The 71,941-nt window shown below is 37.1% G+C and overlaps 5 protein-coding genes and 2 non-coding genes across 7 annotated transcripts; 3 read left to right on the forward strand and 4 right to left on the reverse strand.

Moving 5' to 3' along the window:
• Positions 1-1,415: 1,415 nt before the first annotated feature.
• On the forward strand, positions 1,416-3,144 carry LOC140183077 (uncharacterized). The gene is made up of 2 exons (XM_072231088.1): positions 1,416-2,145; positions 2,609-3,144. The coding sequence occupies exons 1-2, from the start codon at positions 1,416-1,418 to the stop codon at positions 3,142-3,144; spliced, it is 1,266 nt and encodes a 421-aa protein (XP_072087189.1).
• A 2,787-nt stretch (positions 3,145-5,931) lies between these two features.
• LOC112785921 (uncharacterized) lies at positions 5,932-11,786 on the forward strand. Its single transcript, XM_025829345.2, is given in 9 exon segments — positions 5,932-6,211; positions 6,461-6,887; positions 9,798-9,855; positions 10,010-10,090; positions 10,191-10,226; positions 10,368-10,565; positions 10,567-10,608; positions 10,708-10,849; positions 10,918-11,786. Coding segments are annotated over 9 exon segments (1,755 nt in total). The 3' UTR covers positions 11,409-11,786.
• A 7,281-nt stretch (positions 11,787-19,067) lies between these two features.
• Positions 19,068-19,139, reverse strand: TRNAT-UGU (transfer RNA threonine (anticodon UGU)). Its single transcript has one exon. It is a non-coding gene; the product is annotated as a tRNA-Thr (tRNA).
• Positions 19,140-19,518: 379 nt separating this feature from the next.
• Positions 19,519-27,392, reverse strand: LOC112783166 (uncharacterized). Its single transcript, XM_025825973.2, has 18 exons — positions 27,082-27,392; positions 26,520-26,693; positions 25,927-26,108; positions 25,628-25,733; positions 25,080-25,156; positions 24,786-24,873; positions 24,279-24,465; positions 23,986-24,112; positions 22,768-22,848; positions 22,564-22,665; positions 22,313-22,408; positions 22,066-22,140; positions 21,667-21,786; positions 21,214-21,342; positions 20,738-20,815; positions 20,357-20,443; positions 19,962-20,048; positions 19,519-19,871 (listed from the first exon to the last, which is right to left on the reverse strand). Exons 1-18 carry the CDS (start codon positions 27,134-27,136, stop codon positions 19,821-19,823), a joined length of 1,902 nt encoding a protein of 633 aa, XP_025681758.1. The 5' UTR covers positions 27,137-27,392; the 3' UTR covers positions 19,519-19,820.
• Positions 27,393-43,487: 16,095 nt separating this feature from the next.
• LOC140183079 (uncharacterized) lies at positions 43,488-45,242 on the reverse strand. The gene is made up of 2 exons (XM_072231089.1): positions 44,513-45,242; positions 43,488-44,101 (listed from the first exon to the last, which is right to left on the reverse strand). The coding sequence occupies exons 1-2, from the start codon at positions 45,240-45,242 to the stop codon at positions 43,488-43,490; spliced, it is 1,344 nt and encodes a 447-aa protein (XP_072087190.1).
• A 5,140-nt stretch (positions 45,243-50,382) lies between these two features.
• Positions 50,383-53,424, reverse strand: LOC140183080 (uncharacterized). Its single transcript, XM_072231090.1, has 3 exons — positions 53,009-53,424; positions 52,402-52,672; positions 50,383-50,790 (listed from the first exon to the last, which is right to left on the reverse strand). Exons 1-3 carry the CDS (start codon positions 53,422-53,424, stop codon positions 50,383-50,385), a joined length of 1,095 nt encoding a protein of 364 aa, XP_072087191.1.
• Positions 53,425-55,758: 2,334 nt separating this feature from the next.
• On the forward strand, positions 55,759-55,866 carry LOC112787723 (small nucleolar RNA R71). Its single transcript, XR_003195119.1, has one exon. It is a non-coding gene; the product is annotated as a small nucleolar RNA R71 (small nucleolar RNA).
• The last annotated feature ends 16,075 nt before the right edge of the window (positions 55,867-71,941 follow it).

Here is a 71,941-nt window from a genome sequence, read left to right on the forward strand (position 1 = left end):
GACGAATACACTTCATCAACAAGAACCTCCCATATGACCTTAAAGAAGACCTTTCCCAATTTTTGAAACAAAACAGAGACTTGTTCGCTTTTACGCCAGCCGACATGCCGGGGATAGACCGCGACTTAATGTCCCACCGGCTAGCCGTAGACCCCAAGGACAAACCCGTGGCACAAAGGAGACGGAAAATGTCGTCAGACCGAGCGGCCGAGGTCAAAAGACAAGTACAAGCCCTACTCGAAGCAACCTTCATCCGAGAACTACCCTACACGACGTGGTTAGCAAACGTCGTACTGGTAAAAAAGTCCAACGGGAAGTGGCGAATGTGCGTCGACTACACGGACCTCAACAAAGCCTGTCCAAAAGACGCCTTTCCCCTACCAAACATCGACGGATTGGTGGACACCGCATCCGGACACCGATACCTCAGCTTCATGGACGCATACTCCGGCTATAATCAAATACCCATGCACCGACCCGACGAGGAAAAAACGGCATTCATCACCCCCGACAGAACGTACTGCTACACGGTCATGCCCTTCGGCTTGAAGAACGCCGGAGCCACCTACCAACGGCTCGTTAACAAAATATTCCAAGACCTATCCAGAACCAAACTAGAAGTCTACATAGACGACATGCTCGCCAAGACCGACTCCGGCGATCAACTCATCAGCGACCTCAAGGTCATAATGAACACACTACGAAAGCACCAAATGCGACTCAATCCGACAAAATGCGCTTTCGGAATGGAGGCAGGGAAGTTCCTCGGCTTCATGATCACACAACGCGGAGTTGAAGCCAACCCAGAAAAATTTCGTGCCGTCCTTGAAATGACAAGCCCAAAAAACATAAACGACATCCAAAAGCTCACCGGCCGACTAACAGCACTATCTCGCTTTCTCGGAGCATCGGCTCAAAAAGCAATCCCCTTCTTCAAACTGATGAAAAAATGAGCCCCCTTCAAATGGGAAGCAGAATGCGAAGAAGCTTTCCAACATTTCAAGAAAGTCCTAGCAGAACCACCAGTCCTCGCCAAACCCCAAACAGGGGAGACTCTCTACTTGTACCTCTCCATAACGGAAGAAGCACTCGCGGCGGCACTTATTCGCGAAAACGAAAAGAAAGAGCGAAAACCCATATACTTCATAAGCAAAGTCCTACAAGACACGGAAACCCGCTACTCGCGCCTAGAAAAGCTAGCCTTCGCCCTCCTCACGGCCTCCCAACGTCTACGGCAATATTTTTAGGCCCACCCCGTGGTAGTTCGAACCGACCAAGCAGTTAAATAGGTACTACAAAAACTCGACCTAGCGGGCAGAATGCTAGCATGGTCCATCGAACTATCCCAGTTCGATATCAACTTCGAACCCCGATACGTGATCAAAGCGCAGGCCATGGCCGACTTTATCGCCGAGATGACGCCGGGAAATTCCACCCCCGAATCATGGAAACTACACGTTGACGGCTCCTCGAACGTCACTTCCGGAGGCGCCGGAGTCATTCTCGAAAGTCAAAACGGAGGCGTGATCGAACAGTTAGTACGATACGAATTCTCAATCTCAAATAACCAAGCTGAATATGAGGCCCTCCTGGCGGGCTTAGCCCTAGCCAAAGAAGTCGGAGCAAAGGTCCTGGAAATAAACACGGATTCGCAAGTAGTCAGTTTCCAAATTAACGGAGACTACCAAACGCGAGATCCCCTGCTACAACAGTACCTTGCCAAAGTTAACAAATTAAAGGAAGAATTCAATCACGTAACCATACGGCACGTCCCCAGGGAACGTAATGCCAGAGCTGACCTCCTCTCTAAACTAGCCAGCACTAAACCAGGACACGGCAACAAATCTCTAATTCAGGAAGTCATCAAATCACCGTCCATATCCATGACGGCTAACGCCTATCTGACACTCTCCCACCAAGGATCATGGACCTACCCCATCCTGCAATATCTCCTCAAAGGAACACTGCCCGAAGACCCCAAAGAGGAAAAACGGACAAAAAGGGAAGCCGCCAACTATACAGTCGTCGCAGGACAACTATACAAACGCGGATTCTCGCAACTCCTACTCAAATGCGTCGAGCCCGGGGACACGGAGTACATACTCCGCGAAATCCATGAAGGTTGTTGTGGCCACCACGTCGGAGGTAAAACCCTTGCCCAAAAAATTATCCGAGTGGCTACTTCTGGCCCACGGTCATCCGAGACTCCATGCAACTAGTAAAAAACTGCAACAAATGCCAAAGACACGCCAATATCCACCAAGCCGCCCCACACCACCTCAGCATCATATCGGCAGAATGGCCATTCGCCACCTGGGGGATCGACCTTGTCGGACCTTTCCCCACGGCACCCGGCCAACTCCGATATCTCATCGTCGCCATAGACTACTACACTAAGTGGATCGAGGCCGAGCCCCTAGCCTCTATCACGGCAACCCAATGTCGAAAATTCCTCTGGCGACAGATCATCACCCGATTCGGGATCCCTGAGATCGTCATCTCGGACAACGGAACCCAATTCGCCGACAAAAAATTCAGAGAATTCCTAAAAGGACTATGCATATCCCACCATTTTAACTCAGTTGAACACCCCCAAACGAACGGACAGGTGGAATCCGCAAACAAAATAATAGTCAAAGGATTCAAGAAACGGCTCGACGAAGCCAAAGGACTATGGGCGGACGAACTCAGATCGGTCTTATGGTCGTACCGCACGACCCCCAGATAGCCACCGGGGAAACCCGCTTCCGATTAACATACGGCACGGAGGCTGTTATCCCAGTAGAGATCGGAGACCCCAGTCCACGGAGAACGATCGGGGGTAACGACAAAGAAGCAGAACGAGACCTCACAGACGAAGTAAGAAGCATAGCCCATTTCAGAGAGCTAGCTCTAAAACAGAGAATCAGCCTAAGATACAACCACGGAGTCATCCGGCGAGAATTCGCAACTGACGACCTCGTCCTACGACGAAACGACATCGGTCCCCCAACCCCAGGAGAGGGAAAACTCACCTCCAATTGGGAAGGACCATACAGAATCAAGGCTGCAATCGGAAAGGGAGCATACAAGCTCGAACGACTTAACGGCAACGAAGTCCCGAGGACATGGAACGCCGCCAACTTACGACGATACTACACTTAGACCGACCTCCCTAGGTCACCCCTTTTTTTTATTATTATTATGTCTTTTCTTTACTTATCTTCCCCTTTCACAACCTTAAATTTCAGAAATCGCCCAAGTGATAATCCCGGGTACTCTTTCCCACCAAAGACGGAGGGTTTTAACGAGGCCCAACCATCAATAAAATTCCATTAAGCTATATTTTTCTTTTCCTTTTCAAAAATGTCCCAAATACGGAACAAAAATACGGCCACCACTGGGGGACCGATCACCCCCCAATCCCGAAATACGGATATCCATGTAAAAACCGACCTCACGACGGTCCGCTCACCCCAAACAGGGAACAAATAAACAATAGAACAGCTTAAAATGGAATACAAAAAGAGGCCCGAACGGCCCAAAAACCATTAAACGAAGTTTAAACTACGAGTTCACGGTTACACGGCCCACGGCCAACCAAATACCCAAAGCAAAAACTAAAGTTCAAAGCAAAATTCAAAATACAAGATACAAAGCTACTCAAGGTCGACAATTCGGCCATCACGGACGGTCTTGAAAGCCCCCATTACAGACACGTCCACACCCGGAGCCAACACCAAGGCCTGAGCCTTCATCGTCTCCTCGGTAGCAGTGATCGCATCCTTAGCATCAGCCAACAACTCTGTCTTCTCCCTCTTCAGAGCTGCAACTTCAGCCTTTAAAACCTCCAGCTCGCTAAGAAACACGGCAGCCTGAGAACCCGCGTCGGAAGCCCGTTGCCGCTCCGCGCTCAGTTGGGAAAGAAGTGAAGTCTCTACCTCGGAAAGACGGAGGATCTCTGCCCCAGCCTCCTTGGAAGACTTCACTGCTTTCTCCCTCGTAGCCTCGGCAGCCTCGAGCTGCTCCTTCAATTTAGCCACCTCAGCGTGCGAATGATAAAGTTTTTGTTCCAACAAACCAACCTGAGCCATGACGGGTTCGGCCTTCCGAACAACAACAGCAGATCAGAGGAGGGCACGATACACCGACTTAGCCTGGAACGAAACATCACAATCATCAAAAAATGGCTTCGTCCCAGGAATCAAGTGCTGATCAATAAATCCAGAAGCATCAAAACGCCGATCCATTACACTGGGCAAAGCACTCTCCTCCTCAAAAGTCTCACTGCTAGGCTCCTCGGGCCTCTTCCTCTTCCGAGAAGCCTCGGCAGCCGAGACCACGACGACTTCAGGCGAGTTCACAGGACCAGGCAAAGCCCGAGCGTCGGCCCTCACCCCCGACGAAACCACCTCATGAGAAACAGCCTGAGAATCTACAGCGGGATTAGAAACAGGGGTAGCAGGAGACGACGATCCCTCCTCCCGACCCATCGCCGCCTTCAACCGCGCCAAAGAAGTCAAACCACCAGCCATCTCAACTGAAAGAAGCCAAAGAAAAATCAAGTTACAAAATCGGGAAGAACAAAAGCAAAAAACCAAAAAAGAGAGCCACACACCAATATACGTCCGACAAGCCTTGGGATCCCCCATGACGTCTCGAGGATTTAACGGGCGCTCGCCAAATAGATGCCACAGAACACTAGCAATGTCCTTATTCTCGGGAGACAGACCATCATAAGTGACCTTAGTCAAAACCGACGGGCCGGCACCGAAGTTCCAGTATGTTGGGAACCGGCCCTCGCCCTCCGACGTCAACCAAAACGGACGATGCCCCTGGACAGGGCGCACTTTAAAATACTCCCTCTTGAAACCATGAAAGGAATCCTCAAACAACCCAAAAATACGACGATGAGGCTGAGCACGGAATGACATAACCCCTTCTTATGCTTCCCTTCCTTAGTCGGAAGAGTGCATAAGAAAAGGAAGAGAAAAACAGGAACAGAAGCCGGAAGATCAAGATACCGGCACACCAATTCAAAAGACCACACGGCAGCCCAACTATTCGGGTGAAGATGAGACGGTGCCACGGAACACCGACTCAGCAAATCCTGAACAAACGGAGAAAAAGGGAACCGCACACCGAGCCGAGTGAACATCGACTCGTAAACCCACATCCAGTCCGGCACAGTGGGCGAATGGAGGTTCAAGTAACAAACGCGCTCGTCGGCATCCAAGAGGATGAGCTCATACCGCCTCTCCTCATCGCCACCACCACAAATCGCCCCCTGATCGCGGAGCCTCTGAAGATCATCCTCCGTCATCCGTGACGGAACGCCCCACACATCGCTAGTCACCCAAGTGTAACGAGCAGGGACGCCCCTGGAAGGGGCAATTGGGGCACCCACACCCTCATTTCTCCGCCGATGCATACCTAAAACAGGGAGGAGCACCACCATCAGCCTACTAACCCTACGCAGAAGCAAGACAGAAACCTACCACCACTACCAACCCAACACGGTGGTGCACCGCCACTACTAACCCAACACGGCGGTGCTCAGCTCCTTCAAGACTCGAATACCACCTCCCAAAACACAAAACGCAGTACAAAAATTGAAAGAGAAAGAAAACAGACAGAACAATGCATGGCAAAAACAGAACAACAGATGCACCACAAAACAAAAAACAAGAAAAGCGAAGCATGCCAACCTGGTAATGCAGAAAATAAGCCTAGGAAAGCTTGAGAAGAAAAAGCAGCAACAACACCAGAGAGCAGTACCACAGAAAGAAGAGGATATTTTTTTCAGAAGAGAGAACGAAAAGAAAATGAAATGAACGAGGGAACTAAAATAAAAAGCCAAAACGGTTTCAAAAGGAGGGCAGAAAGACACAAGTAACCCTAAGCAAGGTAAGGCGCGTAGGGGCAAAAGAGGAAAACGTCCCCTCACATTAAATGCCCCCCTCGAAAAAAGAAACTAATAAAGCACGCCTCGAAGAACGCAACGGACGCAGTGGACTCGAAAGAGTCACGTCAAACCAAAACGGTCAGACGAACCTTCAGCAAAACCGAGGCCGAGACACCGATCTCCCTCCAAAGAACCAAACGAACGCCCAAGAAAAACTAAAGACAGCCCGCGGTCAAAACCACACCTCCCAGCGACTGACCGACCTTGCTCGCTCTCCCGCTGCGGGGGCAACTATTACAGATCCGGCCCACGGATCCCGGACCCAAGGTTGAACCCGAACCCGGTTTCCCGGGTTCGACCCGCCTCCCTCTTCTAGAAGGCCCGAAACCGGCCCTCCAGAACTCTTAACCAACTTTCGAATTCAAACGTCTTCCCTTTCTTGATCAAACAAGATAAGATAAGATAACTCCCATCACCTATAAATAAAAGACCCAAGTCCCTACAGGTATTCATTCATTCCTCACACATTCTACCTCTTAGATCCATTCTGATTTGAGCATCGAAGTGTCTTTGCAGGTACCACCCCCTATTGCTCCAGTCAAACAGTCCGGCATCCGCCTCGACCTGCAAGTTCCCGATCCATCTCTCAACCCGTACCGGAGACATCCAGTACAGATTCTAACCCACCACTGTTCCTCTCAAGATCCCTCATAATCTGTTGGAAAAGTTTCAAACTTTTGAGCTTTGAAGCTGGGGTTTTCTCGTTCCGCTTGTTAGGTCATCTTCGAGATATGCGCGGAGCTGGCGGCGACGGCGGTGGTGGTGGTGTCGCTGTCAAAGATGGCAACACCTACTGGGGAAGGAAAGGGGGCACTGATTTCAGAGGAATCGTTGTGATCTTTGCTTGGGTTTCTGTTCCGCACAACTTGCTTCGGGAATTCGTTGATTTGTACTCTTCTTTGGGATGGAATTCCCTTGTTTGTTATGCTCATTATCTTTCTGCGTAAGTTTTTCTTTCTAATTTTTAGATTTGTTTGGGTTAATTTGTATTTCTTTTAGATCAATTTTTTCTGCATTAGCATGTAGTTGTTTGTTATTTAATAACTGATTTGATTATCAGATGGAGTTAATTGAATAAGAAGATGATGAAATTTGTGGGCTTAGTGTTAGATGAGAGGAATAGGTCGTATACCCAAATTAGTTTGAACTTAAAAATTAGGCTGTTGCATGGTATATCCTTGTCTTGGAGAGTAAAATTGTCAATTGTTAAATAGAATCTTTGCTTTTTGGAAGTCAGTTGGTTATTAATTCTAGCTAAAGTGGCAATCTCAATTCTAGCTAAAGTTTTTTGGCTTTAGAATCTTGGCATCACTTTGTTCTAGCCTTCTAGCTAATATTCCGGTTTTTGCTTCTCTTCTTTTGTGTGATTCTTTATATTCCTAATTTTCAGTGTTCAAGCAAACAAGCAACGACCTAGGGTGTGTTTGATAAACACGTTGGGAGGAGAGAAGTACGTTTGAGCTTCTTGAAAGTTTTATTTTTATGTTTGGCCATTTTTATTTTCCTGAACGCAGAATTGATTCTGCTTCTGAACGTTCAGGAGAAGCTAAAATTTGTAGCTTTTGCGTTTCACGTTCATGGTTGCTTATTGTCTTTGGAAAATTAGGTGAAAATTTTATTTCTTTTTTACCAATCCTACCCTTCATTTTCTTCTATAAAAAGGATACCACTAACTATTACCTTCATAATAATTCTTTATAGTTTTTCCTACTTCTTCATAGTTCTTAGTTACAATTTTTTTTCATTAAAATAGTTCAAATTTATTTTAATCACTAGCAAATTAAATATTTTAATTTTTTTATTATTTTTAATACTCATTTTCATATTTAAATTTTTATATTTTTATTGTATTTTTTACTTATATTTTTTTATTTATATGATAAATATTTTTATATTATTTGTATAGTGTTCTGATTTCTCATATTATGTTTTTATAAGTTTTTTTTATTATTTACTATACTATTTTTTATAGATATATTTTTTATTAAATCTTTTTTTAATTTTTGTTTGGCTTTGTTCATATAATTATTTATTTATTTTATTGTATTTCTTTTATTCATATGACAAATGTTGTTGACCTTTTTTTAAAGATATTTTTATTATTATTTTTTTCATATGAATTCCTTTTTTTCTATCATTTCCTGCATTATATTTATATTGTGTATGAAATTTTTTTATTTTTTATTTGATTTTATTCATACGAATTTTATTTACTTTTTATTGTATTGTTTTGTTCATATGATATATGTTGTTGATTTTATGGAATTTTTATTATTTCTTATCTGTATGATTTTTTTTCTATTTTTTGATGTACTCTATTTTTGTTTTGTATTAATTTTTTTATTTTTTATTATGACTTTATAAAATTTGTAATTATAATTATTATATACTACGTTTATTATCAAAATTTTGTATAATATAAATTATCTATGATCATATAAAAAAGGACAAAATAAATAAAAAATTAATTATAAGTAACAATAAAGCCATAAATAATGAAAATTTATAGTCTAAAATAATACTAAATTAAAGAGTACTAATAGTACTAGAAAAATTATAGAATATTTTTTTTATTTGATATTATAAAATTTATAGTACTCTCTTTCATTTTTTTATTGTATTTATTTTATTTATATGATAAATATTTTTTATATTATTTTTGTTAGTATTCTGATTTTGCATACATATAAAAAAATTATTTAAATTGATGTCTCTTTTAGTAATTTTTTATCTAAAAGTGATTTTGAGTAGTATAATCCAAACAATATTTGTTTTACTATAATCAATTTTGATATAAAGATTGTCAAATATAAATCACGTTAACCCAAACTTACTTTTCATCAAAATCAATTTTACAAAATCAATTTTATGCAAACTCCCGTTTGCAAACTGCAATCCAAACACACACCTACTTGTGGGTCTTTTTCTGGCCCGTTTAGTGAACTTTATCATGGGATGGCAGCTTTAGTGAGTTGGAACTTGCATTATCATGTTGGCCAAACCATGTTGAAACAAAATGGAACAGAAAAGTTTGGCTTGTATAAGCGCCTTTCATATAATTAGGTTTTCACCATGATATTGATGAAAAACATTAAGTTCGTAGATAGTTGATGGGAAGTAGATGTGGACCTGTTTTATCAAGTAAAATTAAAATAGATGAAAATTTACCGGTGATAGACTAGAAAAGTTACTCTTATTGTTTCATCAGATACATGTTACAGAGTTTACACATAAAATCAGGAATATGGGTGGGTTGTAGAGGTGTAATTTCTTGAGTCATTAAATTTTCTCCATAATTTTAGTTACGTATTATAAGACAGCAATAGTTTCAGCTGCAATTCTTTACAGATGTTTGTGCTCCGCTTTGTTGCATATGCAAATATTTGAGACCTGCCCACATGTACATGTCTCTATATCTTACATGGTTTGGGAAGCTTTTTCGTACAATGATATGGAACCCAGCTTTTTCAGACGCGGAAAAGATATGGAACCCAGCTTCACTTCCAGCTATACAGATGTGATTTAGAATGGAAATGTTGCTGTGAGTCTGTGACTGTAAAAAGAATATGTTGAAAGGAGATAAGAGCATAAAATATTAATAATATCTGGTACTCTACTACATATTAAGTAGGCTTGAGTTGTTAGATGTTGTATGATCCTAAATTACTTCTGGCAAAGCACTTTGAAACATGCTAAGTGATAACCAACTACATTACTGTTGAAAGCATACTATTTTGTATTCGCATTTTGTCTCTGATCATTGCCTTATTTGATCTATACTTATTTGGGTTTATTGGTTTGGTGCTTGATACCGACAGAAATGTTTATATTACAAATTTCTTCTCTCATGCAGATTCCATGATGAAAATGCCATGTCACTGGCATTTAGTGTTCTTGAGGAGCTTATTGAGGTCTGTGTTGGAAATTTGAAAACATGCAAATATCTATATATATCCTTTTAAGAAGCCGTGGTCACTAGGCAGTAGGCACCATCCTCTTTATATTTATATCTTGTCTATGTTCTACATTATTGGATTATGCTAGAAACAATTTTGCATTTTGCAGGAACTGTGGATTAGGCCATGTCCTGTTGTATTTGCTGCATTTTCTGCTGGGTCAAAAGCCTGTCTGTACAAGGTATTTCAGGTAAGTTTTAGTCATCTGATCTATCTTTGGCATATAGAGAATTAATGTATGTCCTATTAAAATAGAGATTCCCATTGTAACAGTTTTCATATAAATGCAGCTTATTGAAGGAGGATGTGAAGCTCGAATCCACATGGTAATCACCTTTTATTTTATTTTTATTTTAGGCTAACTATGAATTTTGCCTTTGTTCACTCCGTGCTTTCATCTTTGATTGATGAAATCTTTTAATGCCGATTGTTTTTAAACTTACTAATTATTAGTTTATTTTGTGAAGCATAACTATCAGTTGCTTAAGAGATGTGTTTCCGGGCACATCTACGATTCTGGCCCGCTAGATGTTACGAGTGATTTCGGCTTCCGCTTCTCAATACACCCTTCCATTGCAAAAGTGCCCGGACCATCAAAGCTTGCTACCTGGGTAGCGAAATCTCTTGTTTCTGGTTTAGATGCTCTATATATAACCAGGTTGGAAGTCCTAGTCTTCTGAACATTGGCAAGCTTTATATTCTTCTGTGGTAAGTGTTGTTAGAACCCCTAACTAAGTCGAGCAGCCGGTATCTTTAGATATTTCTATTTTAAAATAAATTGGCTTTAATTTTCACTTTTGTTTTTAGAATTTTGGTGCCCCGTTTCTCGTTGTATGTTCTGAGAATGATGACCATGTGCGGTACCAAAGCATCTACGACTTTGCCCAACGGCTGTGCAATCTTGGTGGAGAAGTCAACCTTTTAAATTTGAGTGGCTCGTCTCACGTAGGTTTGTCTGAGGCCCAATTTCCCCTATGCCGTTTCTAATTTGGACCTGTATGCTGTTACTTGTTTCAGGACACTACAAGCAGCATCTGATCCAATATAGGGCTGCTGTGAGCAATTTATTTGAGAAGGCTGCTTCAATATATTCGCAAAAACTGATCCTCGAACGAGAAAGAACTCATATGGAAGGTTCACAAGATGAGATATCCGAGTTAATCTGCGACCTTCAGAAGGTGGCTATCAATTCAAATAAGAGCCTTAGAAGAGTTGCAGTTGGGCCAAGCGACCATTTCTTTATGCCTAGTGCTGCCGGACATTACAATGATAGGGACTCTGGGACTGTGCAAGACGAACAGAAAGAAAAACCTGTTTTTCTGCCCAGCTCTCCATGCATCAGTGCTCATAGTGTCCTTGGTCAATTTCTTTTTGACGTTTGCGTTCCGAAGAATGTCGAAGGTTGGGATGTTAAATTTTCCGGAACTCCAAACGGAAGGTTGTGTTCTTCAGCTCCTAGGCATTCACCTTTCAGTGGTATTAAACGCATCCGTCGCTCAAGGTTATGAAGCTGTTTCTTGCGTCCGATTGAGGAAATACTGTTATATAAGCTTGACTGAACCATCACCAATTTTCCTAGACATAACTAGAAGATATTATGGATTTTCGCTACGACAAATGGATCATGCATTTTAAGGGACAATGGAAATTTAATGGTTGAAATGGCTTTGACTATTAATTCGTGGTTACCCTTAGAAACAGAAGGGTGTGTAACCTTGAAAGAAGAGGTTTTGATGGTTCAAATAGTTAGACTCACAAGGTAATTTCATGGGGGTAATCTCAAACTGTAATGTGGCATTTGTAGTTTGAGAAGTTGGTTCCCTATGATAAAAATTTCTGTACATAACTACATATTATTATTATTATTATTATTATTATTATTATTATTACTATTATTATTATTATTATTATTATTATTATTATTATTATTTATGTAATATATAGTTTTGAGGGAATATAAAGTTACGGTGTAACTTGCATGAGGCTTGGAACTTGCAAATTAACTTTGCCTAACAAGGAAAACACGAAGGTAAGTAAAAGGGATACGTGTAATTCCCCTTCTGATGTATTGTTTCTATTTGTTAATTTGGCATCCCCTAATCTTACCTTACATATGTTAAATATGTGTGGGTTTGGCAGTGATTGTTGAATTGAGATCAATTAATTGTTGAATTGATTCAGTTGCTACCCTTAATATTAATCTCTCTTGTAATGATAATTCAAGTTTTCATTTTAATTTTAATGGTTTTCCACCCTAATAGCTACTCTATTTTATTTGTCACTCATTTATTTTTACTAAGCTCTTGATCAATGTATGAATTCAGAAAAATAGAGTATATGGTGTCCATGATGATGATTATAATAGTTACAAAATGTTAACAATATTTAAAAAGGTGGTGATAAAATTAAATTAAAGTTGATTTTTTTTATATTTTCGTAATATTTTTTTTAATAATAAAATATTCTTAAATAATAAAAAATATTATTTTAATTTAATAACACTTTTTTTAAATATTATAATTATATAAATACAATGCCAAAGGAACATTATGAAAATGTATAAAAAGTGTTGCAATTTGCTGCTAATTTTTTTGGTAATAGATTGGAGGAGTGTGTTATGCATAGTTATAAAAAATTGGTCTGTTTTTATAGAATATGAAGATAATTTTTTTCTAAATTAAAAACTACAAATTGGAGGTTTAGATTTAGGTGGAAGTAGAAAACTGAAGGTTAAATTTTGGAAGGAAGTAAAAAATTGAGTATCAATTTTGGGTGGAGATAGAAAACTGAAAATCAATTGTTTGTTTAAAAAAATTTTTAATATTAAACCATAAATTTGACCTTTAAATTTATAAACTTTTTTTTAAAATAAAAATAAAAATTCCAAATCTAATTCTCAAATTTATAATATTTATATAAAATAAAAATACATTAAATTTTTATATTATCAAAAAACACTACTTATATTACAATACAAAAAGTCAAAAGTGTTGTGATAAAGATGGAATGAATGCCCATTTATCAATTGGGTGGCTGAGTTTTTCAAAACTTAACTTCTCAATACAAATTGAGAATTAATGAAGGTTGAATGTTTGAATTTTATATGTATAAATAGAAGGCATATCCTCACGTAACATATACAATAAGAACAATAAGAATATAACATTCTTCACTCTCTCTCTTTCGTACTATTCTCTCTCTTATATACTTTATTTTAATATTATTCAATACATAATTATATCTATTATATTGATATAGTAATTCTAGTGAATATTACTACTAGAGCTATCTAATTATATTTTTTTATTTTATATTTGTTACCTCTTTCTTATTTATTTATTTAGTTATTTTATAACACGTTATCAGCACGAGACTTTGATCAAATTTTAGAAAGACTTCAGGTAACAAATTTTTATTATGTCGAAGCTCTATCATCTTGATATATCTGAAAATAATTATTTATTATGGATATTAGATGTTAAAATCCATCTTGATTCAATGGATCTTGGAGATACCATTAAGGCTAAAAATAATGCATCCCAGAAGGATAAAGCCAAGGCCATGATTTTTCTTCGTCGTCAGTTTGAAGTATGATTGAAAAATGAATATCCCACATTAAAAGATCCTGCAGATCTGTGGAAAAGCCTTGAAGAAAGGTGCAATCATCAAAAGACGGTGATACTTCCTCAAGCCTGATATGTTAGGAAAAACTTTCTCGACATTCCATGCCTCGAATGTGCTCCTGCAGTAGCAATCGAGAAAAAGGATTTTAAAAATTTTTTTGAGCTAATTTCTTACCTTCTTGTTGCTAAGCGCAACAATGAGTTACTCTTAAAAGAATCATGAAGCGCGCCTAGTTGGCGCCGCCCCATTTCATGAAGTAAATACGACAAACTACCCCAAAAGAGGTAAATGGCAAGGTTTTAGTAACAAGAAAAATTATGGAAGGAAAAGGAATTATGTTCAAAAGAGAGGATCTCACCAGAAGTGGGATAAAGAAAGAAATAATGGACAAAGTAAATCAATTGAGGATAAATGCTTCCGTTGTGGTGGAAATGGCCATTGGTCACGTACCTGTCGTACCCCAAGGCACCTTGTTGATCTTTATTAAGTATCCTTGAAAAAGGATGACAAAGAAAAGGAAATAAATTTTGTTTCAAATTATGAAAATTCCACCACTCATTATGATGTATCTAATTTCTTTGAGGATCTTGAAGGAAATATTGGCCATTTGATCAATGATGGAATAGTTTAATATGTGTGTTTGTTAAGTATTCATGTGAATAATTTTACTGTGCATGTATTTTTACTCATTTTATTATTATTATTATTTGTTTTTGAAGAAAAATGGCAAGGACATATTCTGAAGATATTTGCATTGCGGATAGTGCAAGTTCGCACACTATTTTTAAAAGTGATATATATTTTACCCATCTGGTGCCAAAAGAAGAGTATGTTAATACTATTATTGGCTCGGACAATGTGATAGAAGGCTCCGGAAGAGCTATAATTTTGTTTTCTGGAGGAACAAAATTTGTAATAAATAATGCACTATTATCTACCAAGTCTCTGAGGAACTTGTTGAGTTTTAAAGATATTCTCCAAAATGAATATCATATTAAGACTATGAATGAGAGAAATCATGAGTACTTATGTATCACAACTCATGATTCAAATAAGAAAGTTATATTAGAAAAATTACCCTCACTTTCATCTGGGTTATATTATACCAAGATTAGTGCAATTGAATCACATGCCATTGTAAACCAGAAGTTTACTAGCCCAAATGAATTCATAACTTGGCATGATAGATTGGGTCATCTGGGAACAGCCATGATGAGGAGAATTATTGAAAACTCCCATGGACATTCACTAAAGAACCAGAAGATTCTTAAAACTAGTGAATTTTGTTGTGCTGCATGTTCTCAAGGGAAGTTAATTTTAAGGCCATCACTAGTAAAGATTGGATTTGAGTCCCCTGAATTCTTAAAAAGGATTCAAGGTGATATATGTGGACCTATTCATCTACCATGTGGATCTTTTAGATATTTTATGGTCCTAATAGACGCATCTTCGAGATGGTCACACGTGTTCTTATTATCTTCTCGCAACCTAGCGTTTGCGAGATTATTGGTTCAAATTATTCGATTAAAAGCACAATTTCCAGAAAATCCAATCAAAGCAATTCGTCTTGATAATGCTGGTGAATTTACTTCCCAAGCTTTTGATGCTTATTGTATAGCTAATGGAATAAGTGTTGAACATCCAGTAGCTTATGTTCACACACAAAATGGGTTAACAGAATCACTTATTAAACGCCTCCAATTAATTGCTAGACCCTTACTTATGAGAACAAATCTCCCAACCTCGGTTTGGGGCATGCTATTTTACATGTCGCAGCACTTATTCGTTTGAGGCCAACGAGTTACCATCAGTTTTCTCCTATGCAATTAGCCTTTGGCCAGCAGCCAAATGTTTCCCATTTAAGAATATTTGGGTGTGTGATATATGTTCTCATTGCACCACCTAATCGCACCAAAATGAGACTCCAAAGAAAATTGGGGATATATGTTGGATATGATTCTCCCTCTATAGTGAGGTATCTTGAGATACAAACCGGAGATGTATTTAAAGCCCGATTTGCGGATTGTCATTTTGATGAATCAAAATTTCCAACATTAGGGGGAGAGAATAAGCTTCCTGAAAAGGAACTTAATTGGAATGCATCATCTTTGATGCATTTAGACCCTCGATCAGGGCAATGTGAACTAGAAGTTCAAAAGATTATACATTTGCAAAGAATAGCAAATGAATTGCCTGATGCATTTTCCGATACAAAGAGGATAACCAAATTTTATATACCAGCGGAAAATACTCCAATTCGAATTGATGTCCCAGTAGGACAAGTAGCCACTGAAGCAAATTCACGCCAGAAGCGTGGCAGGGCGAAAAATGCCCCAATTCGAATTGATGTTCCAGTAGGACAAATAGCCACTAAAGCAAATACACGCTAGAAGCGTGGCAGGCCTGTTGGTTCCAAAAATAAAAATCCTCGAAAGAGAAAAGAGGTAAATACTATTCCTATTGAAAAAGACACAGTAAAGACACATGCAGTTGTCCAAAATTCTGATATAATTTTAACGCCAGAAGACGTTCAGGTACATGAAAATTGTGAAAATGATGAGATCTCGATAAATTATGTCTTTACAGGAGAGAAATGGGGTCGAAATAAGACAATTGTCAATGAAATATTTGCATATAATGTGGCATTAAATATCATGCATGAAAGTAAGGATCTTGAGCCAAGATCAGTCGAAGAATGTCGACAAAGAAATGATTGGCCAAAATGGGAAGCAGCCATGAAGGCTGAATTAGACTCACTTGCAAAACGTGAAGTCTTTGGACTTGTAGTCCGTACACCTGAAGATGTAAAACCTGTTGGATACCGATGGCTATTTGTGAGAAAACGAAATGAAAAAAATGAAGTTGTGCGCTACAAAGCCCGACTTGTGGCACAAGGTTTTTCACAAAGGCCCGGTATAGATTATGAAGAAACGTATTCCCCTGTAGTGGATGCGATAACATTGCATTATTTGGTCAGTTTATCTGCATATCATAAACTGCATATGCATTTAATGGATGTGGTAACAGCCTATTTATACGGCTCATTAGATTGGGATATCTATATGAAAGTCCTTGAAGGGCTAAAGATATCTAAACCATCCAATGAATATTCACAGGGGTTATACTCAGTTAAATTGCAAAGATCTTTATACGGTCTAAAGCAATTTGGACGAATGTGGTATAATCGTCTTACTGAGTATCTGGCCAAAAATGGATTCAAGAATTATGATATTTGTCCATGTGTTTTCATAAAGAAATCTGCATCTGGATTCATTATAATTGCTGTGTACGTTGATGATTTAAATATCATTGGAACTCCTGAAGAGATTCCAACAATTATAAAAACTCTAAAGGAAGAGTTTGAGATGAAAGATCTTGGAAAGACTAAATTTTGTCTCGGCCTGCAGATCGAGCATACAAAAAATGGGATCTTTATTCATCAAACAACATACACAGAGAAGATCTTGAAAAGATTTTATATGGATAAGTCACATTCCTTGAGTACCCTAATGATCGTAAGATCTTTGGATGTGAAAAAGGATCAATTCCGTCCTAAAAAAGAAAATGAAGATATCCTTAGTCCAGAAGTACCATATCTTAGTGCCATTGGAGCGCTAATGTATCTTGCTAATAATACACGACCCGATATATCATTTGCTGTGAACCTACTAGCAAGATATAGTTCCTCTCCAACCAGAGGACATTGGAGTGGAATCAAACAAATATTTCGATATCTTCATGGAACGGTTGATATGTAATTGTTTTATCCCTATGGATCCAAGTCCCAATTAGTTGGCTATGCAGATGCTGGATACTTGTCTGATCCACATAAAGGGAGATCTCAAACAGAATACCTGTTCACATATGGTGGTACTGCTATATCATGGAGGTCCACAAAACAGACGATTGCTGCAACATCCTCTAATCATGCCGAAATACTAGCGATTCATGAAGCAAGTCGCGAGTGTTTTTGGCTCAGGAGTTTGATCCAATATATTCTGTCATCATGTGGACTGATTGATCATAAGATAGCTCCAACTATTCTGTTTGCAGATAATACAGCATGCATTGCTCAACTTAAAGGTGGATACATTAAAGGTGATAGAACAAAGCATATTTCTCGTAAATTCTTCTTCACTCATGATCTTTAAAATCAAGGAACAATTGATGTCCAACAGATCCGCTCAAGTGACAATCTGGCAGATTTATTCACAAAGTCACTCCCAAAATCCTCATTTGAAAGATTGGTACATGAGATTGGGATGCGCCGATTTCGAGACATTAAATGATGTGGGCAAGAGGGGGAGACTGTACTCTTTTTTTCTTGGTCAGGTTTTTTTCCCATTGGATTTTTCTTGACAAGGTTTTTAATGAGGCAGCCCCCATTACAAAGGATATTGTATTTTTTTTCCTTCACTAAAGTTTTTTCCCACTGTGTTTTTCTTTAGTAAGGTTTTAACGAGGCAATTATCCTAAATGGACATCCAAGGGAGAGTGTTGTGATAAAGATGAAATGAATGCCCATTTATCAATTGGACGGTTGAGCTTTTCAAAACTTAACTTCTCAATACAAATTGAGAATTAATGAAGGTTGAATGTTTGAATTTTGTATGTATATATAAAAAGCATATCCTCACGTAACATATACAATAACAACAATAAAAATATAATATTCTTCACTCTTTCTCTTTTATACTATTCTCTCTTATATACTTTATTTTAATATTATTTAATACATAATTATATCTATTATATTAATATAATAATTCTAATAAATATTACTACTAAAACTATCTAATTATATTTTTTTTATTTTATATTTATTACCTCTTTCTTATTTATTTATTTAGTTATTTTATAACAAAAAGCCACCATTTGCAAACAGAAGATGAAGAATTATTCTTGTTTGGACATAGTCATTGACGTGGGGCCTAATAGACAACCAAATATTCTACGATATGTTGTGACTTGTATTGTGTGCCACACTTCCACTTACTCTTGTTTGTCTTTTCATGTTTTAATTCTTCTACGTATTCATCAGAGTCATCATTATCCGTCAAAGATAAGATCAGGTTCATCCATTCGATGCCTAGAATATCAAAGGAAAAGTATAATTATTATTTTTGAAGAGAGTGGAAATATAATAATTATTTAAAATATTTAACTAACATCTGTTTATGATAAGTTTATTATTAATAAAAAATTTTAAATATTTTTATTTAATAATATAAAATAAATATATTAAAAATTAAAATTTTTTATATTTTAATAAAATAAAATCTTTAGATTCATCTATTCAATGTCTAGAACTCTAAAGAAAAAGTATAATCGGTATTTTTAAAAAGAGTAAAAATACAATATTTTTTTATAAGTTTACTATTAATAAAAAATTTTAAATATAAAAAATTTAAATTTGTAATATATTTATTAAATAAAAATATTTTTTGAAAAAAATTAATTTATGAGCTAAATCCATATTTAAATGAGACAACGTTCAAATAACCATTGTTAAAAATATGATCCTGCAACTATTTGTTAAAATTTGCCCCCATGCAGGATCGAACTACAGACCTTCAGTTTACAAGACTGACGCTCTACCACTGAGCTATAGGGGCTTATTTATTAATGTTCTTCTCCCATTACATCTCGTCATTTTGATATTCATATGAGATATTTAGATACCACTATGAGCACCACCGGCATAATAACATTTTAATAAAAAAATTATAAAAAATTTTATGCATTCAATATATAAAATGTGAAAAAAAAACATTTTTTCAATAATTTTTAATAAAGCTCTTAATAATTTTGCTATGATACAAAATGATGCATAAAAAAATACGAATGACAAATAAGTTTACAAATAATTTTAAAATGTGATGAAAATTAAAAAAAAAATTATAAATGACAAGCAACTTATATATATATTTGGTATTAAAACGACTTGTATTTAACAGGCAAATTTGATCAATCGACCTTCTAAAAAAAAAGTCATTCGAAAAAGATGAAATAACTTTAAGACCCATTTGGTCTTCTAAAGTTCTTATACATCAATTCATTTACAGCACTTTAAACTTTTCATATATGTCACATGATTAGTAACATTCCATCTTTAATGTAATTGACTCGAAAAATAGTAAACAGTGAAAACTGTAATCACCAAAATCTTTTTTATTTGAACTATATCAATAACATTCCACTATAATGTTAACAGGAGCTGCAAACTCGAGCTCTCCTTTATGCATTGAAAACTGCTGAATATCCCAACTATGAGAGACGTCACTTAAAATGTGTACTCATAATTTGGCCACTTGCTTCTGGAAGGTTGGGTCCACACACACAACCACCTAGATAACTTGTATCGTTAGAAAGTTATAGAATAGAGAAAAAAAAAACAAAAAACAAAAAAACTGTTTCTTAACAAAGTAAATAAATACCTTCCCAACACTTTTGCCTGAGTGGAGATACTCCACAGCATCTACAACAGAATGCACGCCTAGAAATCTCTTTGGATCAATAGAAACCTATGTGAAAAAAAATCAGAAAAGTTAAGCATCTCTTGCTGGAAGGGTAACAACTAGAAAATCCAAGATGAAATAATATCATATACATATATATGAAGAGTTTAATTTTAATGCACTAATAATGTAAAATGTTTTACACAATTGTCCAATCACATCCGTTCTTTTGGATGACTGTTCACGCGGTCAATGTAAAAGGTAATTATTTTTTTGTGACGTAACATTACGTAATTGGATGCACGTATAAAACTATTTTACACTAACAATGGATCAAAATTAAATTCATATATAAAAGGTATAACAAAAATTACCTTCAAATTTCCCTTAGAGTAGAGATTAAATAGCTTATCAAGATGTTCCTGCCACAAGTGACTATATTGCACCAGGAAAAAGCCAGCCTAAAAATGGGAATTATGTATAACCATAAGATGAACAACTTAGGAAACATATAAATACACCAAACTTCGTACGGGAGGAGTATTATATTTACAGGGATGTATAGAGTTATATTTGATATTTTACAAAATAAGGGTATTCAGTGTATTATTGTATAAATCTTATTGGAGGTCAATCTATGAACTTCATTAAATCTCGTGAAACACACGAATAAAGTGAGATAAGAAAATTAAAAATAATAAACAACAATAATTAATAGTAGCCAACAAGTACGGCACTCTTCTATTGCTACATACCACTGTTTGGCTCTTTGCCAAGAGCCTGTCACACAGTCCAGGGTAGTTTGATGGCGTCCAACCTTTTTCTCCTTGATACTGAGTGAAATGGAAACACAGTATTAAATCATTCTTATTCATTCAGATAGGTAAAAAAGATAAAAGATAAAATATATGGTACAAGGTGAATAGAATTCCATGTTCCATACAAGGTGAATCACACAATGACTATAGTTCAGTTTACATTAGAATAGGGGATAAAAGATAAAATATATGGTACAAGTCCATTTCGAAGCACTGCATGATTTAGCACAAAGCTTTCAAATCCAAGAACTTGAGAGTAGGACTAAGTGAGTAACAAAAGTTTCTTTGTAGAGTTTCCAAGTGTTCATAGATACAAAGAAACTTTTGTTAGTCCTTCTGTTTAATAAATCATGAAATGAAAAGGGGGGAGGAAGGGAGAAGAAGAGAACAGAAAAGAAGGGGGGGGGGGGTACCTGAGAAATCATGCCAATAATAATGAGTCTCCCATGGACTGCCAAAGCTTGCAAACACAAGTTTAACATGTCGCCACCAACAGACTCATAGATGATGTCAATACCTTTCGGGAACTCTTCCATTAGGACCTGAAAAAGTAAGCACAAACCAACCGGTTAACAGGAAGCAATTTGCAAGATAATGTCATGATGTGCATATGTCAATTTCAGTTTGTGCTGGTCTAGTGTCTAGATTTATGCATGTTTGAACTTTGAATTCTTTTAATATGCCAAAAATGTTAAAATCTCCACAGTAAAATTAGAATTACTATCCATGACACAAGGAGGACTTATTCACTTATAAGAAGCCATCAAACAACTGAATAGCTAATAGTGTTGCAAGTGGTTCGTTTCTGTAAATAGGATCATTCACTTATCATACCCTAACAAGAATTAGGGGGTTATGAAATATACAGATTTTATATCTTCACTACGATAGTCGATGACTCTATCAACGCCCAATTCTTTCAGAAGCTTAGCCTTTGCTGCACCTCCACAAGTTGCAACCACTGTGTTTCCAGCTAATTTAGCAAGCTGCAGAAATAAACCAAATCATGACTTGGACAAGCAAAGGGATTTGTATGGACAAAAATAGTATAACCATTAACCAGTAAACGTTTTACATGGTATATGGATAAGATAAACAAAGATGATAATAATATGTTGAATTTATCTAGAAGCATTATGTTAGTCTGTCCCGCTTCTACTTACCACACTACAGAATAAGCAGCAGTATGGAATTGGTTTAAACAAGTATTTCCTAGAAACATATACGCATGCATAAGGTTGAAAAAGAGCATGGGATTTATGTACCTGAACAGCAAATTGCCCTGTTCCACCTGCTGCAGCAGTAACAAGCACCACTTTTCCAGATTCCATTTGCCCTGCCTATGCAGTATGTACAAAGATATTTTAAAAAAAAATAATAATAACCACTCGTGTAAGGAAAATGGTAGCAAAACAAAAAAATTCTTGTGTTACATCGATACATGAGATAGAGTTTCACATATAACAAATTCAGATAGTTCTGAAGCAAGGAGATAATCTTATATTAGTCAACCTTTTCTAGAGCAATTGAAGCTGTTAATCCTGATGTAAGCATTGCAACAACTTCTGGATCTGGTCTTGCCACCGGAAGCGCATGCTTTGCAGGAATCTATCAAAAGCAACAGGACAAATCAACACTTAGCCACATCAGGTTCATATTCAAAAATCACAACATATTATTTATTAAATAAGTGGTAGATAGAACTCCAGCAACTACACCACTAATATGAAAGTAAGACTCGGAATATGTTAACTGGTTCTCACCATTATGAATTCAGCATAACCTCCAAAAGTCATGAACCCACAAGGCATGCCAACTTTCAAGTCAGTGACAGAATCCCCAACTGCTGCAATTATTCCTACAGCCTAAATATATCACAAACAGTAAGTACAGATGAGAGTAGTGGTATGCTGCATCACGTGGTAGATTTAATATCAAGAAGTTTTCTCCTGGGGGTATATCTATACCTCAAATCCAGCATCAAATGGAAGACGAGAAGCAACATCACTGGTTTTGCCACCGAAATACCTGCCTGAGCTAAAATTTACCTATCATTACTGATTCTTGTTAGAATTCTTGACATAAACACGTTCTAAATTAATAAGGATATCACAAGTAAAAGATTCAGAGATAATGTGGGTCGCAACTGTGTATTAATAAATAATAAAAAGAGAGGAACTGATCTCGGGAGACTTCATTAGTTTTATACATGACCACATCCATCTGAAATTAATATTATATCCTAATTGTTTTCATTCTAGAGACAAATAACACTTGTTTATCTTGAGCAGTCCTGTCATGCCTAAGTTATAATCAAATATTAAAATCATGAGAGATGATGATATATTGACCATTGGGTCCCTTTAAGCAAATAATTTGTAAGTTGAAGTATCCAAATTCATCTGACAGGTTCAGTTATTAATATATTGTCTTCTTTGTCATAATAACAGATTCTGAAGACAGTCTTGCTCTTCAACTAATAATTTATACAAGTAAATAGTAGAAGTTTAGAAACTGTCTTGTATATTTCATTTGTACAATTAGCATATTTTCTACAAAGTTTAAAGAGGAAGATACATTTATGGACCCTAAATGATTCATGCTTACTCATCTTGGTCACCAAAAGTTTTAACTCTGTAAACTGAATCCAATGAATTTTAAACCATCTCAATCAAATCCCTCGTTGAATGTGAGGTGCCGAGCATTCATAAAGCTCATGTACAATATAATCCTACTCTACACATTTTACATTGTACATGAGCTTTATGAATGCTCAACGACACCTCACATTCAAGGAGGGATCTGATATATATATAAGTCAATTGACTCAACTGATGAAATTGACCTTTTTAATAATCAAATTGAGAATGCATTTTTCTCTCAAGGGTCAATAGAAAAGATGGTTTTCTTACAAAACTATGATGTTCCTTGTATACAGAATGTTCGAGTAATGAGTATATAAGATGAGATGTATAAGTCATGCTGTTTTCTGACTTGAACATTTATCGCTTGAGTAACTGATTGATTCTTCTGGTCAATTAGTTAACAAACAAAACAAGTTTTATCTATTTCCCACAATTGAGGCTATCTCTAGTGTATTAATCAAGAACAGAAAAAAAAAAAAAAAGAAACAAAAAACTCAATAATATGCACGCACGAACCTCTCAGAAAATTTAGCAACTTACATCACTAGCATTTACACCAGCATAAATTATCTTCACAAGAACATGATTTGGTTTGACTGGTAATCTCAGTGGTGTCCTCACTATTCTAGTAGCTTTCCGAAAGTCGTGAGTTAAGGTGTGAACAACTCTGCAAAGGGTAAGCAGCTTTCAAAGGCCAATAAATAAAACATAATTCAATTGAAAAGTTATGAGAACAAACAGTCAATAGATCAGAAATTTTGGAGAAAAAAATCACACCCATATACAGCAATAAATACAAAGTGAACACAGAGAAAGAGTGTTCAGATGCACACATTTTTTCAAAACTCTCAGGAAGTGTAATTGCTGGTGCTTTGAAATCAGATCTTCTCCTCAAACGTGAGGAGCGTGCCAAGTACTTTGCTTCTTCTGCTGGGGTTGGCCAGTACTCCATACCTCGACGATTTGTAATCCATAGGCAATGACCAGCTTTATCCTCATCCGTAATGAGCTCAAAAGCACCTTCAAAGGTCAAAATACTTTCATGTCAATTTTATCGTATGTTTAAAATACTCAGTGATCATTAACATTGTCGCAATGTGTATTAAAGATTAAGAGAATCATAATCAACAACTCAGTTTATATTTTCAATCAATGAAGCAATGATCCAAGGTTCAGCTTAGCATCTTAAACTATTTTAGGACATACGCATAATATGAAGCTTCTTTAGTAGTCACTATATAAAGTAGAAAGCATTGTGATTTGGCAAGCTACATAGTACAAGCAGACCCCCAACCTCATTTGGCCAAGCCTCCTTATACAGCAAGGAAATGTATACATACCTTTTACAACCATTTGCATAGGTACAAATCCCCCCATAAGATGGATAAAATCGGGATCAATCTTTAAACCCATCTCAGTTTCAACAAACTGCATAAAATTTTCAGTAAATTGTTATAGATTATTACAAAAATCTTCCTTTGAAAATCAGTATATAAACAAAGTATAAACTAAAGAAAGACAGTAGTTGACTTCATAGCATTGGGGAAAAACTAAATGATTGTAATCAATTTCAACATAATATTAAAGATTAATAATATAACAAAAAATATCTATCCTTCAAATACAACTCCTACCTCAGGAGAAAGAACATTGATTCGAATTCCCTGACGTTTGTATAGACGAAGTGATCTAGAAAACATAACAACACCACCTGCAGAAGCATAATCTAATGAGTTAGGAAGCTATAGTAAGTCCATTACACAATTGCTAGTCAGTCATTTTTATTTAGTTATTCATTTATTTGTTATTTTATTTATTTGTTATTTGTTTATTTATCTATCTATCTTAGCATTATTGTCATAGGCAAACAATATGCTCTGTAAGCAAAAACTGTGTCAATAATTGTTTGGGGGGGGGGGGGGGAGTAGAATTGGGGAGTAATGATTGTTATAGGAAACAATGTGCTCTGTAAGAAAACAGTGTGAATAAAAAAAGAAAGTAGAATTGGAGAGTTTGTCCTACCCCCACTTCAAGCCCAATCCATTCAAATGAATGCTTGTAAGTAACAGTTTCACTTTTTTAAGTTTTAGCAAACCATTTACTTGTTTGTGCCATGCTTATTATTTCTCAGCAGAAAATTTTCAATCAGTATTCCCCAAATTAAAGTGGGTAATTAACAAACCTTTGGAGCCAGAATAGATAGGATCGGCATACATTGGATAAAGACCAGAAGCAGAACCCAAATTGATAATCACACCAGGCCTTTTTGCAGCTTCCATGGTTTTAATCTATTAAAATATAGATAATAAATGTCACTTGCAAGTGGCAACCAATGGTTTTAACATTAATTTAAACATAAAAGGGTGAATAAACGTATGTAATAGATACTGTGATTTCAAATGAGCAAATTCAATATTTTCTCCAGACTAAGAATGAAGGCTAATTTCTTATTAGGATAATCACATCCTACTGTTAGCTTACCGCAAGACGAGTGCTGTCAATAACAGCAATCAGGTTGACATTAATAGTGTGTCTCCAACTACGAGTGCCATCTGTTTGATCCTTATTGAATGGTATAGGATTACCAATCCCTGCGGAGGTGATACAAATGTCTAGTCCTCCATAGGTCAAAAAATGCTTCTCAAATGCTGCAGCTAGATCCCCTGTTGATGGTTCTGAATTAGTACAATGGTCTACAGACTAAAACAGCACATCCCTTTATCTACAAGTTCAATCATGATAGTTGGAACAAGACAAGATGCATTCTATATATTATGAAACTTCAATTGTTTACTTTCTTCCATGCAAATCTCTAGAACTATGAACTATATCATGTTAAATTAGAAATGGAAGACCGGAAACAAGATCGCAAGGCATCAGACTTATGAATTTGGGCATCAGAATAGCGAGGTTTAGAGATTGAACATCTGCAGGTGATCAATTAACAAACAAGATATACTCTGAAACTAAGAGACAAAAGAAAGAAAACAAGCAAACAATTCGAACTTCTAGCATTGTGGAGCTTGTCGAAGTCCAGCTGTATTTTCTTCATAATTGACAATAAGTCCACTTACTTGAGTTACTGACATCGCATTTCATGAACATGACTGATGGAAACTCTAACTTAGAGTGAAACTTGGTGTGGATTTTCTCAACAAGGGAAGCAACTTCTTTTCCCCTTTCTTCAGAGTAATCGACAATTGTAATAAATACACCCTTCTCTGCAAGAGCTAGGACTAGACCTTTGCCTGTATAAAACAAATACAATACAATCAGACTACAACATCACAAGGAAATCATAGATGCTATAAAAATAAATAAATAAATAAAGATTTCGAATCAAGCACACAGTCATCGCTATCTCCTAAACAAAAATGGTTAACTAAATTAAATTAATCCAAATAATAGAGGAAGTTACCATGCTTCCACTAGTCTAATAAGATCAATTGATCAATTGAAGAACATAGGATTGATTGATTAACACAATGAATTATCAAATATCAAAATTCCACAGCTAAAAATCACAGTTCTTCGGTTGAAGCTTATCTTCAATTCCACCACGCAAATTCCACAGCAATAAGAGCACAACACAAATAAAAGAAAGTCAAACAAGTGAGGGAAAGACGCATGAGTTACCGATTCCAGAGGCACCTCCGGTGACGAGCGCCGATAAGCCAGGTTTGATCTCCATTACCGTTGTTTGGTGCTGTGATTTGGCTACAACGAAAGATGAATACTGAAATATACAATTTTTTAGTGTTGTTTTTGACGACTACTTGCCTGGGAATGAGTGACGAGTGAGAACTCAGCACTAGACTCGCTACCGTTGAATGATAGATATAGATAAAATAAATAAAATATAAACAGAAAAGAACAAAATTACACAACGTGAGGAATTTATCAATCTCTTCTCAGATAGGTCATAGGTTACTCTTTAAACACTCACCGTTAAGCTAGGAGTACTATATTATTTAAATAAAAAAATTAAAATTTATAATATCTTATTGACTAATTCTCCATATATAAGTGATTTTCCATACAAGTCATACAAGTCATTTATAAACACGTAGTTTCACTTTTATTTTGTGTCTCTTTTTCTTCTTCTTCTTTCTCCGTGCTTTCTGTTCCTCTTCTTCTTCTTTTTCTTCTTCTTTCTCGTATTTCTTTTTCTTCTCTTCCTCCCTCTTTTTTTATTGAAATTTCTTCTCTTCTTTTCGTTTTCTCTTTCTCCTTCATCAAAATCATCAGAAAAAACAAAAAAACATTATTCAAGGTACTTTTCTTACATTCTTTTTTTCCTTCTTCTTCTTCTTGTTGCACGTTCTTCTTCCTTTTCCTGTTCTTCTTCTTCATTTTCTCTTTGTTTTCTTTCTTCGTTATTCTCGGTTTCCATTGTTTTTTGACATCAAGCTCTGAAATCGTTTTTGAAGAAGAAGAAGCAGCAGAAGATGAGGAGGAAAAAGAGAAAGAGTTCTGAATTATGCATAAGGTATACTTCAACGAATTTTGGGTGTATTTCTTAAATCCTTTAGGTGTATTTTTGTAATCATTTCTTAAATCCTTTGGATGTAGTTCTGTAATCCTTTGGGTGTATTTCTGTAATCGTTTGGTTTATTTCTGTAACTATTTGGGTCTGTAATCCTTTGGATGTATTTCTGTAATCGTTTGGGTGTATTTTTGTAATCGTTCGGGTGTATTTCTGAAATTCCATTATCTTCAAAACAATTTCAAAACTTGATTTCAGAAACCATGAAAATCCAAAAAAACAGAAGGAGATCGAAGATAAAGAGAGAACGCTTTCCCATACAAATCATACAAGTCATTTATCTTCTTCTTCTTGACTTGTATGTGTAGCACTCCTCTATTTTATTTTATTTAGTATTTGATAATTTTTAAAGAATGTTATACTCTTTGTTTATTAAAAGTTTAAACACATCAACGTTTAATATTAATTTTATTATTTTTTTATTTTTCTGTTTACAAAGCATTAGGCCGGCAAACTTTTGTTTTCTTTAATCACTAACGCTTTGTTTGGTTAAGAACAGAAAAATAAAAAGAAGAAAGAAAACGGAGATGAGAAAAGAGAAGGGGCAAAGGTAAAAAACTAGTTGTCATAATAAAAAATAAAAAAGTTCATCACATCAAAATTTTTAACTTTTATAATAATTTATGATAGGAAAATTATCCTGTGTTCCATGTAGAAAACTAGAACTTTGATGTTTTATTGTACAATCAGTGTGATGAGTGTTGTTTTGTCATGTAATAAGGTATGAATTGACGATATTATCCCTATATTAAGAAGGAATTTGTCGTAAATGACGCGCTGAAAAAGATGTATGCTAATTGCTAGCTGTTGGTTTAAAAAAGGTAAAAAAAAAGTTACTTAATTAACTATTTGGCCTCAAGTAATATGAGAACTAGTCTAACAATCAAGGTTTTTCTTTTAAATATTCTTTTATATATTTTTTTTTCGTTGTCAATACTTTTTTATATTTAAAGATGTTTAATTATATTACAAATTAAATTTAATTTTTATTTAAAAATATTAAAATATCACAGAGTTTATTTTAATAAATTAAATAATTTTCTATTATTAATTTTAGAAAAATTAAAGTATTCTTTAAATAATAATTTTAAAATTACTAAAATATCTTTGTCGGATTAATTATTTTTTTATTTATTAGCAATAAAGAAATTTAATTCAATATTAAAATACTAAATTATCTATAGTTAATTTTTAAAATACCAAAATAAATTTTTAGGATTAATCTTAAAATAATTAAAATAAAAAGTTGATTCAATGTATTATAAATTGTAGATTTGATCTTTTAAAACAATTAAAATACACTAAAAGATAAAATATTTTTTTACTCATTTTAAATGATTAAAATATCCTCTTTAAAACTAAAAAAAAAAATTAGAATTAATTTTAAAAAGACTAAAATTCTCTTTAAGTTTAAAGATGTTTAATTGTATTAGAAATTAAAATTAAAATTTAATTATAAAAAGACTAAAACTTTTGCATAGTTCATTTCAAGAGACTAAAAGACTTTTTTAATATTAATTTTAAAAGGACAACTCTTATAATTCATATTTGAAGTACTAAAATATTTTTTAACTATTAATTTTTCAAAAAGACTAAATTACCCATAAAAGATTAGTTAAGATTGTTTTATTGTATTAAAAATTAAAAATTTTAATTTAATATTAAAAAGATTCAAGTACTCTTATACTTAATTTTTAAAAAAATAAGATAACTTTTAAATATTAATCTTAAAAAGGCTAAAAAACTCTTTTATAAAAAAGTCGTTTATCTATATTAGAAATTATTAATTTAAAAGAATATAATAATCTTTTGAAGGTTAATTTGAAAAAGACTTAAAAAAATGTTAAATTACACGGTTGATTCCTATATTTTTAGTAAAATTACAAATAGGTTCTTATACTTTAAAAATTTGTAATTGAGCCTTTAAAGAGAATTAAAATTTACAATTTAGTCTCTGCCATTTAAAAGTGTTTGATTTAACAGAATATTTTTAGTATATTCTATTAAAATAGAGAATATGTTGAGAATATTTTGTTAAATCAAACACTTTTTGAACGACGGAAACTAAATTGTAAATTTTAATTCTCTTTAGAGACCCAATTATAAATTTTTAAAGTATAAGGACCAATTTACAATTTTACCAAAAATGTAGGGACCAACTATGTAATTTAACCTAAAAAAAATCATTATGAAATTAATTTATATTGTTTGATTATATGAGAAAGTGAAAATTTGAATTTAATTTTACATACTGTTCATTGTTTATATCACCACCTGCCTTTTCCTACCTTTTCCTACTTTGGCAGCTAACACCACCGTCAATCCTAATCTTAATTTTTAATTTTATATAGTGTTCATAATTCATAGTCTGTGTTTTTTTTTAGTTTGCTTCTAACATTAAGATTGTATAACCAATTATTTTACATACTAAAAGATAGTATTATATTACATAGGTTTTTTTTGGGGAAACAAAATTTTCGTACACATATAGATTCATTTTTATTTAAATACTTTTTCTAAAATTTAGATACTTCAAAAAAAACTATTCATTTGATGTGAGCATTATTTAAAAATTTAGTATTATATAATAAATAAGAAAAATAGAAATAGATATAATAAATTAGGTATAATTTGATCAATATTTTTATTATCTTTTTTGGATATTAATGTAAGAAATTTTTATCACAAAAAAATAGACTTTTAATTTAATATCAACAATTTATTAATAGTTTTAATTTGAAAAAGAAACACATGAAGAAGATGTAGATGAGTGAGTTTGATTTCAAAATTTAATCCTAATTATTTATTTAGATTTAATTGTTAAATTTATATCTTCTCATTTTTTATATAAAAGATATTTTTATTGGATATTATTGGTTATTCTAATATTTTATATACATATAGAATACATCAACATATATTATTGATGATGATTTATTAACATATTGAAATATTAGTTACAAATAATAATTTACATAATAATAACCATTGATCCAATCACATTCAATAATACATGATGTGCTTATTTATAAATTTATTCTGCAATAATATAAAAAAAATACATCTATATTTTCATAGAGAACAACATCTATAATTTTATATAATCAATATAGTATTAATTTTATAAAAAAAATAGTATTATTTTGTTGATTTTTAACAAATCGATGGTAGTTCGATTTTAATAATTTGGTAGCGAAATCTACTCCTCTTTTTTGTGAGTACCAGTTTTTTAGAAGTGCATCAAAGGTTCTCAATTCATATAAGATTAAAGAAAAGATTGAAATGATGTTAAATCAAGATTTTTAAAAGTAAAATTGACTGAAATCGAAATGTCTTGCATTGAATTTAAACAAAACAATAGAATGCCTTCGACTAAATCAAAGGACTTCCGACATGAAAATTGAAAGTGTTGAAATGTAAATTTGACAAGAAAATTAAAGTTGTTTGAAAGATAAATTGAACACAAAAGGTAAAGTTTTGTAGGAATTATAAATGAAAACTAGAAACAAGTGGAAGGAACTCTATAGAAATTTGACTCGAGACAGACTCAGAAAAAGTCACTGAAATGTGAGTGTGTGAATAATTTCTGAAGTAAAGTTCCAACCCTTATATCTTCGAGTCTTCCAATATTTATAGCCATGTTACTAAACTTTGAAATAACATCCCCACATGTGCGAAAACATAGGTACTGTTCTCGCTTTTTTACTTTGATTCTGTGATGGTTACTAGATAACATTCCACTTTGAAACTCTTCGGTTTTTTCTTTTATTTGGGCAACTCATCGATTTACTATGCTAATCGAGCTCTTGCTTGACATCCTCAAATACATTTTTTTTATACCAACTTCTATTCCAAAAACTTGCTTAATATTTCGATTCACCTCCTTCTTCGAATTTAGTTATTTTTTACTGACAAGTATAAAAAATGTTAATTTATATTAATGATAATGTTAATTTATATTAATGATTAGAGAATAGTTGAAATTATATTTAAATTCATAAATGATTTATGGCTTTATACAATAGTTAATATATTTTACTTTTTAATTTTTTTATCTATAGTTATAAATATAAATACAACTTTATTTTTCTTCAATTGCATTTATATATACTGATATTATTATTAATGTGTTTTTTATATGAATAATCATAATTGATTTATTTAACTAATTACAATTTTCTTTTAAAGGGAGATTTATTCATGGAATCAAAAGTTATACTACAAAAAAAAGTAAAAGCATAAATTATTACTTTTAACTTACTAATATAAACAATTAGTTAATTTATATAAGTAATTCTATTTAAATATAAAATTTTCAAATAACTTAATAAAAATAATTTAATATTAATTTTTAAATTTGTTTATTAAATATTTTTTATATATACAAATTAATTTATTTTAATTTTACAAGGATATAAATCTAATAATGGTATATAATTTCACATCTTTGTCACCTAAATTTTTTTACTATATATCCAAAAGAAATTCAAATGATTAAAAACTAAAATTTTCTACCAATACCTGCTTATATATTTCTTGAAATTGACTTTTTTTTTTTGGATTTACTCTTATTTAACAGTACATTTATATTAACCAACTAATGTACTCTTAGGATTGATGTTTATTTTTTACTAATAATCAAATTTTTTTCGACGCTTTCATTTTAAAATGTTAAAATTTTAAATTATATAATACTATAATTTTGGGTTGTAAATATAAATAAATAAATATTATAATGATATTAAAATTGTTGGTGAAAATGGTGAAAAATGTAAATTATTAACAATAAGACAAATAACAAAGGACACAAAAAACATCTTCTATCTGTATATACTTAATAACTTTTTAACCAGTTGTGTGATCTCTATAAACTTTCTTTTCATTATTTTCACTATTTAATAAAAACTTTCACATAACTCCACCGTATGAATAATTTATAGTATATTTTAGTGATTATCTTGAACGGAACAACAAAATTCAGCTTCTATACCGAAGAACACCAGAACCGCTCCCTATATGATAATATGGTTTAGGGTGTGTTTGTAAAATACGTTAGAGAAGATAAAAGTAGGTTGAAGTGCTTTGAACTCTATTTTTTGATGTTTGGCAATTTTTTTCTCTGAACGCCAACGTAATTTTGCATCCCAAAAGCTCGTTCACTAGAAGCAAAAAATTATAACTTCTGCGTTTACTCAACGTACGTTTAGGTTTGTTGCTAGTTATTATTGGTTTTTTTTATAATTTTTTTTAAATAAAAAATACTGAGAGTATTAAAACAATTATTCTAATTTTTGTGCACTGTTTACTATTTTAATTTTTTATAATATATATTATTGTTTCTATTAGAAATAATAAATTAAATAAAAAATTAATTATAAATAATAATAAAAAATAACTAGTAAAAAATTAGAACCTAAAATAATAATAAAAATAAGATTATTAAGAATACTTAAAAAGAGTACTAAAATATGTTATTTTATATATTATTTTTAATTTAATAAATAAATATTAATTTTTACTATAAAAAATATTTAAAAAGTTATCAATTTTTATATGTTATTTTTTATTTTATAAATAAATATTAATTTTTATTATAATAATAAAAAATTATAATATACTAAAATAGAAATCTATAAAAAATATTATATAAAAAATACCAAAAAAATATTAAAAAAATTAAATATACTTAAAAAAATAATATTATAATTTAATATTATATTTTTTTAGTAATTAATTAATTATTTATCTAGAAGTGATTTTAACTAATATTATCCAAACAATATTTGTACAAGATGTCTCTGGTACGGGTTGAGAGATGGATTGAGAACTTGCGGGTTGAGGCAGATGCCGGATCTCTTGACTGGAGCAATGGGGGGAGGTACCTGCAAAGACACTCCGACGCTTAAGTCAGAATGGATCTAAGAGGTATAAGGTGTGTGGAATGAATGAATACCTGGAGGGACCTGGGTCCTCTATTTATAGGTGATGGTGAATATCTTATCTTATCTCGTTTGGCTAAGATAAGAGAGGTGTTTGAATTCAAAAGTTGGTTGGGAGCTCTGAAGGGCCGGTTCTGGGCCTTTGGGCCGAAACGGGTAGTTCCCGAGTGACCGGGTATGCGGGATCCGTGGGTTGGATCCGTAACAGTTGCCCCCGTAGCGGGAGAGCGAGCGAGGTCGGTCTGTCGCTGGGAGACGTTTGTTTTCGTTGTGGGCTCGATTTTTCTCGGGTGCCCGTCTGGTTCCTTCGAGATGAGGTCGGCGTCTTGGTTTCGTATCGTGGAAGATTCGTCTGACCGTTTGGGCCTGACGTGACTCTTCCGTATCAGTCGCGTCTGTTGCGTTCTTCGAGGCATTACTTTTTTCGATGGGGGGTATTTATTGCGAGCCGTGTTTTTTCTCTTTTACCCTTGCGTTTGCTTTGCTTTCTAGGGGTATTTTCGTTGTTTTACTTTTTTCAAAACTGTTTTGGTTTTCCTTCTTCAGTTCCCTCGTTTTGCTTTTACTCCTCTATTGCTTCTTTTTCCAATCAGAGTATTTTCCATTCTCCATTTCTCTTTCTGTGGTTTTTATTGATCTTCTTCTGCGGCATTTTTCCTTCGGGTCCGCTTCCTTTCGTTTATCAGGTTGGTATTTCTCTGTTTCTTTTTGCTTCTTCTGCTCTGTCTTTTGCTGCATTTTTGTTTTGTTTTAGCTGAGTGTAGTTTTTAGGGTAGTTTTTTGGTAGATAGTTCTGTTGTGTCCCGTAAAAAAGGGGGGGGGGCGAGTGCCACCGTATAATTTGGTGGTGTGCGGTAGCGGTATTTGTTTTTCGGTTTTCATCCGCCGTTTTCTGCCGTGAGGTTTGGCTGACGGTGGTGCTCGTCAATATTTTAGGTTATGGCTCGCCGAAGGACGGAGGGTGTGAGGGCTCCGGTGGCCCCGGCGGGGGTGTCCCTGGTCTTTTTTCTTGGGTCACTAGTGACGTCTGGGGGACGCCGTCGCGGATGACGGAGGCGGACCTCCAACGGCTCCGCGATGAAGGGGCTGTTTGTGGGGGTGGCAATGCTGAACGCCATTATGAGCTTTCCCTTCCTGGGGTTGACGAGAGGGTTTGCTATACCAATCTCGACTCCCCGACTGTGCCGGATTGGATGTGGGTGTATGAGGCGATGTTTACCCGGCTCGGTGTTCGGCTTCCCTTTTCTCCATTTGTCCAGCAGTTATTGAACCGGTGCTCCGTGGCGCCGTCCCAGCTACATCCGAACAGCTGGGCGGCGATACGGTCTTTCGAACTTGTTTGTGATTTTTTAGAGCTACCTGCCTCAGTAAATGTTTTCCTTTTCCTCTTATTGTGTACTCTTCCGACTAAGGAGGGGAAGCATAAGAAGGGGTATGTGTCTTTCAGAGCTCAGCCCCATCGTCGTGTTTTTGGTTTGTATGAAGATTCCTTTCACGGTTTTAAGAGTGGTTATTTTAAGGTTCGTCCCGTGGGGGGACATCATCCTTTTTGGTTGACGTTGGAGGGTGAACGTCGGTTCCCCATGATGAGATATTTTGATGAGAAACGAATCTCTCCCAAAACACCACAAATCTAACCGGCAAGTGCACCGGGTCGCATCAAGTAATAAAAACTCACGGGAGTGAGGTCGATCCCACAGGGATTGAAGGATTGAGCAATTTTAGTTTAGTGGTTGATTTAGTCAAGCGAATCAAGATTTGGTTGATGGTTTTGTGACTTGCAGAATTTAATTGCATTGAATTAAAGAGAACAAGAATTAAAGGGCTGAAACTTAAAGAACAAGAAATTAAATGGCAGAAACTTAGAGTGCAAGAAATGTAAATTGCGGAATCTTAAAGTGCAAGGAATGTAAATTGCTTGAAATGTAAAGGGGATTGGGATGTGGATTTGCAGAAATTAAACAAGGAAAAATTAAATTGCATCAAACAGAAGGGAAAAAGGGAATTGGGATTGAACCGGATATGAAGCAGAAAAGTAAATGAACATAAGAAAGCAAGAAACAGAATGTAAATTGGAGATTTGGATCTCAGGACCCAGAGACTAGAAAACCAAGTCTAGATCTCAATGCCTTCCTAGATCCAACAAGAACAATAGCAAGGAAATTGTAAATTGCAAAGAAAAGAGATGAAGAACAATGAACCGGAAATGGAATTCAATTAACTGTAAAGAAACAGAGAGATCCAAGATTGAGATTGAAACAGAATTTCTTCAATTCTCCAATCCAAGATCCAAGACAAATGTAAAATGAAATTGAAAGCAATGAAAGCAAGAAATTAAAGTTCACTCAAGTTCAAAAGCTCTCCGAAAACTATTATGAAAATTCTAAAAGGAAAGCTCTCTTAATAACTTGAATTCTATCCTATTTATACACTTTCCAAAATGATCTTCAAGCCTTGAGTTGGGCCTTTGTTCTTGGTGGAATTGGGTTGAAAGAGGCCTTGGTTGATTGCTCTTGAAGTTTGAAGAAGAACCGAAGTGAACCAATTGAACCGGTTTTAAAGTTAGCCAAAGTTGGTCCCAACGTTAGGGCCAAAGTTAGGGGTCTAACTTTGACCCTAACTTTTCATAGCAGCAAGCATAATTCTCTGGTTTGGACGTTGGTGCCAACGTTAGGGGTCTAACTTTGACCCTAACGTTGGCCTTGCTTAGTGCTAGTGGCGCCAACGTTAGCCTCCAAGTTAGGGGGCTAACGTTGGCGCAAACGTTGGTGCCCCTCCCTTTGTGATTCACGTGCCAACGTTAGCCTTCAAGTTAGGGGGCTAACGTTGGCGCAAACGTTGGCCTTCTCCCCCTTTATAACTCATGTGCCAACGTTAGCCTCCAAGTTAGGGGGCTAACGTTGGCGCAAACGTTGGCTGGCCCAGGGATGAATTTCAAGTTCCAACGTTAGCCTCCAAGTTAGGGGGCTAACGTTGGAGCTAACGTTGGCCTCTTCCTTGCAATGTCATGTGCCAACGTTAGCCTCCAAGTTAGGTGGCTAACGTTGGCTCAAACGTGGGGAGCCCAGGGAGTGATTTTCATGCCCAACGTTAGCCTCCAAGTTAGGGGGCTAACGTTGGGGCTAACTTCATGCATCCCGGTTCAATTTCTATTATTCCATTGTCCTCTCTTCACTCCTAGCCATTCCTCTTTGCTTCAACCTTTCTCCAAGCTTTCTTCACCTATCATTAATCAACCAAACTTATCAAAGCTATGCTTAAAATTATGAGGTATTCAATCTTTCATAATATGCAACAAATATAGCATAAAACCTCATGAAATGGCATGAATTCATATATGGTTGGTTCAATCAAGGGAAACATGAAAATCTACTCAATTGGCTTGCTTGTGGCTCAAAAAAGTGTATAATCCAAATGAAAACTAAAGAAAAAGACTAGCTAAAATAGGCTAAGATGACTTGTCATCACAACACCAAACTTAAAGCTTGCTTGTCCCCAAGCAAGAAATAGATTTATGCTCCAAGGTTCTTTCAATTAAGATGGATTGAGGAACACTTGTAAAGTGCAGTGAGTGAAGTGATCAAGTATCAGTGGGATAAATTCTAAATCATATGCTCATGCAAGGGCTTCAGTGCTCACTAGTCCTTACATATTGGGAGTCGTAGGTCTTAGGATTTTCATCCAAATGGTGTCATGGAGATCTCTTTATATGTAATCACCTTGAAGCAGTTTATAGTTTCTGTGCTTTGGCCTCGACTCTAAGTATCATGTCTCAAGGCGGCTCTTTAGATAAGCTTTCAATCAATACTCCTAAACCAGTTGGTTTTAAGGTATTAGGTGTTGAAGCACCCCTGAGGATTTACTTGCTCAAGCCTCTTTCCTTGACACACTTCAACCACAAGCATTTTACTAGGCTAACAACTCTTTGAGTCATTGTTTCTTCTTTCTTTTCTGCCTAGTAATTGATGCTCAGAGCCTTGGACCATGTTCTTTTTGTTTTTGTACTTTCTTTTCTTTCTTTTGTTTTGTTTGCTGCTTCTCGGATCAATAGATTTTTGAGAATCCCCACAATACTTCTTTGAACTTCATGTCCCGCCTATGAGCTCCCATGCAAGTTTTCACAAGCATGCAACCTCAATACATTATCACACAACCAGAACCACCACTTCTCTTAATCTTTTGCTTACCTCAAAATTGTTTAATTCCTCAATCCTTCTTTTCAAAGAACTTTCATGTGATGCATTTCTTGAAAATTGAGTGCAAACAAGTTTTGAAGATAAGAATGTTGTGAATGATCAGACACCTTGCTTATTGACTTATAAAGAAAGACTATGTTATGCAGGCAGGCAGGGGTAAATAAAAAACTATGCTATGCAGATAGGCAGGGCAGATCAGAATACAATCCAACTTTCAATTACAGCAATATTTGATGTAAAACAATGACTTAACAATACAACCTGTTGGAATTCACTTGCTTTTCTTCTTCTCATCATCATCATTGCTGGCCTTTAGGTTCATCTTTTGTTTCTTTGGTTGATGATGCTTAGTCCTTCCAATAGCTTGTATGGACCTCTGCAATGATATTGAAAGTTGCTTGTTTCCCAAGCACTTGAAAAATGGTTAGCTTGCATGATTTATTTGTGGGCCTTTGTACTTACTTTGGTATGGGAACACCAAACTTAGTACCTTGCCAATGCATTAGATTAACCATGTGTGAAATTCTTTTTCTTCTTTTTTTTTTTTTTTTTTTTTTTTTTTTTTTTTAAAGCAATAAAACTGAAAACTAGGAAACAGCAGAATAGTTAACTAGTTTATCCAACATGCTTGAAGCCTACATTATGCAGAAAGTAAGAATGTGTTTTATAACGGGATTTTGGTGAAACACCAAACTTAGAATCATGCATTCTCCTTTAGATTGTTTTGGTGTGCAACACCAAACTTAGCTTCTTGCATTATAGATAAAACTAATTAACCTTTTTATTAAAATAGTTATGAACAGAAAACTACCTCGGGTTGGGTTGCCTCCCAACAAGCGCTCTTTTATTGTCATTAGCTTGACATCCTCTGTGCTTGCTTATTTCAGATTCTGAGTTTTCTTCTCCTTGTCCCATTATCCATCTAAGTGAGGCTTTGCTTCCTTCTTACTTGTTTCTGTGGGGTTTTTGGCTAATTGTTCTATTTGCTTGGAGAACTGCCCAATCTGCCTCTCCAGGTTCTTCAATGAGGCTTCATGGTTTTTGTTTGTTATTTCTTGGTGTTTCATCATTTTTTCTATCAATGTCTCCAAGTTGGTGAGTCCATGATAGTGTTGTGAAAGTTGTTGGTTGTGAGGTATCTGAGGTTGGAAGGGTGGGCAGTGTGGTTTTTGCAAGTTTGGGAAATAATTGTTGTAGTTGAAGTTCCTTGGTTCCTGATGTTGAGGTTCCCTCATTCTTAGATAAGAATGTGGTTTCCATGGTGGGAACTGTGCATTCACTGTAGTGGAGTGGAGAAAATCAAGTTGTCTAGCCATTGACTCCAATTGTTGCTGAGTTTGCTGATGTAGCTGTTTGCTTTGATTCATGACTGCCTTCACTCCTTCATAATTCATTGTATCTTCCTCCAAAGTTGCATTCGGTGGTGTCTCAAATGAGTGTTGGTTGTTGGTTCTCTTGTTGTTGAACCTTGCAGTTCCTTGACTAGTTGCTGTTGCTCTGAGTAAATCATTTGAGGAGTGCTCTACTGCTCTTCTCATCTCTGGGGTTAATCCTTCATAAAATGCTTAGAAAGCCACTTTGTCATTTGCTTTCATGTATCTTTCCCATGCTTTGAGTAATGGTTCTTCCTCTCCTTGCATGAATGGATGTGATCCCTCTTTCATCTTGATGTTTTATCGGGATGTAGAGAATTTGGCTAGAAATTTGGCAACCAGACCATCCCAACTAGTGATACTTCCTTGGGGAAGAGTTTCAAGCCATTGTGCTGCCTCATCCTTTAGTGAGAAAGGGAATAGCAAGAGCTTGTAGATATCATGATTGACAACATCACAGATTCTCAGAAAATTAGATAGATGCTGTTCAGAATCTTCCAAGGGATTTCCACCATAAGAACAATTGTTCTCTATTAGTGTAATGAGTTGTGGCTTCATGTTGTGATGTTCTTCTTTCTCAGAAACTCCTTCTTCCCTGTGACATATAAATCAATCAATAGAAAACACAGTGATTCTCTTGAAAATTGGATGTAGCCGGTTGGGACAAAACTTCAAACAGTTAGTGGGTTAGTCAAAAATTAAAGAAAAAGTGCTTGATCTAGATCACCACCTCACTTAATCATTGTCAATCTAATCAATCCCCGGCAACGGCGCCAAAAACTTGATGAGATATTTTGATGAGAAACGAATCTCTCCCAAAACACCACAAATCTAACCGGCAAGTGCACCGGGTCGCATCAAGTAATAAAAACTCACGGGAGTGAGGTCGATCCCACAGGGATTGAAGGATTGAGCAATTTTAGTTTAGTGGTTGATTTAGTGAAGCGAATCAAGATTTGGTTGATGGTTTTGTGACTTGCAGAATTTAATTGCATTGAATTAAAGAGAACAAGAATTAAAGGGCTGAAACTTAAAGAACAAGAAATTAAATGGCAGAAACTTAGAGTGCAAGAAATGTAAATTGCGGAATCTTAAAGTGCAAGGAATGTAAATTGCTTGAAATGTAAAGGGGATTGGGATGTGGATTTGCAGAAATTAAACAAGGAAAAATTAAATTGCATCAAACAGAAGGGAAAAAGGGAATTGGGATTGAACTGGATATGAAGCAGAAAAGTAAATGAACATAAGAAAGCAAGAAACAGAATGTAAATTGGAGATTTGGATCTCAGGACCCAGAGACTAGAAAACCAAGTCTAGATCTCAATGCCTTCCTAGATCCAACAAGAACAATAGCAAGGAAATTGTAAATTGCAAAGAAAAGAGATGAAGAACAATGAACCGGAAATGGAATTCAATTAATTGTAAAGAAACAGAGAGATCCAAGATTGAGATTGAAACAGAATTTCTTCAATTCTCCAATCCAAGATCCAAGACAAATGTAAAATGAAATTGAAAGCAATGAAAGCAAGAAATTAAAGTTCACTCAAGTTCAAAAGCTCTTCGAAAACTATTATGAAAATTCTAAAAGGAAAGCTCTCTTAATAACTTGAATTCTATCCTATTTATACACTTTCCAAAATGATCTTCAAGCCTTGAGTTGGGCCTTTGTTCTTGGTGGAATTGGGTTGAAAGAGGCCTTGGTTGATTGCTCTTGAAGTTTGAAGAAGAACCGAAGTGAACCAATTGAACCGGTTTTAAAGTTAGCCAAAGTTGGTCCCAACGTTAGGGCCAAAGTTAGGGGTCTAACTTTGACCCTAACTTTTCATAGCAGCAAGCATAATTCTCTGGTTTGGACGTTGGTGCCAACGTTAGGGGTCTAACTTTGACCCTAACGTTGGCCTTGCTTAGTGCTAGTGGCGCCAACGTTAGCCTCCAAGTTAGGGGGCTAACGTTGGCGCAAACGTTGGTGCCCCTCCCTTTGTGATTCATGTGCCAACGTTAGCCTTCAAGTTAGGGGGCTAACGTTGGCGCAAACGTTGGCCTTCTCCCCCTTTATAACTCATGTGCCAACGTTAGCCTCCAAGTTAGGGGGCTAACGTTGGCGCAAACGTTGGCTGGCCCAGGGATGAATTTCAAGTTCCAACGTTAGCCTCCAAGTTAGGGGGCTAACGTTGGAGCTAACGTTGGCCTCTTCCTTGCAATGTCATGTGCCAACGTTAGCCTCCAAGTTAGGGGCTAACGTTGGCTCAAACGTGGGGAGCCCAGGGAGTGATTTTCATGCCCAACGTTAGCCTCCAAGTTAGGGGGCTAACGTTGGGGCTAACTTCATGCATCCCGGTTCAATTTCTATTATTCCATTGTTCTCTCTTCACTCCTAGCCATTCCTCTTTGCTTCAACCTTTCTCCAAGCTTTCTTCACCTATCATTAATCAACCAAACTTATCAAAGCTATGCTTAAAATCATGAGGTATTCAATCTTTCATAATATGCAACAAATATAGCATAAAACCTCATGAAATGGCATGAATTCATATATGGTTGGTTCAATCAAGGGAAACATGAAAATCTACTCAATTGGCTTGCTTGTGGCTCAAAAAAGTGTATAATCCAAATGAAAACTAAAGAAAAAGACTAGCTAAAATAGGCTAAGATGACTTGTCATCACCCCACTTATTGGAATTTTAAGGCGGGTCCGTCCGTGTTCACTCGAGTTTCGAAGGAGTTCTTGTCCCCGGAGGAGCGGGATATCGCTCTCGTTCTGTGGCAGTTATTTGGAGAGCGTCCTCTTAATCCTCCAGACGTGATGGGTGATCCGGTTGCTTGCCGGTCGTATGTTGGTGTGTGTCTTGTTCTTTTCTTGGTTTTTGTGTTTTGTTTCCCGTTTTTGTAACTTGGGATTTTTGTATTTTTTGCAGTTGAGATGGCTGGTGGCTTGACATCCTTGGCACGTTTGAAGGCGGCGATGGCCCAGGAGGAGGGGTCGTCGTCCCCGGCTACTCCTGCTTCTAACCCCGTTGCGGGGTCGCGGGCCGCTTCTCAAGAGGTAATTTCCTCCGGCGTGCAGGTCGACGCCCAGGTTTCGCCTGGCCCCGCGAACTCGCCTGAGGTTGTCGTGGTGACGGCCGCTGAGGCTTCTCGGAAGAGGCAAAGGCATGGGGAGCCGAGTAGCGAGACCTTTGAGGGAGAGGGTCTTGTGCCTAGTGTGATGGATCGACGCTTTGATGCCTCGGGATTCATTGATGAACACTTGATGCCTGGTACGGAGCCATTTTTTGATGGCTGCGATGTTTCTTTCCAGGCCAAGTCGGTGTATCGTGCCCTCCTCTGGTCTGCCGTTGTCGTTCGGAAGGCTGAGCCCGTGATGGCACATGTTGGTTTGCTGGACAAGAAGCTGCGTCATTCTCAGGCTGAGGTGGCTAAGTTGAAGGAGGGGCTTGAGGCTGCCGAGGTCGCGAAGGAAAAGGCTTTGAAGTCTTCAGAGGAAGCTGGGGCGGAGATTCTCTGACTTTCTGAGGTTGAGACTTCGCTTCTTTCCCAATTGGCAGAGGAGCGGCAGCGGGCTTCAGATGCGGGTTCTCAAGCTGTCGTGCTTCTCGCTGAGTCGGAGGCTCTGAAGGCCGAGGTCGCTGCCTTGAAGAGGGAGAAGACGGAGTTGCTAGCTGATGCAAAGGATGCAATTGCGGCTACCGAGGAGACGATGAGGGCTCAAGCTTCATTGCTGGCTCCTGGTGCGGATGTGTCCGTGATGGGGGCCTTCAAGACTGTTCGTGATGGCCAGATCGTTGACCTCGAGTAGTTTTTATCTCTTTGGATTTTTCTTTAAACTGTGTTTTGGATATTTTCGGTTGGCCAAGGGCCGTGTATTTTGAGATTTCGGAACACCGTTCTTTCGTTTTAATAGTGTTTATTGGTCGTCCGGGCCTTTTTGTATGTTCCGTTGTTGCATTGTTTTTGGGCCGTCCGGGCCTATCGTATATTCCGTTTTAGGCTATTCCGTGTGTATTTTATTTGTTCCCTCGGACCGTCGTTTGGTCGGGTTCTTTTCATGGATATCCGCGTGTTTGGGCCTGGGTTGGCCGTCTTGTCGGGCATCCAGATCGGCTAGGAATACTCCGGCCGCATCTCGGGACTTTTTTCTTAGGGCTAGGCTGGTGTTGTCGCATTCGGCAGCGACTTCTCGGTCCCCGTGGATGGTACCGACGGAGCCGTCGTCAGTTCTGAACTTCATAAGGAGGTATTTGGTGAAGATGAATGCGGATAAGTCATTGATTGTTTTCCTTCCGAGGATTACGTTATAGGCTGTGGAATCTTTCAGAACTATGAATTCATATAGGATTTTTTTCTTCTGGCTGCTCGTTCCTATGGTGATGGGAAGTGTGATTGAGTCATCTGGTTTGAGAAAGTTGTCTCCTAGTCCCGTGACGCCGTTGCGGTGTGTTTGGAGGTTGTCGTTGTGGAGCCCGAGTTTATCGAAGGCTCCTCGAAAAAGAATGTTCGAGTCTGCCCCGGTGTCTACTAGTATCCTTCGCACTAGTCCTGTTCTGATTCTTGCCGAGATGACGAAGGGGGCATCCTCGGCCGAGGTGCCGTGGTGGCAATCCTCTGGTAAGAAGGTTATCATGTTGTCGGCCGCAGTAGGTGGGGTTTGGTTTCTGACAGCCATTACTTTGAGATCTTTTTTCATCGTTAGTTTTGATTTACTTGATACGTCCTTGCCTGTGATGATGTTTACTATGATGGTTGGATCTTCCTCCGGGCTTTCCCTGGGGGGTTGCTTTTGGGTTCCTGGGTTACGTCCTTCTCTTTCCGTCGACCTTTCTCTTTCCGCGCGTCTTGGTTCTCTGATGATTTTGGCAAATTTTGGGAGTTTGCCGTCTCGTATGGCTTGTTCGAGGGCGTCTTTAAGGTCGAAACAATCTTGTGTTTTGTGACCGTAACCCTGATGGTAGTCGCAGTAGAGGGTTTTGTTGCCTCCCATCCTTTCCTTGAGTTGTCGGGCTTTCAGAATTATACCTCGGTCTGCTATTTGGTGATATATCTCAGTAATTGGTGCCGTTAGGGGCGTGTAGTTAGAGAATTTGCCGATTCTTGGTGGTCGGCTGGTGTTTGTCAGTCTGGGGTGGTCTCTTTGGTTTTCTCTGGGTGGTGGGTTTTGGCGAGAAGCCAAGTTGCCGTGTTGCCGTTTGTTGGCTGCGACGACCTGGCTGACTTCTTCGTCATTGATGTAATCTCTGGCGACATTCTGGATCTCGTGCATGGTCCATACTGGTTTAGTGGTGAGGTGTTTTCGACAATCTTCGTTCATGAGTCCGTTGGTTAGGCAAAGGCTTGCGACGGAGTCCGTGAGTCCGTCGACTGTCAGGCATTCGTCGTTGAAGCGATCGAGGTATTTCCTTGTGGATTCGTCTTGTTTTTGCGTGATCCCCAGTAAGCTGATGGGGTGTTTTGCTTTAGTGATTCTGGTTGTGAATTGGGCCATGAATTTTCGTGTTACATCGTGAAAAAAGGCTATGGATCCGTTTGGGAGGGCGTTGAACCATTTGATTGCCGGTCCTGCCAGGGTTACCGGGAAGGCTCTGCATCGGACCGCATCGGCCGCTCCTTCCAGGTTCATTCTGGCCTCAAAGGTTGTTAGATGTTCCTGGGGATCTTTGGTTCCATCATATTTCATGTCGGTAGGTTTGTCGAAGCCTTTGGGGAGTTTTGCTCTTAAGATTCTTTCTATGAAGGGTGTAGCTCCCATTATTATATGGTCGTTTCTCGTGCGCTTGGTGTTTCGGTACCTCCGATCTTCGTCTGAGTAGTGTTGATGACTCGGATCTCAGGAAGCGCTGCGGTCGTGTTTCTTGTTGTATCGCCGTTCTGGCGATTTCTCGTGTCTGTAGTCGCGTGAGGTACTGCGACCGTTTCTACTGTCGTGTCGTCGGGTTGGCGACCTGCCGCGGTGAGACTTGGATCTGGAAGTTGCGTGGCTTCCGCGTTCGTTGTTGTGTTTTTCTCTACTGGTCAATTTGCATTCGAGTTCCTGGACCCGGAGGCAGAGATCCTGGATGATCTGTGCTGCTTTGTCCTTAGCTTTCTCGGGATGTTGTTGGTCCGTGACGACGTGGTCGTTCGTGTGGTGAACAGTGCTTGCTATTCTTGCTTGGTTTGTGACCTCCCGGGGTTTTGGGGTTGGGTTAAGCAGTCGTGAGTTATCCTGGCTTGAGGGGGTTTCCTCCAGGACGTCCCCCATCCGGCCCAGCTGGCGCAAGTTCCCCACAGACGGCGCCAATGTACAAGATGTCTCTGGTACGGGTTGAGAGATGGATTGAGAACTTGCGGGTTGAGGCAGATGCCGGATCTCTTGACTGGAGCAATGGGGGGAGGTACCTGCAAAGACACTCCGACGCTCAAGTCAGAATGGATCTAAGAGGTATAAGGTGTGTGGAATGAATGAATACCTGGAGGGACCTGGGTCCTCTATTTATAGGTGATGGTGAATATCTTATCTTATCTCGTTTGGCTAAGATAAGAGAGGTGTTTGAATTCAAAAGTTGGTTGGGAGCTCTGAAGGGCCGGTTCTGGGCCTTTGGGCCGAAACGGGTAGTTCCCGAGTGACCGGGTATGCGGGATCTGTGGGTTGGATCCGTAACAATATTTATTTTATCAAAATTAATTTTAATAAAAATTGGCAAACATAAATCATGTTGGCACAAACTCATTTCTATCCAAAATCAATTCTACAAAATCATTTTTATTCAAACTCCAGTTTGATCAGCATGAATCCAAACACACACTTACTCATGCAAGCAGGCTTATTAAACGTGTGTCTATTTAGATTTAGTTTGCGTATGTCTATGAGTTATATGGTATTGACTCATTAAAATTTATTTTATTTATGAACCATAAATTTTTAATTCGGATCTTTTATAGTTGACTCAACAGGTTAAATAGATTGTTTTGTTTATTTTTTATTACTTTAGAAATATATTTTGACAAAAAAAATTATTTTTTTCAAACAATTTTTTTTCATATAATAGGTCAGTGTTTCGAGTTGAATAAGAAAAATATTAACAAAAAAAATGATAATATTTTTATAGAAATATAAAAATTTTAAATGAGTTCGTTTAGCTCGCAATTTAACCAATTTAACTTGTCATGTTTTCAATTAATCGGACTCAATTTATTTAATTCGAAATTTAAACAAGTTTAATTTTAAAAATAAAACTCTGCCTGCTTAAACCGGTAAACAGATTCACCCAACAAATTTAACTCATTTTAATGGCCCTAGACGCAAAATTCTTTCTGCAACACTCTAATTATCCTAAGCCTTACCTCGCGCCGTAAAGCAAAGCTTAATCAGAGATTACGATAGTTCTAAAGCTCATACGTATAATATATAGAAGAAATAATATAATCTAGAAGCCCGATGAAAGATATAGCTCAAAAATAGGATTTCAAAAGCGCAAAACGTACTAATTTAAGGCACAAGAAATAGTTAAGATACACAAAAATATAAGTATATAATATCAAAGGAAAATAGCCACAGCTCGCGGAGTTTAAGCCGGCTAGCCATACACAAGTATATATACAGAAAACTGACAGTTTGAAACATCTTATACAAGTTTTTCTCTCATAATACAAGCCGCTAGGCTAAACAAAATACAAAAGAGAGATGTATAAACAAGATAAACCAAAAAGACTCCAAAAGAATTCCAAGATCCTCCGCTTCCGTTACCATCCCAAGCGACTCACCGAGGTGGGTTGCGACCTGCATCTGAAAAATACAACAAAGATATGGTATGAGAACTGGAGGTTCTCAGCATGGTAACAGTGCCCAGTGATGTAGGATATAAGACCCCGGGACGCCAAAGGCAATCCTAAGCTCCATATCCATCACAAGATTCAAACTTAAAGCATTCTAAGACAAATAAGCATAATATAAACCTTATCATAAATAAACCGGGTAATCTATCTTAAGGGATTTCTATTCTAACTAAACACCGCTGTCCCACAGCCTTTCACCAACCTATCCTCCAGGCGATCCTATCGCCACCGCCTTCTGAACCTCCTCAATCCCAGTAGAAAGCACAATTAATAACAATGCAATTAATTCACAAGTAAAAGCATATAAGGCAAGTAGATCAAGTAAGCAAGTAGACATGTTATTCAATTAGGCATACAATTACAAGTCGGCAAAGCAAGCAAACAGATAGAAAATACATATGATGAATGCCTGCCCTACTGGCTGTGAGATTACATTGTCGGTTCAACTGCCAAACCCGACACATCTCCATGGAGACTTCGCCCTTCGGATTTCTCATATGGGAACCCCCGAGATATAGGCCCGGATCACTGTCCAGGTACCGGCGCCTGCACGCCTATAGATCCGAAGGGATGCGAGCGGGATACTCTTGCTTTAGACCTCACATCTCAACGTAAGCGGGATTAACCACCGTCCTTATGCCGCCGCCGCTACCTCGACAGGCGAGATTAACCACCGTCCGTGCCGGGCACATAGCGTCTCATAATCTCAGTAAAAACATTATTCAGTGGTTTTTAGAAAGCATTTTCAGTATACAGAGATCCATCGTCTCAATCCGAATCCTCGACTCATCTCAACCATTGTTCATTCATAACTCAAGTTCCAAATATCAAAAGTTCCTCTTTCCTCATCTCATATATCAGTCACCCTTCACTTAACATCAACCATTCTTCACACGCCAGAAACCTAGGCCTCCGTTTTCTAATTTATCATAAAACCATGTTCTAGAACCCTTAAGTTATATCCCATGTTCTAATACTCAAAACTAGGCCCAAAAGTCTTAAAATGGTGTTTTAGAAGCTTAGAACCTTGTTGGGAAGGTAGAATATTTGGAAAATAAGCAAAATTTGAGAAACAGGACGTGTGCGGCCGCACAGGGGTGTGTGCGTGCGCACGCCCAGAAAATTTTTAAAATATGTGCGTACACACAGGTGGCAAAATGTTCAGAAACTGTTCACTTGCACAACCCGTGCTAGCGCCCCAACAGACTGACCTCCCTGACGTGTGCGTCCGCACAGGTTGAAGTTTTTCCTTAGATATGTGCGCGCACAAGCTGTGCTAGCGCTGCGAATAGAGCGCATTTCCCTGCCTGTGCATGCGCATAGGTGTGTGCATCCGCACAGGTCAAAATTTTTACAGGGTGTGCGTCCGCACAGGGTTGTGCACCTGCACATATCAGTAATAATGAAATTCTGCAACTTTGCAGAATTTCAGATTTTTAACACCAACTTTGGATGATCATAACTTCCTCTACAAAATTCCAAGTTTCACAAACTTTATATCGATTTAAAGGGTTTTCAAAGATATTTAATTCTAAATAAATTTCAATCAATTTCGGAAATTGAGGCAAAAGTTATGATCAGACAAAGTTCACCAAAATCCAGTTTTTACCCAAAATCACAATTTCCTCAATTCCTTTATAAAACACAACCAAACCAACTCAAACCATTCCAAACCATTCAAAACCCCATTTTTCATCAAAATTGACCTCTTTTATCATAGTACATCAATCATACCACATTTTTCCCTCACATTTCATTATCCATACTTCAATATCACATATACATCATATTCACCAATCTTCATTATATTACCATCAATTCTCATCATCAAATCAATCCACAATTCAAATTAATATTCAACAATGATCATTTATCCACATCCATCATATCTTACTTCATCATTTAACCATAACAACAACACCAATTTATTATACTTTATCAACACAAACAATCATCAACAACATAAAATTTCCAAACCTATCCTACGGGTTACTAGCCTACGTGTGCATGAATATTATATACTACATAGAGAAAACCGAAACCATACCTTGCCGATTCTCTTTATGCACCAAAACTTCAATTTAGCCCAAACAAGCTCCCAACCACAAACCAAGCTTTCACTTCCACTCCAATAAGCACAATTAAGTTCCAAAAGCTCCCAAAGCCACAATAATCAAAATATATGCATACAAATCAACTCAAATCAACCTAGGGTTCCAATTAAACATAAATTCACAAGGGTTTAGTGGCTCTTACCTCTTCCAACAGATTTGGATGTCACCCAAGGCTTAAGCAAGGCTTAGAGCAAACCTAAACATCCAAAATCACAAAAACTCATTTAACCCCAAAGCCCTAGGAACCGAAACTTTTGAGAGAAGAATAGAAGGGATTTCGTGGTTACCTCCCCAGTTTCTTGTATGGATTTTGTAGAGCTCTTCACGAGAAACGCATAGCCGCAAACGGTGCGGCGATCAGAGCTCCGTAGCTCAAGATATGAGCTAGAGAAGAAGAGTGAATAGTGTCTTCTCTCCTTCTTCTTTTCAGCATGTGGGTGTGTGTGTTTGAGTGTTGGTGCTGATTGGGTTCACTTAATGAATCCTTTTATATGTTTGGCTTGGGCCCAACTTGGGCCCGGTCTAACCCGTTAGCGTTTTTAGCCCGTTTGGCCCAAGTTCGGGTCAAACCTTTAAAATTAACGCCCGGTTTTTCATTTCCAACATTTTTCTAAGGTTTTTGCCGATTTTCACTTTTTCTCGTGCGGTACCGGGCAGACTTGAACCGGTTCAACCGGTTCAACTGCTGGTTCGCAGTTTTTCACGGTTTTTCGCAGAAAGCACATTTTCGAACTCAGAAAAACCTACTGAGTCCAAAAATCACCTTTAAATCCTCAAATTCTCACTCTAGCTTTTTGAAGTCTAATTGGGCAATTAATCACTTAATTAACAGATTGATTAGTTGTGGTTCTTACATTCTCCCCACCAAATAAGAAATTTTGCCCTCAAAATTTGAATTACCTGAGAAAAGATCGGGATAATCCTTTCGCATTTCAGACTCCAATTCCCAAGTGTGTTCTTCTACTCCTGCACGCTCACAAGCAATTTAACCAACTGAACCTCTTTCCCTCGCAGCTTCTTCATACTAGTGTCATCGATTCTCACCGACGTTACTTGGAAAGTTAAGTTCTCCTTCAACTCGACCGATTCAGGCTCCAACACATGAGCCGCATCTGACGTGTACTTACAGAGTTGTGACACGTGGAATATGTCATGCAAGTTAGACAGATGAGGTGGCAAGGCAACTTGATACGCCACCGGCCTGAATCTTTTCAGAATCTCAAACGGTCCTATATATCTTGGGTTCAACTTCTTGGTCTTAATTGCCCTTCCAATCTCAGTTGTCGGTTTCACCCGAAGAAATACATGTTCTACCACTTCAAACTCTAGCAGTTTCCTTCTCTGGTCCGCGTAGCTCTTCTGTCGACTCTAAGCAGTTAGAATCCTTGCACGAATCTTTTTGATGTTCTCAGTAGTCTCTGCTATCACCTCAGGACCCAAAACACTTGCTTCACCAGATTCATACCAACAAAGTGGAGACAAGGCCTCCTACGGAGCCATCCCAATGCTCGAATGAAAGCTGTTGTTGTACGCAAACTCTACTAATGGCATGTAACGATCCTAACTCCCGAGTTGATCCAACACACATGCTCTCAACATATCTTCTTATGTATGAATAGTCCTTTCTGACTGTCCATCAGTTTACGGATGATATGCGGTACTGAGACATAGCTTCGTACCGAAAGCCCTTTGGAAAGCTCCCCAAAACCTCGAAGTGAATCGGGGATCACGATCCGATACTATGCTCGACGGTACACCATGCAACCTTACTATCTCCTTAATGTAAAATCTTGCTAACTCCTCCATAGAACAGTTTACTCAGATAGGCAGGAAGTGAGCAGATTTGGTTAAGCGATCCACGATCATCCAAATTGCATCAAATCCCGACCTAGTCCTCGGTAAATCGGTCACAAAATCCATCGCAATTCCTTCCCACTTTCACTGAGGAATCTCAAGTGGTTGTAGCATTCCTAACGATTTCTGATGCTCTATCTTCACTTTCTGACAAGTTAAACACTTGGATACTACTGTCGCTACATCACCCTTCATCCCAGGCCACCAGAACATCCTTTTCAAGTCATAATATATCTTCGTGCTTCCGGGATGAATGGAAAACCCACTGTTGTGAGCTTCCGACAACAAATCTCGCCTCAAACTCCCAACATCCGGTATGAAAATTCTTCCCTTGTATCTCCATAACCCTTCCTCATCCTTAGTGAATTCTTCGTGCCTCTTATCACCAACTGGTTGAAACAATTGTTGAAGCTTCTGCTCATCTTGCTAAGCCTTTTGTATTTATGATTTAAACGTGCTTGAGATCTGTAACTGATTTAAACAAGCCCTTCCTGCAACTTCACCAATGTCCAGCTTAAGGTCTACAAACTTATCTACTAGCTCCTATTCCTTGATTCTCATCCAAGCAATTGTTAGAGATTTCCGACTCAATGCATCTGCTACTACATTCGCCTTTCCGGGATGATAACTCAGCTCAAAATCATAATTTTTCAGCAACTCCATCCACCTCCTCTGATGCATATTAAGCTCTTTCTGATCAAAGATGTACTTGAGACTCTTATGATCAGAAAAGACGCTAAACCTCACTCCATATAAGTGGTATCTCCAAATCTTCAATGCAAACACAATCGCCGCTAATTCCAGGTCATGAGTTGGGTAATTCACCTCATGCGGTCTCAGCTGACGCGATGCGTAAGCCACCATATTTCGGTGTTGCATCAACATGCAACCCAAACCTTTCAGTGACGCATCACAATACACTTCGAATGATTTGTGCGGTTCTGGCAAGATTAAAACAGGTGCTGAAGTTAACTTCTACTTCAAAGTTTGAAAACTCTCTTCGCACTCCGATGTCCACACGAATGGCACTTCTTTCCTTGTTAACTTCGTCATCGGTAATGCAATCCGGGAAAATCCTTCGATAAATCTCCGGTAATATTTGGCTAAACCCAAAAAGCTTCTTACTTCCGTCACCGTCGTCAGTCTTTCCCACTCCATCACTGCTTCCACCTTAGAAGGATCTACAGCTATTCCTCGTTTGCTCACCACGTGGCCTAAGAACTTTACTTCTTCCTTCCAGAACTCGCACTTTGACAACTTAGCGTACAACTTTCGCTCCTTTAGAATTTGTAGCACAATCCTCAAGTGCTCCTCATGCTCTATCACCGTCTTAGAATAAACTAAGATGTCATCTATGAAAACCACCACGAATTTGTCCAAAAAGGGACGAAACACTCTGTTAATGTAATCCATGAAAACAGCAGGTGCATTCGTTAACCCAAAAGACATTACCGCAAACTCGTAGTGTCCATAGCGCGTTCTAAACGCAGTCTTAGGGATATCATCCTCTTTCACCCTTATCTGATGGTAACTGGATCTTAAATCTATCTTAGAAAATACTCCAGCTCCTTGCAGTTGATCCATCAAGTCGTCTATTCTTGGCAGCGGGTACTTGTTCTTCACAAGCACCTTGTTCAACTGTCGGTAAATCACGCACAAGCGCATTTCTCCATCCTTATTCTTTACCAATAAAACTGGCGCTCCCCACGGTGATACACTCGGTCGAATGAACCTCTTGTTCAGAAGCTCTTTCAACTGAGTTTTTAACTCTGCCAGCTCTATCGGAGCCATTCTATAAGGCGCAATCGACACTGGTCCGGCTCCCGGCACCAATTCAATCGCAAATTCAATTTCCCTTTGAGGTGGAAACTCAGGGATATCTTTTGGGAATACTTCTGGAAAATCTTTAACCACCGGTATGTGATCTAAGTTCTGGGCATCACCCAACGCATTAGCAGCCAACAGAATATAACCCTGACACTCATTCCCACTACAGTGCATCATTACAGAGTTCAAGTAATATCCCACAACTACCATTGCTCCATTATCTCCTTCCAGCATAAACCGAATTGTCCGTTCAAAGAAATCCAATAAAACCCAATTCTTTGACAACCAATCAAACCCCAAAATCATTTCAAGCCCCACCATTGGTAAACAGATCAAATCATGCACAAAATCTCTACTCTCAAGCTTGAAACCTACTTGTCTACAACCTGACCTAGTCATAACTGTCTGATGCGGAGTATGTACATGCAGATCAAAAAGTAACTCTGACACTTTCAAAGCTAATTCCTCAACTTTAGCAAATGAAATAAACGAATGCGAAGCTCTAGTATCATATAATGCAACTAAGGACTTATCACCAATTAGATATATACCTCTCATCAACGGATCCGCCTTAGAAGCATCCTTGGCGTTCACAGCAAAGACCCGACCTTGATGCTGATTCTGGCCTGCATTCTGGTTCCTCCCACGAGTGCAATCCCTCGCAATGTGGCCAGGTAACCCACAATTGAAATAACCACCTAAACCAATTTTGCATGAATCATAAGGATGGAAACACCCACAACATACACAAGTCAAATCCGGAGAATTCTTACTCTGATTTCCTCTCCCCTTAGCATACTGAAACTGAATCTAAGTGTTCTTCCTGAAACCTCCTTGACCTTGAAGCGCATATCCTCCTCTCTTGAAGCTTTGCCCTCTAGGATGAAAATACCTGCCACGCCCCCGACTAGAGCTCCCTCCATGAGTGTCCTTGGATGCCGCCACGGTCTTGGCATACTCTTCCAGTACTCTAGCCTTGTTCACTAAGTCAGAGAAGACACGGATCTCCAAAGGCGCCACAGCAGTCGTAATGGTATCCTTTAAACCTCTCTGGTACTTAATGCACTTCCAGCTCTCGTAAGTCTCTGGGGCACCTTGACATACCCTAGAAAACCTACAGAGTTCCTCAAACTTGTTGGTGTAATCTGCCACAGAAAGGGAACCTTGCTTCAGCTGCATCAGTTCCATCTCCTTTGCTTCCCTTGCAGACTCAGGGAAGTACTTCTTATAGAAGGCCGCTTGGAATACCTCCCATGGAATGTCGGCGTTTTAAAGTTGTAGCAAGTGACACTCTGCTTGCCACCAGGGCTGGGCCTCTCCCGCTAGCTGGTAAGCGGCAAACTCGACATACTGATTGAGTGAAACATGCTGTGCCTATAAAGAATTGTCTGCCATCTCTAATGAGATTTTAGTGGCTTGCACCCCAAAGATTCCCAGTTTCTCTATTACAGAGAGGGGCATGAGGTTTATTCCTGAACCAAGGTCACACAGAGCCTTAAAGATCATGGTGCCTATGGTACAAGGTATTAAGAACTTTCCAGGATCTTGTTTCTTCTGAGGTAATGTCAGTTGATCCAGATCACTTAGTTCATTGGTGAACAAGGGAGGTTCATCTTCCCAAGTTTCAATGCCAAATAATTTGGCATTCAGCTTCATGATTGCACCAAGGTACTTGGTAACTTGCTCTTCAGTAACATCCTCATTTTCTTCAGAAGAGGAATATTCATCAGAGCTCATGAATGGCATAAGGAGGTTTAATGGAATCTCTATGGTCTCTAGGTGAGCCTCAGATTCCTTTGATTCCTCAGAGGGAAGCTCCTTATTGATCATTGGACGTCCCAGGAGGTCTTCCTCCTTGGGATTCACGTTCTTCTCCTCTCTTGTAGGTTCAGCCATGGTAATTAATTCAATGGCCTTGCACTCTCCTTTTGGATTCTCTTCTGTATTGCTTGGGAGAGTACCAGGAGGGATTTCAGTGATCCTTTTACTCAGCTGGCCCACTTGTGCTTCTAAATTTCTAATGGAAGACCTTATTTCATTCATGAAACTCACAGTGGCCTTAGATAGATCAGAGACTAAATTTGCTAAGCTAGATGGATTCTGCTCAGAATTCTCTGTCTGTTGCTGAGTGGATGATGGAAAAGGCTTGCTATTGCTAAACCTGTTTCTTCCACCATTATTAAAGCCTTGTTGAGGATTTTGATCCTTCCATGAGAGATTTGGGTGATTTCTCCATGATGGATTGTAGGTGTTTCCATATGGTTCACCCATGTATTTTAACTCTGCTATCGCAGGGTTCTCAAGATCATAAGCTTCTTCCTCAGAAGATGCCTCTTGAGTACTGTTGGATGTAGCTTGCATTCCATTCAGACTTTGAGAAATCATATTGACTTGCTGAGTCAATATTTTATTTTGAGCCAATATGGCATTCGGAGTATCAATTTCAAGAACTCCCTTCTTCATAGGCGTCCCATTACTCACAGAATTCCTCTTAGAAGTGTACATAAACTGGTTATTAGCAACCATGTCAATGAGTTCTTGAGCTTCTGCAGGCGTTTTCTTTAGGTGAATGGATCCACCTGCAGAAGTATCCAATGACATCTTTGATAGCTTAGATAAACCATCATAGAATATATCCAGGATGGTCCATTCTGAAAGCATGTCAGAAGGACACTTTTTGGTCAGCTGTTTGTATCTTTCCCAAGCTTCATAGAGGGATTCACCATCTTTTTGTTTGAAGGTTTGAACATCTACTCTAAGCTTGCTCAGCTTTTGAGGAGGAAAGAACTTGGCTAAGAAAGTCGTGACCAGCTTATCCCAAGAGTTCAAGCTATCCTTAGGTTGAGAGTCTAACCATATTCTAGCTCTGTCTCTTACAGCAAATGGGAAAAGCATGAGCCTGTAGACTTCAGGATTTACTCCATTAGTCTTAACAGTATCACAGATCTGCAAGAATTCAGTTAAGAACTGAAAGGGATCTTCAGATGGAAGTCCATGAAACTTGCAGTTCTGCTGCATCAGAGAAACTAGCTGAGGTTTCAGCTCAAAATTGTTTGCTCCAATGGTAGGGATGGAGATGCTTCTTCCATGTAAATTGGAATTAGGTGCAGTAAAGTCACCGAGCATCCTCCTTGCATTATTATTATTTTCGGCTGCCATCTCCTCTTCTTGTTCAAAAATTTCTGTAAGGTTATCTCTGGATTGTTGTAATTTAGCTTCTCTTAGTTTTCTCTTCAGAGTCCTTTCAGGTTCTGGATCTGCTTCAACAAGAATATTCTTGTCTTTGCTCCTGCTCATATGACAAAGAAGAGGGCACAGAAAAATAATAATAATAATAATAGGGATTCTTTATACCACAGTATAGAGGTCCCTGTGTGAGTGGAAGAAAAGAATGGATAATCCAAACACAAAGGTGATGATAGGAGCAGAGATGTGAGATGAAGAAGAGTGTTAGTAGATGAATAAATAAATAGAAGGAGATGAGAGAGGAAGAGAATTTTCGAAAATTATTTTTAAAAAGAGTTAGTGATTTTTGAAAATAGTTTTTGAAAAAGGTTAGTAATTTTCGAAAATTAAAATCAAAAAGTAAAATAATTGGTTAATTAAAAAGAATTTTTGAAAAAGAGGGAAGATATTTTCGAAAATTAGAGAGAGAGAGAGTGTTAGTTAGGTGGTTTTGAAAAAGATAAGAAACAAACAAAAAGATAGTTAGTTAGTTGAAACAAATTTTGAAAATCAATTTTGAAAAAGATAAGAAGATAGGAAGTTAGAAAAAATATTTTGAAATCAAATTTTTGAAAAAGATAAGATAAGAAGATATTTTTGAAAAGATATGATTGAAATTAGTTTTTGAAAAAGATTTGATTTTTAAAATCACAATTAATGACTTGATTCATAAGAGATCACAAGATATGATTCTAGAGCTCAAAGTTTGAATCTTTCCTAACAAGCAAGTAACAAACTTGAAATTTTTTGAATCAAAACATTAATTGATGATGTTATTTTCGAAAATTATGAAGTAAAGATAAGAAAAAGATTTTTGAAAAATATTTTTGGAATTTTTGAAAAATATTTTGAAAAAGATAAGATTTTTTTAAAATGAAAATTTGATTTGACTCATAAAAACAACTAGATTTTAAAAATTTTTGAAAAAGTCAAATCTAATTTTCGAAAGTTTAAGAGAGAAAAAGGGGAAGATATTTTTTTGATTTTTGAATTTTTATGATGAAAGAGGAAAAACATGAAAAAGACTCAATGCATGAAAATTTTGGATTAAAACAATGAATGCATGCAAGAATGCTATGAATGTCAAGATGAACACCAAGAACGCTTTGAATGTCATGATGAACATCAAGAACTTATTTTTGAAAATTTTTACATGCAAAGAAAACATGCAAGACACCAAACATAGAAATTTTTCATGTATGGACACTATGGATGCAAAAATGCACATGAAAAACAAGAAAAGACACAAAACAAGAAAACATCAAGATCAAACAAGAAGACTTACCAAGAACAACTTGAAGATCATGAAGAACACTATGAATGCATGAATTTTTCGAAAAATGCAAGATGATTATGCAATTGACACCAAACTTATAACATGACACATGGCTCAAACAAGAAACACAAAAAATAATTTTTTTTTGTATTTTCTTTTAATTTTTTTCGAAAATCATTTTGAAAAAGAAAAATAAGGATTCCAAAATTTTTAATATGAATTCCAGGAATCTTATGCTCTTTAGTCTAAAGCTCCAATCAAAGGGTCAGGCATGGCCTAATAGTCAGCCAAGCTTTAGTATGTAAATTACATCCATTGAGGTGATTAGTTGAAGACCAATCCCAAAGCAGTTTGGGTATGGCTTTACAGCCAGATAGGATTCAACATGTTTCATGAAACACTAGAATTCATTCTTAAAATTTCTGAATAAAAATATATTTTTGAAAACATTTATTTTAAAATTTCTTTGAAAACAAAGGAGAAATTTTTTTGAAAGATTTTTGAAAAATTTTTGAGAAGAAAACAAAAAGAAAATTACCTAATCTGAGCAACAGGATGAACCGTCAGTTGTCCAAACTCGAACAATCCCCGGCAACGGCGCCAAAAACTTGGTATGCGAAATTGTTACTCAGGTTGTGAATTATTGTTCAAAATTGTTTCCCTGGTGATGGCACCAAAAACGGATGCATAGAACCATGGTCTAAACATATCTTCACAACTTCGCATAACTAACCAGCAAGTGTACTGGGTCGTCCAAGTAATAAACCTTACGTGAGTAAGGGTCAAATCTCACGGAGATTGTTGGTATGAAGCAAGCTATGGTCACCTTGTAAATCTCAGTCAGGTGGATATAAAATAGTTATGTAGTTTTCAAAATTTAGTAATAAAAGAAGGATAGAAATACTTATGTAAATCATTGGTGAGAATTTCAGATAAGCGTATGGAGATGCATTCGTTCCTCTGAACCTCCGCTTTCCTGCTGTCTTAATCCAATCAGTCTTACTCCTTTCTATGGCTGGCTTTATGTAAGGATGTCACCGGTGCCAATGGCTACTTTCAATCCTCTCGGAAAAATGGTCCAAATGCTCTGTCACAGCACGGCTAATCGTCTGGAGGCATCACCCTTGTCGATGGTTGCATCCTATTCCTCTCTGTGAAAATGGTCCGATGCGCTGTCACTGCATGGCTAATCATCTTGGAGGTTCTCGATCATACTGGAATAGGATTTACTATCCTTTTGCGTCTATCACTACGCCCAGCACTCGCGAGTTTGGAGTTCGTCACAGTCATTAAATCCCAGAGTCCTACTCGGAATACCACGGACAAGGTTTAGACTTTCCGGACTCTCATGAATGCCGCCATCAATCTAGCTTATACCACGAAGATTCTGATTAAGAGATCTAAGAGATACTCATTCAATCTAATGTAGAACTGAAGTGGTTGTCAGGCACGCGTTCATAGGGAATGATGATGATTGTCACGTTCATCACATTCAGGTTGAAGTGCGAATGAATATCTTAGAAGCGGAATAAATTGAATTGAATAGAAAAACAATAGTACTTTGCATTAATCTTTGAAGAACAGCAGAGCTCCACACCTTAATCTATGGAGTGCAGAAACTCTACCGTTAAAAATACATAAGTGAAAGGTCCAGGCATGGCCGATGGCCAGCCCCCATGATCTAAGAACTCGGCGTCCAAAGATGTCTAATACAATAGTAAAAGGTCCTATTTATAATAAACTAGCTACTAGGGTTTACAGAAGTAAGTAATTGATGCATAAATCCACTTCCGGGACCCACTTAGTGTGTGCTTGGGCTGAGCTTGAAGTCTACACGTGGAGAGGTCATTATTGGAGTTGAACGCCAGCTTTTGTGCCAGTTTGGGCATTGAACTCCACTTTGCAACTTGTTTCTGGCGCTGGACGCCAGAATTGGGCAGAGAGCTGGCGTTGAACGCCAGTTTGCATCATCTAAACTTGGGCAAAGTATGGACTATTATATATTGCTGGAAAATCCCTGGATGTCTACTTTCCAACGCAATTGGAAGCGCGCCATTTTGAGTTCTGTAGCTCTAGAAAATTCATTTTGAGTGCAGGGAGGTCAGAATCCAACAGCATCAGTAGTCCTTCTTCAACCTCTGAATCTGATTTTTGCTCAAGTACCTCAATTTCAGCCAGAAAATACCTGAAATCACAGAAAAATACACAAACTCATAGTAAAGTCCAGAAATGTGAATTTAACATAAAAACTAATGAAAACATCCCTAAAAGTAACTAGATCCTACTAAAAACATACTAAAAACAATGCCAAAAAGCGTATAAATTATCCGCTCATCAGTGTGCGTCCGCACAGGGTTGTGCGCCCGCACATATCATTAATCATGAAATTCTGCAACTTTGCTAAATTTCAGATTTTTAACACCAACTTTGAATGATCATAACTTCCTCTACAAAATTTCAAATTTCAGAAACTTTATATTGATTTAAAGTGTTTTCAAAGATCTTTAATTCTAAATAAACTTCAATTAATTTAGAAAATTGAGGCAAAAGTTATAATCGGACAAAGTTCACCAAAATCCAGTTTTTACCTAAAATCACAATTTCCTCAATTCCTTTATAAAACACAACCAAACCAACTCAAACCATTCCAAACCATTCAAAACCCCATTTTTCATCAAAATTGACCTCTTTTATCATAGTACACCAATCATACCACATTTTCCCTCACATTTCATTATCCATACTTCAATATCACATATACATCATATTCACCAATCTTCATTATATTACCATCAATTTTCATCATCAAATCAATCCACAATTCAAATTAATATTCAACAATGCTCATTTATCCACATCCATCATATCTTACTTCATCATTTAACCATAACAACAACACCAATTTATTATACTTCATCAATACAAACAATCATCAACAACATAAAATTTCCAAACCTATCCTACGAGTCACTAACCTAAGTGTCCATGAATATTATATACTACATAAAGGAAACCAAAACCATACCTTGGCCGATTCTCTTTATGCACCAAAACTTCAATTTAGCCCAAACAAGCTCCCAACCACAAATCAAGCTTTCACTTCTACTCCAATAAGCACAATTAAGTTCCAAAAGCTCCCAAAGCCACAATAATCAAACTATATGCATACAAATCACCTCAAATCAACCTAGGGTTCCAATTAAACGTAAATTCACAAGGGTTTAGTAGCTCTTACCTCTTCCAAACGATTTGGATGTCAAAACTCAAGGCTTAAGCAAGGCTTAGAGTAAACCTAAACATCCAAAATCACAAAAACTCATTTAACCCCAAAGCCCTAGGAACCAAAAATTTTGAGAGAAGAATAGAAGGGATTTCGTGGTTACCTCCCCAGTTTCTTGCATGGGTTTTGTAGAGCTCTTCACGAGGAACGTGTAGCCACAAACGGTGCGACTATCGGAGCTCTGTAGCTCAAGATATAAGCTAGAGAAGAAGAGGGGTGAATAGTGTCAATGGTGTTTTCTCTCCTTCTTCTTCTTTTCAGCATGTCGGTGTGTGTTTGAGTGTTGGTGCTGATTGGGTTCACTTAATGAACCCTTTTATATGTGGGGCTTGGGCCTAACTTGGGCCCAGTCTAACCCGTTAGCGTTTTTAGCCCGTTTTGCCCAACTTCGGGCCAAACCTTTAAAATTAACGCCTGGTTTTTCATTTCTAACATTTTTCTAAGGTTTTTGTTGGTTTTCACTTTTTATCGTGCGGTACCGGGCAGATGGTGCACGGAATCGTGATTCACACTTTTCACAACTCCGTACAACTAACCAGCAAGTGCACTGGGTCGTCCAAGTAATACCTTACGTGAGTAAGGGTCGATCCCACGGAGATTGTTGGCTTGAAGCAAGCTATGGTCATCTTGTAAATCTCAGTCAGGCGGATTCATATGGTTATGAGGTTTTGATAATTAAAGGATAAATAAAACATAAAATAAAATAAAGTTACTTATGTAATTCACTGGTGGAAATTTCAGATAAGCGTCTGGAGACGATTTGTTGCTTCTGAACCTCTGCTTTCCTATTGCCTTCTTCCAACCATGCGTTACTTCCTTCCATGGCAAGCTGTAGGATCCTCTCAGTGAAAATGGTCCTCTACGATTTCTGCACGGCTAATCAACTGTCGGATTTCTCGTCTCGGATGAAAAATACCAAGCACAGCTACCGCATGGCTAATCATCTGTCGGTTTCCGCTATCGTCGAAATAGGATCCATTGATCCTTTTGCACACTGTCACTTGCGCCCAACATTCGCAGGTTTGAAGCTCGTCACAGTCATCCCTTCCCAGATCCTACTCGGAATACCACAGACAAGGTTTAGACTTTTCGGATCCCAGGAATGCTGCCAATTGTTCTAGCCTATACCACGAAGATACTAATCTCACGGACTCGGTCCGTGTATTAGATATCCAAGAGAATATACTTAAGCTGTCATCCAATGACTACGTTGAACATCATGTAGACCGCTTTGTGGTTGTCAGGCACGCAGATCTTGGCTAAGCGAGTAACGAAGATTGGGTGATTATCACGGGTCACCCCTTCATTCTGACTTAACTGAATTAAGTACGAGAGTATATCTTGGAGAAGAAGTAGGCGTGAATTGAATAGAAAAATAATAGTAATTGCATTAATTCATGAAGAACAGCAGAGCTCCACACCTTAATCTATAGGGTGTAGAAACTCCACGGTAGAAAATACATAAGTGAAAAGAGGTCTAGGCATGACCGTGAGGCCAGCCTCTAAAACGTGAACAATGGTAATTGATAGGGTTCATTATTCCAAAAAGATATAAAGTAAATCTCTAAAAGTAGTTTTTATACTAAACTAGTAACCTAGGGTTACAGAAAATGAGTAACTAAGTGCAGATAGTGCAGAAATCCACTTATGCGACTTACTTGGTGTGTTATTGGGCTGAGCATTGAGCTTTACACATGCATAAGCTGTTTCTGGAGTTAAACGCCAGCTTTGGTGCCAGTTTGGGCGTTTAACCCCAATTCTGGTGCCAGTTTGGGCGTTTTACGCTAAGATGTTTTAGGCTGGCTTTAGATGCCAGTTTGGGCCATCAAATCTCGGGCAAAGTATGAACTATTATATATTGCCGGAAAGCCCAGGATATCTACTTTTCAACGCAATTGAGAGCGCACCAATTGGGTTTTTGTAGCTCTAAAAAATCCATTTCGAGTGCAGGAGGGTCAGAATCCAACAGCATCTGCAGTCCTTTTTCAGCCTCTGAATCAGATTTTTGCTCAGGTCCCTCAATTTCAACCAGAAAATACCTGAAATCATAGAAAAATACACAAACTCATAATAAAGTCTAGAAATATGATTTTTAAATAAAAACTAATAAAAATATAATAAAAAGTAACTAAAACATGCTAAAAACTATGTAAAAACAATGCCAAAAAGGGTATAAATTATCCGCTCATCAACAGACTTGAACCGGTTCAACCGGTTCAACTGCTGGTTTGCAGTTTTTCACGGTTTTTCGCAGAAAGCACATGTTCTGACTCAGAAAAATCTACTGAGTCCAAAAATCACCTTTAAATCCTCAAATTCTCACTCTAGCTTTTCGAAGTCTAATTGGGCAATTAATTACTTAATTAACCGGTTGATTAGTTGCGGTTCTTACATTCTCCCCACCAAATAAGAAATTTTGCCCTCAAAATTTGAATTACCTGAGAAAAGATAGGGATAATTCTTTACTCACTTATTCATATAAATTGCATGTTTTACATTTTCCTTCCTAATTCTGTGTTATGATTGAAAACATGCTTCTTTGGCTTTTATTTTCCTATGTTTAAATCCTCTCTTATTACCATTCGATGCCATGATATGTGTGTTAAGTGATTTCAGAGTTTATAGGGTAGGAATGGCTTAGAGGATGGAAAGGAAGCATGCAAAAGTGGAAGGAATACAAGAAGTTGAAGAAATTGCTAAGCTGTCTAGCCTGACCTCCTCGCACTCAAATGGTCATAACTTGAGCTACAGAGGTCCAAATGATGCGGTTTCAGTTGCGTTAGAAAGCTAACTGATGAGAGAACTTTTGCGTGGTCTAGAAATTTACGGATAAATCCTCGTTGCAAGTATAGTTTCTAAACCTTCAAAAGTCCTTTCATACAAACGTTTTGGTTGTCACAAGTAACAAACCTCTTAAAATTGATAACCGAGTATTTAAACCTCGGGTCGTCTTCTCAAGGAATTGCAGGGAGGTATGTTCTTATTATTGGTTATGAGTTTGTAAATTGGGGAAATTTGGAGTTTGGGCAATGGGCACATGTATATTTTCAAAGCAATAAAAATAAATAAATAACTGAAAAATTAAACCCTTGGCAAGGTATGAGAACCGGAAATCCTGTCCTTGTTATCCTTATCAGATGTGATGAGAATTGGATTTTAATCCCACTTAGTTAAGTCAAGTGGACTAATTAGCTTGATCCTCAAGTCCTAGTCAATCCCTGTGGGAGGGACTAGTGTTAGAGCAATCCTAGCTAAAGCAAAATCTGTCAATTTCAACCACTCCTGAGTTTGACAACTCAAGTGTTACCAATTACCTAACCAAAGCCAAAAGGAAGAAAATCTACTTGAATGAAAATAATTTGGATAAACACAGAGCATTAATAAATTAAAGAGAGCAATCATAAGTCTGAAATACCTCAAATTATATTAAATAAAATATTCAAATCATAACATGGAAAAGTTCATAAATTAAATTGGAAAAATAAATAAAAATAAAGAACCTGGGATTGAGAGTCACTCCTAAAACTAAGAGAAATCCTAAATCCTAATCCTAAGAGAGAGGAGAGAACCTCTCTCTCTAAAAACTACATCTACTCCTAAAATTATGAATTATGAGAGCCTCTTTATGAATGGATGCATTCTCCCGCTTTATAGCCTCTAATCTGTGTTTTTTGGGCCGCAAACTGGGTCAAAAACAGCCCAGAATTCGCTGGTTACAAATTCAAATTCGCTGATTTTTGTCACTTGCGACGCGGCCGTATGGAGCACGCGGTCGTGTCGCCTAGCTTCAGAGCAACTATGGCATATTATATATCAAATCGAAGTCCCGGACGTTAGCTTTCCAACGCAACTAGAACCGCATCGTTTGGACCTCTGTAGCTCAAGTTATAGCCGTTTGAGTGCAGAGAGGTCAGGCTAGACAGCTTAGCAACTTCTTCAACTTCTTGTATTCCTTCCACTTTTGCATGCTTCCTTTCTACCCTCTGAGCCATTCATGCCATGTAATCTCTGAAATCACTTAACACACATATCAAGGCATCTAATGGTGATAAGAGAGGATTTAATATTAGCAAATATAAGGCCAAAGAAACATGTAATCAATCATAGCACAAAATCAGGAAGGAAATATAAAACCATGCAAATATTATGAATAAGTGGGTAAAGAGTTGATAAAATCTACTCAATTGAGCACAAGATAAACCATAAAATAGTGGTTTATCACTAACGTCCGGGGCTTCGAAATGATATATAATTTGCTATAGTGGCTGTACATCTAAGCAACGCAAATGCGTGCTCCACGCGGACGCGTCGCAGTGACGAAAATCAGCGTGACTGAATTCGCAATCAGCGATTTCTGGACTGTTTCTGGCCCAGTTTTTGGCCCCAAAAAACACAGATTAGAGGCTATAAAGTGGGGGAATGCATCCAATCATTAGACAACATTCACATTCACAATTATTAGGATTTAGATGTAGTTTTAGAGAGAGAGAGGCTCTCTCCTCTCTCTCTTAGGATTTAGGATTAGGATTTCAACTTCTTCTCAAGTTCAATGTTCCTTTAAATTACTTTCTAGTTTTATTTATTCTATTACTTTAATTGTTATTTATCTTTTCAATTTGGCTTATGAATCTTTCCATGTTAGATTTGATTTCTTTTATTAATGCAATTTGAAGTATTTCAGATTTATGATTTTTATTTAGTTTTTTATATTCTTGGTTTTAATTGATGAATTGATAAATTAGAGACACTTGAGTTATCAAACTCCTTGTTGATTGAAAATCGGAATTCTTTGCTGATTGATTTAAATTCCAATAACTCTAGTCTTTTCTTAGGAATTGACTAGGACCTGAGGAATCAAATGATTCATCCACTTAACTTACCTTCATAGTTAGAGGTTAACAAAGTGGGAGCAAAATCCAATTCTCATCACAATTGATAAGGATAACTAGGATAGGACGTCCAGTTTTCATACCTTGTCAAGAGTTTTTCTAGTTATTAATTTATTTCCTGCAATTTTTTTTTCTTGTTCAACCTTTCAAAAACCCAAAAATATTGTTTTCCATAACCAATAATAATTACACCTCCCTGCAATTCCTTGAGAGACGACCCGAGGTTTAAATACTTCGGTTATAAATTTTATTGGGTTTGCTTAAGTGACAACTAAAACTTTTGTACGAAAGGATTCTCTGTTGGTTTAGAAACTATACTTACAACGTGATTATTTTATGAATTTCTTTACTAGCAGAAATCCGATTGTCAAAATGGCGCCGTTGCCGGGGAATCGCAAACGTGTGCCTTATTATTGGTTATTGTAAATATTTGCTTTTTGCTTGTTTATTTGTTTTTATTTTTGTTTTTATTTTTGCTTTTTCATAAATTAAGAGGTTATTGGTTTTTATTAAGTTACTAAAATTTTCGAAAATAATGTTTCTTGTTCCTTCTTGATCTTCAAGTTGTTCTTAGTTGTTTTCTTCGTTTTGAACTAAAATTTTTAAGTTTAGTGTCATTTTATTGTTTTTCTCTTTCCTCATTAAATTCAAAAATATCTTTTCTCTTTATTTTAATTGATTTTTTTTCGAAAATTACAAAAAAAAATTTAGGTTTTTATTTTAAAATTTTTTATCTTATCTTAGTTTTAAATCTCAAAATTCAAATCTTTTTCAAAAATCATATCTTTTTCAAAATCTTATCTTATCTTATTTCAAATTTCAATTAAAGTCCAAAATTCAAAAGTCAAAATTCAAAATTTAAATTTAAAATTTTAAAAATCAAACCTTTTCAAAATTTAAATCTTTTTCAAATCTTTATCTTATATTGTTGACTTTTTCAAAATTCAAATTTCAAAAATTTAAAAATTCAAAATTCAAATTTCAAATTTTAAAATTTTATTTTCAAATTAAAAAAAAATTAAATTTCAAAACCTTTTTAAAAACTTATCTTCTCTTACCTAACTTATCTTATCTTTTCTAATCTTAAAAATCAAATCTTTTTCAAACATTTTCTCTTATTTATTTTATTTTATTTTATTTTCCTTTGCTTGTTTATTTGTTTTTGTTTTTAATTTTTATTAGCTACTATGAATTCTCACCCCTCTGGTTTCAAGTTTGGTTCTAATGTTATTGCAAGGAATGGAAGCTATAACAGGAACATGCATCAAGGTCGAAACAATTAAAGATGGAAGGAGCCACGAGGATTTGATCAACCCTTTTGGCAACAACACCTTCCAAGATACCATGGACAACGACCATCCTACAATGCATGCCAAGACAATAGTTCTGGTGGACCCCTCCGTGACAAACCACCTCCACCAAATTACTATGGTCAAGAGCCATTCCAGGGAGCGTACCAAGATGTTGAATATGGTGGACCCCTTGCAGTTATCAACAAGCCCCACCATATGCTTATGAATCGCCTCCCCAACATACCTTTGAACCACCATACTCACAAGCCCCCTACAATCATTCACCTCCATATGACCCCAACCCTTATCCACCCCAATTCCAACCCAACTACTCCCAAGAACCACCACCTCCATATACACCATGTCCATATCCATCAATCCAAGAGCACTATGATCCTATTTATGATAGCCGAGCGCAACAAGAATCAAAGGAGCGTCTCAAGGAAACAGTGGAAAAATTTCATGCAACCCTTCACCAATTGAATCAAGCGATAAATCGATTACCTTCCCGATGTTCGGACACTCAAGGAACTCTCATGGCTTCATGTGGAGAATCTAATGAAGAACGTAGCATGAAGGAGACACTAGAAACTCCAGTGGACAATGAGGAGCGTGACTTTGTATTGGAACAAGTGGAGGAAGCCGTTATAGCTAAAGAGGAAGAAGTGGTTTAAGATTTAGGAGATGCGAAACCTCCAGTCATAGAACCTCCCTTCAAGAAGCTTGAAATTGATGTTGAGGAGGGTGTACAACCTCCAAAGCATATCATGGTTGAAGACTTTGAAGGGGATGATCAAGAGATGGATTCAATCATTGATGAATTCTTATCTACATTTGAATCCTCTCCCATTGGACTTGACATGGAGATTACAGAAGATGAAGCACAACCTCCCATGCCCTTGGTGAACAATGAAGAAGAGATTGAATTGGAAGAAAGCTACCAAGAGGAAGAGGTTGATATTGAAGAAGCTTGCAAAGAGGTGGAAGTTGTCAAGGAAGAGCTCAAGGGAATGGAGCTGGAAAACACCTTGCCAAAGCTGTTGGAGACCTCTCCCCCAAGGTCATCACCATCCATCCCTTCATTCAAGTGGGTAAATCTCTCATCTCTAAGCTTAATCAGCCCACTTGAATATGCTTTGCTTGAGACGGATGGACAACTTAGAGCTCTTTATGGCTATAAGAGTAAGAGGAAGATGGTTAGTGGTACGAATTGTCATGTAAGGTTCAATATGGTTGCATGCTCCAAATTGAAGTATAAGGGTTAGTGTAAAGCTCAACTGAATGGGTCTAGCAAGCTGTTTGGATAGCGTAGTGAGAATTCGGATTACTTACCACCCGGTTGGAACAAAGATGGTCAACAAGAAGACGGGTATAAAAGCAAGGTTTGGGACCCCAGAATTCAGTCTTGAAATCAACACTCTTGGGGCCTTGTCACTTGCTTTAACCTGCTTGAAGGCTTTCTGCGCCTAATTTGGGATCCCGGAGGCCATTGGAATTACAAACATTGGTGGAGATTTCTGGATGAGTTCAAGCACAAGCCACCATAACAGGGAGCTCACCAAATGTCCAACTTAAGGACAATAACTAAAAGTGCTAGGTGGGAGACAACCCACCATGGTATGATCTTTCATTTTTATTCTTAATTTTATTTTATTTTATTTTCATTTTTATTAGTGGTCATTCATAAATTTTGCATAAGCATCTGCATTTTGCATTCTGCATTTTTGCATTAAAAAAAAAATACGCACGCGACGCGTAAGCGTCGCTGACGCGTTCGCGTCACAGGTGCATTAGGAAGAAAAGAAAAGTGAAAAGAAAGTCACGCGAAAACGTGGCTGGAGGCGTGCCTTAGGCACAAACATTCCCACGCGACCGCGGCTGCGTCATTTTGAAAAATAGCCTCCCACGCGTCCGCGTCACCCACGTGAACGCGTGCCCCAAAAAAAATTGACGTAAAAGAGGTGTATGGCAGCAAGTTATGGTGGATTAGGGCTGGAATGATGCTGGAAGCACAAGCGTTACCACGCAACCGCGTGCCCCACGCGGCCACGTCGTTTTCAAAATATGGCCATTCACGCGATCGCGTCACCCACGCGAACGCGTGACCCAAATATTTGGCAATAAGAGTATAAACCAGAGAGTTGCGCGAATGCACGGCTGCACTCGCGCCAATTGCACAAATGAGGCCACGCGATCACGTGACCCACGCGTCCGCGTCACCTGAAATTATCACGGACCACGCGAACGTGTGATCCACGCGTCCGCGTCGCCTGCGTCGCACAACTTATCCAGATCAGCGCCAATTATCTTATCTTTTCTTTTCTAATCCTAATTTCTTCTATCTGTTCTTCTTTCTTCTTTCTTTCTTTCTTACTTCTTCATCTCTTTAACTTCTCACCCTTCTTTTCTTTCATTCTATTTTACTTAATTTATCTGCATACTTCCATTCATTGTATTTTAATTTTGTGCATATTTTTATTTTCTTTTCTACATTTATTATTTTTCCATTGGTGTTAAAATTTTCTTATTCAACTGTTGCATTTTTTCTTGAATTATTCTGGTGCTTCATGACTTGTTTTATTCTGATTGGGTATTATTATTCATAAGTCAATGCCATTGTTGCAAGTTTTGCATCACTAGAATGCCATGTGCTTCTATTGTTTTCTCACTTGCATGTTGTAGCTACCATGTAATTGAGACCCTCATTATTTGGCATTAACCCATCCAGACTTTATTTATTTTCTTATCTTTATTTCTGGGTTACTTTTTCTTCTTTTTTCTCTTCTTTCAGGCTGGCCACCGAGAAAGGAAAGAGGGAGAAACTTCTATATGGGGGCAACAAACAAGTTCATCTGCACATTCTTTAGAGAAAGAGCAGCAGTTATAGCTCGCAACCCATCCACTTGGACACCTTAGCATGCACCGAGGATGGTGCAATCTTTAAGTGTGGGGAGGTCGATACCGATCTCCATGGGTTAGTTATTTTTCTTCCCAACACCAATATATTACTTTATTTGTTAGTTCATTGTTGCATTTGCATGTTTAATTGCATGTTTATTTGATTTTATGCATTTAGTTACTACTTGGTTAAAGTAATATTTTTTTTTCAAGAAATTTTTATAGTATTTCACTAATTTAAATTGAAAAAAATTTTTGTGTTAAATTTGTTTGAAGATTGTAAATTGGAACATGAATTATAGCTAAGAACACACAACCTTTGAGATTTTGAGCTTATTTATATGGTTACATTATTTAACCATATATTTTTATTCTTGTGTGTTTTCTTCCCTATGATTGCAATCTTTGCTTTGTTCCATTCTATATGTCCACTATTTAGTGTATTTACATGCTTGCATATGATTGAGGTCATCATTTGTTACTAACTCACTTATCCCAAATAGCCTACCCTTTCAATCACCTTTGTTAGCCACTTTGAGCCTTTTAATCCCATTTGTTCTATATTTTGCCACATTACTAGCCTTAAGTGGAAAAAAAATTAAATATCCCAATTGAATCTTTGGTTAGCTTAAGATAGAAATTGTGTGTTAATTAAGTATGGGAGAATTGTGGGAACAAAGGTTAATAAGGGAATGTTTCATGATAAAATAATGGGAATTTGGGTACTTACTCATGTGAAACTAGAAAAATTAAAAATCCATGTGCATTGATAAGCTATGTTTATTTTCATGCTAAAAAAATCCAAAAATATTCAATAAATGAATAAATAAGGGGATAAAATTACCCCAATTCTAAGTTAAGCTGAGTTCAAAGATCAATGCATAGGTGATAAAATTAAAAGAAAGTTGATGCATGAGTATGTAATGCAAAAGTGGGAATTTTTGGGTAGCTAGGTATGATTTTAGAGTTATATAGAGTATGTGTATGTTAAGTGAGAACTTAGACTAGTCAAAGATTCATATTATAGCTCACTTGGCCATACATATATCCTCACCCTTACCTTAGCCCCATTACAACCTTGAAAAGACCTCATGATGTTTGCATTGGTATACTAAATATTTGTTGATTGGTTAGATGAAGAACAAAGTTTAGAAAGCATGATTAGAGAAGAGTAGAGTGAATTACCCTATACACTTGAGAGACTAGAGTGATATACACTACCAGTGAGGGTTTAATGCTTGATTCTATATTCCCTGCTTTCATGAGCTATTTTCTTCTGCAAGTTTACTTGTACTTTATTTTGTGATTTGAATTAGTAAAATCCAGTTCATATTTGTTCTTAAAAGATTTATTTACTTTTCACAAAGTTGGTAGAAACATTTTGCATTTAGTTGCATTCATATAGATAGGTTGCATTTCACACTTTCTACCATTCCTCTTCATTCTTTATAACTTCTCTTGAGCTTAGCATGAGGACATGCTAATGTTTAAGTGTGGGGAGATTGATAAACCACTATTTTATGGTTTATCTTATGGTCAATTGAGTGGTTTATATCAATTCTTTACTCACTTATTCATACAAATTGCATGTTTTACATTTTCCTTCCTAATTCTGTGCTATGATTGAAAACATGCTTCTTTGGCTTTTATTTTTCTATGTTTAAATCCTCTCTTATTACCATTTGATGCCATGATATGTGTGTTAAGTGATTTCAGAGTTTATAGGGTAGGAATGGCTTAGAGGATGGAAAGGAAGCATGCAAAAGTGGAAGGAATACAAGAAGTTGAAGAAATTGCTAAGCTATCCAGCCTGACCTCCTCGCACTCAAACTGTCATAACTTGAGCTACAGAGGTCCAAATGATGCGGTTCTAGTTGCGTTGGAAAGCTAACGTTCGGAGCTTCGAAATAATATATAATTTGCTATAGTGGCCGTACATCTAGGCAATGCGAACGCGTGCTTCACACGGACGCATCGC

The sequence above is a fragment of the Arachis hypogaea genome, chromosome 20, assembly GCF_003086295.3.
Source record: "Arachis hypogaea cultivar Tifrunner chromosome 20, arahy.Tifrunner.gnm2.J5K5, whole genome shotgun sequence".
In the NCBI taxonomy this organism is placed as follows: Eukaryota; Viridiplantae; Streptophyta; class Magnoliopsida; order Fabales; family Fabaceae; genus Arachis; species Arachis hypogaea.

Bases quoted from the DNA above. Each gene is read 5' to 3' on its own strand.
- LOC112783166 (XM_025825973.2), bottom strand. From the start codon at position 27,136: ATGGAGATCAAACCTGGCTTATCGGCGCTCGTCACCGGAGGTGCCTCT. The intron at 26,694-27,081 runs GTAACTCATGCG...TGTTTTATACAG, and splicing joins CGGAGGTGCCTCTGGAATCG to GCAAAGGTCTAGTCCTAGCT. The intron at 22,141-22,312 runs GTTGACTAATAT...CATACTGCATAG, and splicing joins CTTCAATTGCTCTAGAAAAG to GCAGGGCAAATGGAATCTGG.
- LOC140183077 (XM_072231088.1), top strand. From the start codon at position 1,416: ATGACGCCGGGAAATTCCACCCCCGAATCATGGAAACTACACGTTGAC. The intron at 2,146-2,608 runs GTAAAACCCTTG...ACGAACGGACAG, and splicing joins TTGTGGCCACCACGTCGGAG to GTGGAATCCGCAAACAAAAT.
- LOC140183080 (XM_072231090.1), bottom strand. From the start codon at position 53,424: ATGGTGGGGCTTGAAATGATTTTGGGGTTTGATTGGTTGTCAAAGAAT. The intron at 52,673-53,008 runs GTTCATTCGACC...TTACATTAACAG, and splicing joins AAAGAGCTTCTGAACAAGAG to AGTGTTTCGTCCCTTTTTGG. The intron at 50,791-52,401 runs GTAAGAAGCTTT...CTAACTGCTTAG, and splicing joins GACTGACGACGGTGACGGAA to AGTCGACAGAAGAGCTACGC.
- LOC140183079 (XM_072231089.1), bottom strand. From the start codon at position 45,242: ATGGGAGCTACACCCTTCATAGAAAGAATCTTAAGAGCAAAACTCCCC. The intron at 44,102-44,512 runs GTATAATTCTGA...CCTTCTTACCAG, and splicing joins TCACCAAATAGCAGACCGAG to AGGATTGCCACCACGGCACC.